We start from the raw sequence: 72089 nt of genomic DNA, 5'->3' as shown, positions 1-72089 counted from the left end.
ATATCGATTTGCTTCTCTGGTGATTAAGATCTTTCATAAGCAATGGATAAGAGATTTCATAAGATACATGCTTCACATTGTAACCAAATGCAAAAATGAGAAATATTTTAAGTGCCTCTTTCTACAGTCATGTGGTCACAGCACTTCATCTAGTAGTAGGAAAACATTTTAAAGGTAGAAGATCTTGGTCTATTGAATTATCACTGCAAAACCAGCTGCCCATTTTCTTTAATAAACAATGATATTCACCTTTCTCAAAAAAATATTAAATAAACTGGATGAGCATCTTCTACCTTAACATGACTTCTTCAGATCCAGACTAAATTTAACACTCAGTACACAAACTATACAAATGAACCCCTACCCACTTGTCTCCCTGGGGTATATTTACATGATTGATAGCTGGTTAGACATGAGTATTTCAAATTTGACTGACAGATAATGACCTAAGAGTGAGCCTCCAATTGTTGATGAAGCATAAAATATTAACTAAAGGATTAGGTGTTGTTCTCTTCAAACAGTCAAACAAATGGGATTCCTCCGATGGGTGGTGGTCTTACTAGAATCCTTATATTGAAATCATATATGAATAAGAAGCTACCTCCAGGTGAAGTTATATATACAACCAATATGGAAGTAGAAGTTAGAAATGTTGTACTTGTCATCAGCAAAACTCCATTTATATCCTTCTTAATTTTTTAATTAAGCATTTTAAGAACAGATCCAAACCTTCACATATAACAGCTGTCATAAATAAAATTGCCACACAAAATGTTTATGTAATTCTATGGTATATTATATAAATACAAGGCTGCTCCTTACAACCCCTTATAACCCTGTATAACCCCTACACAAATCTATATGCCTCACATGCTAATAAACAGAATTTTCAAATATATCTATACCATAAAAGTTAAGAAAAGATTCCTACATGCTATTAATCCTTGTTTATGGTAATGACCAGAATTGGGGCTAGGGTGGGACAAAATGACCTTCTGCCCCAGGTTTAAGCTCTTGTGAGGCATGACCAGAAAGCAATACTGGTAATCGTAAAAGCAGCCATATTCACCAACTCCAGCTGCCTAACCAACAGTCAGTCAAATGTTTGTGTGTAGGAATAGCAGCAATGACATAGCATAACTCTTTTCTGCAATTTAGTAAAGGTATTTGACAGAGTTTGACAGATTTTTCAGAAGCATAATGGCTTTTTGTTTAGCCTGCCTAAAGACATATTCCTCTGGAAGGAATTTTTTTTTGGTCCTTGCCCAGGGAATCAACCAGTCTAGCAAAAACACTGCCAATGACCATCTATCTGTCAGTAATAATTGTATAAACTCCAAGGTTCTGATTTTGAATATCATCTTTAACTGCATGACCTGTATGCTCTGAAGCTTTATCAGTTCCTATTTTCTCCCAAAAAGTCCAAATAATGAAGTGCACAAGTACACCAGGGACTAGCATTCCTGAGTTGTGATCATCAAACACCATGTGTGTCTTATATAACAATGCATACATCCCTCAGGTGCACAGTGCCATACTTTGCAGATATGTAGCAAGCAAGGCCTTAAGTGTCCCACAGTTACACAAGTTTGTGAACATTAATGGCTATGATTCCTGGAGTTGATTAGAGGTGTGTGAGTATATCCATTGTGATAACTCAGCACCAAGGCAGTTTGCATGATTCAAATATAAGGCACACATGTCAGCTATATCATTGTTTCCTTCCATGTCTCATAGCAGTAATCTCCATGTTAGAGTATGTTGCAGCTGATAGTGCCTGGATGATATGACAGCACATCTGCTGACTGATCTTGAGGCTGCACAGATGTCATGGTCAAGAGTTACATATAATTGCATTGGGCACCTCCTCAGGTTTATAGAATGTTGTTTATAGCCACCTCACATGCAATGTACTCTTCAAATGCATTAGTAGAAGGGGAGTATCACTGGTGGTCTGAGTCACTGGGGACCAATCACCCAAACATAATGTTGAGCATGCAGACTGTGTAGCTTATATTCAGTTGGGGGTTAGCCCTCACCTTCCACATGTACTGTAGGTAGGTCTCCATCCAGACAGAGAATGGCACTGTGTCATCAGACTTAGGCTAATTTATTTGTGCTTTGTCATGATTATCCGTCCTAACATGGATGATAACATCAGCCTGTTGTCTTGCCTCAGCCTCTGCAGATGTCATAATAACACTCTGCATTTTAAATGTACAACAAATGACACACCAACATAACTGAGAATACCTGTGCCCAAGCAATGACCCTGAGGGATGCACTCTAAAGGGGGCTATTCAAGATATACCCATACATGCCCAGCCTACCTCTGCAGTGATCCTTTCTTTGCTGCTTACCTGAGGTTAATGTACAAAGCACAGGCAGCATATCCTTTGGTCATTCTATGGTGTCTATATATTGTGCTGGGGTGCATTAATTGGTTAAATGTGGAGCTATACTGGTGAACCATCTACTGAGAAGTGTAGGAGTGGGTAAATCCTCAAGCTGGTGTCCACTCCTGCAGGGATGATCCCAGAACTGCTGACACTAAAATCTTCTTTGCCTTTGCCACCCTGCTGTTTCTAGGTAAAACCTTATAACCCCACTCTCATCTACTATTGGATCTGTCTTTTCCATGAAATGGTGTAATGTGAGAGAGACATGATTACTATACTGCCATGTTATGTAATTGCAGCCCTCATAACATTTATGTCATAGACTGCTGCTTTTTACACCTCTTCTCATAAAGTCTGGTTAGTATCCCCTCTTCCCAGCAGGCACCATCAATATGTACTAATTGCCTGTAGCAAGACATCGTTTTGAGTATGGCTGAAATTGTAAAGCTTCTGCATTTATCTCATCCTCCAAACATGCAGATACCAGTGAATACAGGAAACAATTTATAGACTGCATCCTAGATGGAAGAAGAAGATGTAAGACTATAGCTGCAGATGAAGAAATATCCTGGGTATACCATACTATACTGTATTCATGGGCGATAGCTATCAGGGTATGTCACTCATAGATGTAGGGACAGACAGAAGAATAAGAACACTGGCTGTACTTTCCACACACCACTACAAATGTATTCTTCACAGAGACCATTAACTTTGTGCATAGGACAAGACAGTCATCCTTGCTGCATCTTGGCAATTGCTTTTGGCATGGCCTTAGCCTAATGCAGTCAGGGTTGTTACAAACCTGTATGCATAGGACTGATGTACTCACCACCATGGGCTATCATCTAGATTCAGTAGGTCATAACCATGCCATAACATTTACCTTGTTGCGAGTGCAATCTCCATACAATACACATATGCAGGCAGACATATACTGATTGCTGACATGTTGTCACTGCAAGGTGTACATTTTTAGGGAGGTAGAAAGTCATAGCATAGCATGCACTTGTAGAGTACTGTGTGGCTCCTCAAGTTTGGTTATTGGACCACATAGTTTTTCTGTTTCTCATAGTACTGTTGTCCAAATATCCACTGTACCTAGACTATAAAGTGTCAGCATCCCCCCAAAACTGCAGAACTATATTTATTTATTTATTTATTTATTTGGCTGTATCTACAAATGACTTAATCTTGTTGCCACATATCTGTGACTTAAAGCACAGCTTGCTGTTATGCTTGCCTTGAGAGCACATGGCAGTGAGCTTGTGCTGAAGGCCAGTATGAGTGTCTTCTCATGGTACTTCATAAGCCCTGCACCAAATTCAGAAATCATTGTGTCAAAATGATTGATAGACCACTGTTATTTCCTTGTGAATTAACACCACTTTATGTGGAGATTCCAGAGGTACAGCCCTTCTTATTACCCAATGGAAAGTGTCTGTTTAAAGCATGAATAACAGCAAGATTATGCGTTTTCAGCATCATGACCATTTCAGTGAGCACCTACTAGCTACTCTGATGGTGTATTCCGAAAAGTCGATGCCTGATATCAAGCTGATGGGAAGTTTTCCTAAGCAACAAGCATAATCAGAATGAGGGAGGGGACAGTGCAGGCATTCATATGCTGACGGGCATTACAGGAGAGCTGAAGATCTCCATTCCATCCATGCCAGAAAAGAAGTAGATAGGCAGAACTGCCTCATATGATATAACAAGTTAATAGTGCTGCGGTTTGTCTTGTTTCATGATTTATGTTTGGGACTATTCTTGCTATTTGGCAGTTATATATTAAGGTAAGTTTAGAAAATATGTATTGGCTACAATGAGGACCTGTGGGCCACTGGGGAATGTTGTGACCTACTCTATTGTCCAATCCTCTTCATCACCATTTGTCTACCCTCTCTTTGTTTCTTAAATCTCATGTCTTTCCAATTTAGTGTCTGCACATCAATACCATTTGTCTGTATTGTCCATTCTGTGTGTGCCTGTATGACCTGCAAATTGTCCTACTCCCCTTTTTTTGCCTTGTTTGCCTTCTATGCTTCACCTTATTCCATTCTCTAATTCCATATAAAGATAAAAGGGTGTCCAATCCCTATAAAACAATTGTCCTATTTCCCACATTCTGAACAGTCCTTTACGTAGTCCTTGTATGTGATCCTATACTTGATGGTTGCCCCTTTTCTTACTTATTGATAAACCTATGTCATCCCCATATAAGCATCTAACAGGTGTCCACATATGTGGGCACTGCAGCAATACAACTGAAGTACCAGTGGCTATATGACCTTACATTGTACATTGTGTCATACTGCCATTCTGCACTGTAATATGCACGACCAGGTCCACATCAAATGATCAAATGGCCACATCGTCAAACATCATCTCATCTACAATGCAGTGTGTTAAGCCACCCCACATGGGGGGTGCACACCCCACTCCCCCCTGCTAATTATATATACCAAATCCAAGATCTCACTACACTGAGGAAAAGGGCAAATTTCTTAATCCCCACGGTAATGCGATCTCAGTCAGAATGGTTCAATGGCCTGCATTGTCGATGAGATGATACTTTTGACAATGTGGCCATTTGATTATGTGGCATAGACCCGGCACAACCATCTACTACATGCTCTGCCTTATTTTTCAAATGTATCAATCTTTAAGCTCATGTCTTTAATTCTAGCAGGATCACACAAAGTGCCAATGATATACTGCTGCTGTCTGAGTGCTGTCTTGCACTTGTCAGTATACAGTTCACTGCACAGCTGTGTCTCTTTGCAGAGCTCTTGCTCTGCTAGTTTAAATGCTTTGAAGCACAGCTAGCTGCACAAAAGTGGTGTCCATGTTGCATTAGGTATTTAATTGCATCCTAAGTCACCATGCACTGCTATTTTTCTGAGCAAACATTGGGAGGAACACAGTGTACTTTTGTAAATCCCTGCCACAGAGTTTCAGAGCATGATATATACTTGATATTAAATGCCTGAGAAAGGCATGCTCTGCATCTCAAATGAAGTTGGCAACATCCACAATATACAAATGATACATTACAGATATGCTTTTTTAGCCCTTACTCTGTATTTCATTTAGTATTAGAATTATGTAACTTATGTGATACATAAGAAATGCAGTTCCATAACTATCCTTGGTCTTTTGGGATTCTAGTTGGGACACAGGTCCTGTAAAATCAGCTTTAGAGTACTTATGCTGATAGAGTAGGAACACTTTTACTGGATACAATAGTATACCGATAATCTGGAACTCGTATCCAAAACGGATTTAAGATGCAAGCAAAGATTAACGAAAATGGCACAGGCTATGTCTGAATCTGGAGGATAGAAAATGTATGTTACAGAGATAAGAAATGCAGGATTTTTTAGCAGATTAAGAAACAAATTGCAAAGTAGTATTTATTGTTATTGCTTGAAAATGGAGCTCCTTTATGCCAGGTGATATCTGTGGATGCTTTCATTTCACAAGCAAAACAAAAAGAGTGCTACTCAGATATCATTAAAAACTTCAAATACCTGACCATAAATAATTCTTTGAGTACAAGCACAAGTGGTAAATGCTTTTCTTTATAAATGCGTCACCTTTACTATGCAAATCATATCTACATGTAAGGAACAAGTATGAAAATATAGCAGTATAAAATGGCTGCTATTCAGATGCATTCCTTTAAGGCTCACAATCATTAAACAGCATATACCTGAGCCACAAACAAAAACACATGTTTTAAGGCATTTAATAATAGTGCAATGACTGCAAAGAGACACAATGTGTGAAATAATAAACATTAAATATGCATGTATTTTTATTTTTATTTTTATTTACAAGTTTTATTAAAACTTGTAGTTTTTTGATCTGATCAGGGGCAATGGTTTTCTTTTAGGATAACTTTCAAATCTCAAATTTATACAGATTTCTGGATAAGCATCTGATTTTCATGAAATTTGGTGTTTTATTATAAAAGGCTCATTTGTCTTTATTTCATTTCATATTTACTACTTACAGTGCTCTCTGACTTAGATGAATGTTCTGTACCTGCAATATGTTTTAGTTTGCCATATTTGTCATCCTATCTATCTATCTATCTATCTATCTATCTATCTATCTATCTATCTATCTATCTATCTATCTATCTATCTGTCTATCTATCTATCTATCTATCTATCTATCTATCTATCTATCTACCTATTTCCATCTATCCATAGTATGTATTAGAACATATTAATGAATCATGATAATGATCAGAAATTACATTAAGACATCATGGATCTAATTCCCTGATTTCTAATCATGAAAAGATATTTTTTTAAGAACAATGTAACAATGAACACATTCCCCAACATAATGTTGGAGTTCAGGAGATGTCTGTATTTATAGTTTACATTCATCATAAGTCAATGGTAAGAACCTAGCAATTGCTCTCTATCTCTTTCCAATCCCCTAAACATTAAGTGTTGAAAACACAAATTACTAGAAATCTCTTGGTGTGTACTCACAGATTAATCTATGCCTGAAACCCAGCCTGAGCATGCAAATGGGCATAGTTTATGAGTGTCCTAGCACAGGTAAACAAAGTAAATAAATAAATAATGTACCAGAGGCGACATACTGCGTTCTTCACCTCTTAGGTCCTCTAACAGTTCAAACTTGCAACATTGTCCTCAGAGTCTCTCCTGGCACTAAATAATGTAGAACTGAAAGTGGTGCCATACCTAAACAGAGTACTGCCTTCTATTTACTTTCTAAGATAGCTCTAAGCACTGCAATCTTCTTCAGAAAACACTTAAAAAGCCTGACATCTCAGTACTGTCACACATGCCAGAATGCATTGCAGCCACTGTTTCCTGTCTATTAATATTCAGTCTGGAAGTATCAGAACCAACCTGATTTTTTCTACAGTGGTATAGGTATTGGTATATCTATACCAAATATGCTAACAGAGAAAAATAAAGCCATGGCTACAGCCCAGCTGGTCCAAGTTCAAGTAGAGGCATGGCATCTGTTGGAGCTGGTTTGCCAGGAGAGTGGAATGACATGGCTTAACCAGCTCATCTCTCCCCAGCATCAGGAAGCAGAAATACATGCACGGGTCACATGGTCCTGTAAATAAATCCCTGATGGAGACTGGGGACCCTATAGGAGTATTGGCTTTAAGAGGGATAGGATTGCCATGAGGGATTCCATTACTCACAGATGCAAGTGACATGTCCTCAATTATGCTTACTGCACACTGACTCATGCATGTGTTACAGGGCATGCGTAGTGGGAATGGGCCTAGAGGAGAAAAAAACAAACCACCATGATGGCTGCCTCGGTGATGGCCCTCTTGGTCAGTTTTCATCGTGCTAAATACCTAATGAATGGGCATGTAGTACAACAGAATCTCACAGGCCATGGGGGTAGAGGCAAAAAATAATTAAACAAATAAATACATGAGTGAGTGAGCAAAATAATGAATAAGCTTCTGTATCTAAAAATGTGCCTCTCCTTTATTTCCTTTTGTCTGTTACTAACAATCATGACCCCTTTTGTATGAAGGCAAAATCACAACTCCTTTTGGCTGTTACCAATAATCACAACTCCTTTTGTCTGTTACCAATAATCACAAATTATTTTGTCTGTTACCAATAATCATGTCTCCTTTTTTTCTTTTATCAGTAACCACAACACCTTTTGTCTGCTACCAGTTTTTTGCTCTGTTGCCAATACTCATGACTCCTTTTGCAGTACAGATAGCAATGCCATCTTTCTGTAAAGGTGAACTTTCACACTAAACAGCATAGAGAAGGCATTCTAAAAACTCACTCCCATCTGATTGGAACTCAGTCCCACCTACTCTATGGAACAATGCTAATCTTTTTCCCCTCAAACAATCTCTAAATACATACTCTTTTGAGGCACTACTGTAGCTATGTTTCACTACTCCAATCATAGCACAACCTTGTCCACATCCAGAGCTGTTAAGACTGGGGGAGGGGGGGTAGAGGGTGACAGGGGCACTTAGTGATCTAAAAAGGGCAATTTTTGAAAACTATTTGCTACCACAACATAGGTTCACTTGGAGGACATTTTAAGCTTAGCCAATTTCCATTTTGGTGCTTGAATTAACATTTCCTGATTGATCTTACCTATCCCATGGCTGATAATTGTATATTAGCCCTACTGAGAATAAATGTGATCACACTGTAGATAATTTTTGGGGACCCATGTAAGGGATGCAGCATTTAGGAACTGCCTCTAACCATTAGTGGCATGAAGGGTAATCCTGGAGTACATTTTCTATTATCCGTCCTTAGATCCAAGTTGCATTTGAATATGGACAGGGATGAGCTTTGTTTTACTTGAATAGATAGTCTGTTCTGGATATATACCCATCTCTCCACAACATTCCAACATTCAGTTTTAGATACCTGGACTGAGTATTTCTGATGCCATTTGACTTGTTGATGTTCAGTAGGTCCATCTGTATTAGGTCAGAGGATGCCTTGTATGCCAGACACATCACCTCTAAGCACTCTGTAGGATACTGAGTATAGTAATAAATCTTTGAGGTGGCCCATACAAGACCTACTGTTTAGGACTTGTATCCTTTTAGTAAGGTATCTCTGTGAGTATTCCAGTTGTTGCATGGGTCTGGACAGATACATGCCAAAGTTGGCATTATACAAAATGATTGACCTAATGAGGGCTTTGCAAAGGGGGACAATAACATCTCTAGATCTAGTCACAATCAATTTGTTTATAAGCTGTGCAATATAGAAAGACTTTCTTATGACTCTGGGCACATGTTGGTCAACAGTTAGGTCACTGTGCACACAAGTTCCCATATGCCAAGCAACTGGGTCAGTTCTCAGGGGGCATTGTCAATTTGGCAGTTCACTGGAGTAGATGACTTCCCAAAGGATATGATAATGTATTTTTGGAATTTAGTTTCAATTCATGATTCTGGCACCAGTTATTGTTTGGGACAAACCTTCCTGCATGATGGTTAAGTCATTTATAGATTCAATAACTGCTCCTAGCTTGCAGTCATCTCACACTTAGTCGGCCAAAGCCCTTTGGTATTTCCTTTTACTTTTGACATGTACACCCAAAACAGAAAAAAATCTCAGCATTGAACCCTGGGGGACATCATTGGTGACTGGTCTCTTCCCCTATTTTGATCTCCTGCATCCTATGAGCAAGCATACATTTATATGTTTGTTGATTCACCTTCTTTATTGTATTAACCTGATTGTATTAAATTATATTCCTTGTATCATACAGCATGACTTGTTAGAATGTGTTTTAAATTTGTAGCTTGGAACAGTCTTCTAGTGAGCAATGAAACAAAATGTATGAACCAATAATGACAAACTACCCATTTCAGAAAATTTCAACCATAAAAGGCCACTCAAACTTCTGTCATTACAATCCACCAGTATCATGCAGTAACTATGCAAAATCTCTGCAGAAGTAAGTCATCTAAATAATACCACATTAAAGGGATCTATAACTAATGAAGAAGTTGCTGCTAGCAAACAACTTTATATTTCATTGTTTCATCTACAAATAAAGTGCCTGTTGCCCTTGAAGAATAAACTGCCTGTGCTACATTAAAAATGATAAGCTAGTAATTTTTCATTGGGGAATGGATGGCAAACTGATAATGGGTTCATAGTTTCAAAGTAACTCCTCTAAAGGAGGACATTCATAGGATTGCAGAATCCACTCCCATTAAATTGCAACACAGTACAGTATCAGCAATCCATCTGCATACTGGGGGAGAAGTACCCACTGCCTTCTGTATCAAAACAAGTATATTACCTGTTGTGCTACTAACAATGCAAACAAATTAGCATAAGTAGCATTAAACTTCTCTTCCTCTGAAGCTCTCAGCTACTTGTAAAATCCACTTGATGATCAACTAAATCTCTTAACTTCACAGCAAAAGAAATCTGGAAAAAGACAACATTTAGTGGGGGGGGGGCAAAGGCCCAAAACCAGACACATTATAAATATTGATTGTATTATCTTAGAAAGTTGCTAAAATAAAGTGGTTTGTGATACCATGTGTTTCCTGAAAGATAGGAAGACTGAAACCTAAAGAGCTATCTTTATTTAGTGAATCCAGTTCTCACTGATTTGCCAGAAAAATACAAATTTTGAGAGGAACAGACCAAACGTATGAGACAAATATTCAATGAAAATCTGGACAGTTGAGAGCTATGGACTCATCTCCGTGAATCACAAGTGGTAGTATGGGTAGAGAATTCAGGCTCTTGTTTGAGCCTGAGTAACACTAACCACCAGGTATACCTAACTGAGTCATTTTACACACACACACACACACACACATGCGGGAGCAGCACAACTCCTGCAAATAAAAGAACAAAACTCTCCTTACTGGCATGACTCTTGCAGCACCAATGAAACAGCAGCATACCTCCTGTAACACAGAGCAGTAAGTGAACAAGAACAGCTAGTTTAGTTAAACTTCCTCATGCAAATCCATGTTAGCATGAAAACTCCACTTCATTATTTTTTTTCCGACAGGTCTTGCAGCTGAAAAAGTGGGGGGCTCCCCCTCCCCCTGGCTCTATGGTTCCGACACCCATGTTTGTCTTTTCGGCTTTTCCTGGTTAGGGGTTGCCACAGCAGAACTTAGGTCCGCTAATGATTGGTTGTCGATTTTTATGGTGCCGAGTTGCCAGCCCGACACCCAACCTTCAGTGAATGCACGCCCATTCACACATGTCTTTTGGAGGCCAATCGACCACAGGGAGGGCATCCAAATTTAGTTATTAATGTCCTACTGGGCTTAACTTACTGCTACTTATGCAAGCATTGAAAAAAAGCTATTTAATATACTGCTAATATTTTGTTTCATTTAATTTTGTTTATTTTATCTGTATTTGTTAACTGTTGTAACACACTGATCTAAGTGCAACTTTTTCATGCTCAGTCTGGGGGCACTGCCTCACTAAGTGACTTCAAAATAAATATGTTAAATAGTCACTAAAACTAACTTTTCCTAACCTAAACTGTGCTATTGCTATCATCATAATTATCCTCAATTCATAAGTAGGAATTGGATATTTAGTTGTGAAATGCAAAGAAAGAATGGTTTCAGCAAAATTATATGATTACATTAAATAATGAGTTTTTCAGAGCTGTTTGAATTGCACATACCAAATAAAGTCTGGTCAAAACTAGTGGAGTACGTTCCTGCATTTATATGGGGTGGTGGAGAGAGCCAAGAACAAGAGTAAACCATCTGCAGTTCAAATGCCTTCCTTTAAACCAGTGAGATACCTTAATGTGTACCACAACAATACATGTTTTAATGCATTGAATAATAGTATAATGTCATATTATGCAATGTGATACCACGTGTGAAATACTGAACATTAATAAGTACATCCACCTTATGAATCTCATAGAACAATCATAAAATCTTGGAATTTAGTTGCTGTCTGCATTTATAGCAAACAGTCATTATACGTCAGTTGTAGTACAGAATTGTTTCACAATATTTTACTTGACGTAAAGAATTAGACCTATATTTTGCCTGTAAATGTGAGTGTTGCAAAGAATGATGTAGCATATTTTAACACAGAAACAGAGATATACCATAATGATATATAAAGCAGAAGACATATGTTAAGGTAATGTCAAATGATGCAGTCTAACCCCGAGATTCTTGAAGCTTGCGCCAGGTGCAGGCATAGCGTAGGCGGTATAACGCCAAATATGGCCACCGAGCGATTCAGGTATGATCCAATTCCATGTGCACTACCAGCATACGCCAGATCTGCACAGCCCTTGGCTTAGGTATGCTAATCACCCCATGCGCAGTGCCGCACCATGCAAATGAAGGTACATAGTGATTCATGAAGTGGTGCAGGCATAGCGTAAGCCCACAGAAATGTAAACCAAAAAACACGGTTTACATTTTTCCAGACAGAACATCGGAGCTATGAAAGCAGGCCAGACTCATGTATTAGAAAGTTAACATATGCCAATGGCTAAATATACAGCCAATGGCATAAGAAAAGATGCACAACACCTAAAAAACAACATTTAATGTCATGTCCACAGTAAAGCAAAGTACAACCGCAGGGCATGTGTGCGCAAATGGGAACACAAAGAAAATATATACAAATGTCATAAAATCGCAATGTAATACAAATCATGATTTCACCATAATACTCAATGGTATGCATGGTACACCACAACCAAGCTGCAAGGGCTGCTAAAGGTCTGTGACAGTGTTCGGCATAGTAACTAGGAATTAGTAGTCAATGCCATGCAAATGAGGCAGGTAATAGTGAATTGCAAACGTCCCGCCGGACTAAGGATGTACCATACAGCGGAGCGCTACAACACTGAGGAGTAGTTTAGAGGTATACATGACATCAGCAGTGGGGTGTGCCACCATAGCTGTAAGCACATTGGAGCAATGCAAATCCGGCCTGGCGGTTGCTAAGCAAAGCCGCAGGACAGGGGTGGGGAGGTAGGTATAGCATAATTTAGCTGAGAGCACATATGGTGTCCGAAAGCGCATGTGTACAGGGATGAAAACATGCCCAAAACCCGGTAAGCGGATGCACGCGCCGTGCACCATAGCTCAAACAGGAAGGTCAGGGGAAGAAAATAAGGAAATGCTGAGTAGGGTAATTGGAGTACAACTGAGCAATTAACACCTATTAACTCACAGTGGGCAATTGACGGCAGCTGACAAGTCTGCTCGCAGAAACTTGCAAAACAGGATAGGGGAGGTGTCGGATTGCAAAGAAAAGAGAACTGTCATAGCAGAGCAAAGCAAACCTGCAGTAGACCGGCCATAGAACACATTATGCAAGATAAGCCAGGTTTAGGAAAGTACAAATGAAAGCAGGCTGCTGGATGCATGCCAGAAAATGGGAGGTGAAACGTTAAGAAATGTAAAGGGAAGGGTAAGAGGTAATCCATAGGTTCATAGGTTCATAGGTTCATACTAGGCTATCTGCCCTAGGACATTTATAAGCCTAGCCAGAATGTGTTTGTCTTTCGCCACCCATTTTAAATTAATTTTGCTATGCCCTTTTTCGAGGTTAGTATACTGTGCCTCTGTCTAACAGTGACACAGAAGTGATACCCAGGGTTAAACCTATGATCTTCCATCCACTCATCAAGATTCCTCTTGAAGAGAGTCAATGAGGGACTCTGCCTAACCTGGACTGGGATTTTATTCAAGAGTGAAGGGAGCCTCTGGGTTATGAATCTGTCCCTCCAGCATGTCGTATTTATTTCAGTGCTGTGGTTCAAGTCTCTCGAGTGCGTAGCTCGATGGGATTTGGATTTTCTGAGGTGCAGCATGTCCTTTAATTCCGGGTTGGACATGTCTTTATACGTCAGGCACAGATCGCCCCTGAACAGGCGGTATGCCACTGAGTAGAGCTGGAGTTTCTTTAACCAGGCAGCATATGGCATCTGTTTGAGCCCTTTGATCCTCTTGGTGAGGTACTTTTGGGGTCTTTCCAGTTGCTGCAGGTGTCTGGTAAGGTACATCCCAAAAGGGGCATTGTACTCAATTATGGGCCTGATGAGGGATGACTAAAGAGGCACGATGACCTCCCCTGATCTAGATGAGAATCCCTTCATGATTAGGTGGGCTATATAAAATGTTTTTCTAACCACTTTGGCCACGTGGTTGTTAAATGAGAGACTGCTATCAACTTGGGTCCCCAGGTCCCTAATTACTTCTTCTGTACTTAATGGATTACCACCTATGTGGTAATTTGTGGGCACTTTGTTTTTGCCAAAGGGGATGACTATACACTTTTTGGTGTTTAGCTTGAGGCCATGACTCTGGCACCAGTTGTCTGTTTCTATGAGGCCCTTTTGGAGGATGCTTGTGTCGGCTGGAGAGTCAATTATGGCGCCCAGTTTGCAGTCATCTGCGAACTTGGTCAGCCACAGTCCTTCTGTGTTGGCGTGTACCTCCAAGAAATATATACCAAACAAGAGAGGTCCCAGGACTGAGCCTTGTAGGATGCCACTTGTAACTGGTTTGGAGTCTGACATGGCTCCAGCAATTCTAACCATGTGGGTTCTGTCCTTGAGCCAGTTTGCAACCCATCTAGTGACATAGGGGTTTATATTTAAGCTAGTGAGCTTTTCTATAATGCCCAAGTGGGGTATTGTATCGAAGGCTTTTGCGAGGTCCAGGTAGGCTGTGTGGACCACCTTCCCCTCATCAATGGCCTTGGTGACTGTTTCAAAGAAATCAACCAGGTTTAAGAGGCAGGATCTGCCCTTAACAAAGCCAAACTGGGTAGGATCCAGTGTCTGTAGGTCCCCAATATCCTTATTTATGAGGTCCATGGTGATCCTTTCCATAGCTTTGCAGAACAAGTTAGTCAGGCTTATGGGGCGATAGTTTCCAGGATCCATTGAGGCACCACCTTTGTGGAGAGGGACCACGGTTGCTGTACGCCACTCTTTGGGTACATATCCTGTAGTAAGGCTGAGATTGAACAGTAGTTTTATGTTTGGGTTTAGCTCTTCTTGGAGTTCATGTAGGACGCAGCCCAGGACACCATCTGGTCCCATTGATGCTGTGTTTTTTACTTTGGAGAGGGCGGCTCTTACCTGAGCATCTGAGATGTCATGGGGGCAGCACTCTGCTGGGATGGATATTTGCCCTTTTGGTGGGGGGGGGGAGAAGTTTGCGCTGAACCTGTCAGCTAGGATGTTGGCAATGTCTGTGGGTTCGGTGTATTTTTTATCATTTTGGACTAATTCTGGGCATATCTGGGAATTCGCACCCAGGTTCCTAACATAACTAAAGAAAGCCTTGTGATTATCCTTAGTGTCCTGTGCAATTTTTCTCTTGAAGCTAGCATTGGACGATTTTATGAGTGCCCGTAGTTTTTTGCTAATACTGATCAGAGATGCCTTCCCTTTTTGGGATTTTGCTCTATCATTTAGTAGCTTCCTCCTTTTATTGTATAGTTTGTTTATGGCTGGGGTCCACCAATCAGGACGTCTGCCTTTGGAGGATTGGGTCTTGGTTTTATTTGGGATTGCATGATCCATGCATTCCTGAAGGTGTTCATAGAATGCATTTATAAAGGATTCTGTGGTCTGGGCCGTATTTTCCTTTGAAGGATTCCACCTCAGTTTTGAGGAGTGTGAAATTTGCTTTAGAGAATTTTTTCACTGTGGTTTTCTGGGCAGGAGGTGGGGTCGGGATGTGAATATCCAGTGAGATTAGTTTATGGTCTGATCTTACCAGTGAGGGATACACTTCTGGTCTGGAGCATAGAGTCCCCATGTTGGTGATGATCAGGTCGATTATGTTTTCCCCTCTTGTGGGAGTGGTAACAAGTTGTTCCATAGCATTTGAGTTTATAAATTCTGGGAACCTTTGGGCTAGGGTGTTGGAGCTAGAGTAATTCTCTCAGTCTGTGTTTGGATAGTTGAAGTCGCCCAATATAATGGTGTTTGGAGAGACCTTCATATTTTCCAGTGTTCTCAGGAAGGCCGAGTGGGGTTCCTGGGTTTGGGAGGGTGGTCTGTAGCATGCTATAAACTGGAAGGCAGTCTTACCCACTGTTAGTTGCACATGGATAGTCTCTGATGCTTCGTGCTGTGCCACCAACCTGGAGGTGTGGGTATCTTTGACGAATATTGATACTCCCCCTCCTTTTGTGGTTCAGTCCAAGTTTTGGGGCCGAAAAGCATGGTATGAGGTATAACCTGGTAGTGCTGTGGTGCTCTCGGGAGCCTTGAACCAGGTTTATGTTATTGCACAGATATCGATGTTCTCCATGCTAAGGAGAGTTTTGAGTGCATGCATCTTGAGGTTTAGACTTCTGGCGTTGAGTAGCATTACTCTTAGTTTTTTATCCCTTGTGATACCTATGGAGGTGGGTTTGTCTTTTGAGCCTTGCCTAAAAAAGTCACTATGGGGGTAACAAGAGCCTTTGCCAATATCTGAAAGCCCAGGGGTGACAGGTGCAAGACGTCCCTAGCGAAGCATCGTGGCTTGTTGAGCATGTCATCCCAGGCTGACAGGGACTGGATCCCCATTGAATGACACCAATACTTAAGCCAATTGTTGAAATTGATCATCTTGTCTTCATATTGTGGCATCATTCTTGGTGAGGGTAAGATGCTACTCAAGTTCAGGGTCATACCGGCCTGGGCCACATGCTCAGAGAGCTACTCTATGTCTCTTTTCATGTAGTCCAGGGAGGTAAGTCTCACGTAATTCACACCAGCATGGACAATGACTGAGCCATATTTGTACTTGCCTTGGAGTGAACTGAGTGCTTGTGTTATGTGGCAGATCCCAGCACCTGACAGGCAGCTCACCGTGACCTTCTCCTTGTTCAGCCTGGTGAGCGGGACGTCGGTGTGCCTGACGATAGAGTCACCTATTACAAGTGTATCAGGTGTGTTGTTTAGCCTTAAGGGCTGTGACTGTTCGGCACACTGGCTTTGTGAGCTATGTGCTGCACATGTTTTGTTTTGGGGTAGCGGTTGCTTGGGTGTCTGCTTTGGAGGTCTCTGCTGCTTATGCAGATTTTTATTTAGAGCCTCTGAGTATGTTTTTGTGTGTTTATGTGTTTGGTTTGCTGTCATGGTAGGTCTATGTGAGACTGGAATTTTAGTGAGTGTGGTTTCCTTCTCCTGTTGACTGGTTACGCCATTACTGAGTTGAGAGAGCTTAGCCTCCAGTTTGGCTATATGGATGCATCTCTCACATGTGTTGGAATTTGTTGGGAGGAGGAGAGGGTTGTCTGTGTACATGAGGCAATTGTAACATTGCCTCAAGATTCCCAGATTCACCAGCTAGACCAGAGAGGAGATTGACAACTGACCTTTGGACATGCTAGAATAGTATTGGGAATTCCTTTATAATTGAAAAAAAGGGCCAATGGGGAACAAGGTACTCAAGGTGAGTTTGTAAGGGTGTAGTGCTTTTAATTTTTTAGTGCTGACTTATATAATTGCTTTAGTGAGCAAGTGCCAGGTAACTTAAATGCAATGTGTTACAGGTAATTTAAGTGCAAAAATGACAAACAGTAACTTTCTTTTAAGTGAAACAAGGAAATAAGTACAGTAAGCAATGCAGATATCATTAGGGATCCACAGAAGTGCTGAAAAGCCGCGTTTTAGGTGGTATTAACATTTCAGGGAAATGTAATTCAACGCCAAAGGCACCACAATAGTAGTTCCTGTCGTAAAACACATAAGATACCCTGTAGCTATGATCGTACAGACACACCCTATGACATCATCAGTGTCCACAGCACAATAGTATAAAGTGTGAAAGCACCTCACACACCTGTGTATTCCCAAACACTGCACCATAGGTGTAAACAGACGGGGAACTTTTACAATGTACATGTTGGGAGCTGCCATAGCTGTGATTCATCACCATGTGTTAGTGACTGAAGGTGTTGTGGAGGATGATGCTGACAACCACCGCAGGCCCCGGAGGAGGAGAAGAGTGTTCAGACCATGGGTAACCTGCCAGGGGCTAAATGATCTGGAGATAGTAGAGCATTACAGGGTGGACAGGGACATCTTACAGCAAATAGTTGAGCTGTGCCAGCCACGCCTGAGATCCAGAAACAACAGAAGTGAACCCATCCCAGTGGACATGAAGGTATGTGTAAGCTTGCGAATACTAGCCACAGGTACCTTTCAAAGGCCAACTGGAGATATAATTGGGATCTCACAGGCATCAGCATCCAGGGTACTACACCAGTTCCTGGATGCCATGTTACTACATGCCAATGAGCATATATACTTCCCCCGAACTCAGGAGGAGTTGGCCAGCAATATGCGTCTCTTCCACCATGTAGCACACTACCCAGAGATACTGGGAGCGATAGACTTCACGCACATACATATCAAATCACCACCCAGTGAGCATGGTAGGCACTACATAAACCGCAAGGGATACCACTCCATCAACTGCCAGGTCTTGTGCAATGCCCAGGGCATTATCATGGATGTGTGTGCTGGCAGCCCTGGAAGCTACCAAGACTCCCACATCTGGCATGCCTCACAGCTGTATCAGGTATTTGTCAGGGGGGACATCCCATATGGCCACCTTGTGGGGGATGCTGGCTGTGCACTGGAGCCGTAGATGATGACTTCCATCAGAAATGCGCACACACCCATGCAAGAACGCCATAATGAGGCGCACGCACAAACCAGAATCATCATAGAGCATGTGTTCGGGATGCTGAAATCATGGTTCCGTTGCTTGGGCATATCTGGTGGAGTCTTGCAGTACTGTCCAGGCAGTTGTGCCCACATCTTCATAGTATGTGCCATGCTACATAATATGATCTGCAGAAACAGCTGTAGTAGGAATATAATGGTGAAGGCCCTCACAGCCCACTGCAATTGCCAAGGCCATCACAGGCACAGAGGGATTCAGACCACGAATACCCTGTGCCAGCCCCAGTAGGCAGATGGAGGCGTGCCCAATATGCCTACACCTTGGCATAGAGGGAACGTGTAGCACATACTCTGACAGTGTAGGCCCCTATGGACTGACACACCTCTCCACCTGCAAACACAGTAAAATGGATGGCACACACACACGACCACCTGTAAATTATAATGTATAGGTGGCCTACTGTGTAAATCCTACATAGGCAGCCCTCAACCACTGCACACACAACAGCTATTGGAACAAGGAATGTCAACACCTGAACAGTGCATGCACCTATCAGCATATGTTGATACTGTATGTATAGGTTCCTAGGTACATCGGTAGGTACATGCCCGATTGTCAGAGGCCATTCATCAATTGAGGCAAACAGTGTCTGCTGTCGCCACCACATCGAGTAACCAACTGACCCTCAGTGGATCAGCGCCAATTACGGGATCCATGTGTGTAATCACTGTTCCCCACACACTCTGCATGGATTCCCTGGTGTGTTAATGAGGGGCTCCATACAATGTAATCATGGATGTAGTTGCAAAGCATGGGGTGTACCCATGACAGGTATCTGTCACCCCAGCATGCTTCACCTATGGTTGTGTGAAGATGTAGCACATTATAATGTGTGGATCACTGTGACATACATTCCCAATGCTGGAGCACATCCATAAAACATCACTTGGACATACCATTAATAGGTCTCATCCATATGTAAACTAAATGAGTTACCCATTTGATTGTAGTATGGAGTAACAGCCATAGTACAGTCCACATACAAAACGCCATAACACGTGTACAAATCCCAGATGCCCAAGTGGTAAATGCACTGTCTGCTGTGCATATTCCCGGTACCACATCCTGCAAGGGACGTTATGTAATCCCGAAGGCATGAATAATGGATGGTGGATGCAGGTCATCAGATCAGGTTTAGCACATGTTAGCAGGAATATATGTTGCCCAGTGCTGGTAAGCGTTGTTTAAACATGACTATACGGATATGCGTGAAACAGGGCTAAGCTTCTCTGAATGTCACGCAAATCACAGTCAGTGATGTCCAGAACAGGTGAAACTAGCATTATTCACCCCTGTACTAATAGTGCCTGCTCTGAAGGGTAAAATGACCACTGCCAGGAGTAGGAATTCTGGAGCAGCTATAGGGTCTGAAGCTACTTGCAGCCTTGCATTTGACAAACTTCATAAACATTTGCGAACACTGAGATCGAATGTCTGGCATGCTAAGTTGTTCAAAGCGTATATTACCAAAAACATCACCCCATGGGGTTTGAGGGTAAGGATTCAGCCACTAGTGTCAGACATAGATGAAGAATTATCACAAGAATGGGCAGGAATTCAAAATCAAGCAAGCATGTCCTTTGTTCAGGCACTCAATAAATATTATGAGCGTACAACTGACAAGGAGGTCAATATAGTCCTTGGTCTTGCTAATGACGTCAAGTCTTTTGAAAATGAACCTTTTTTTGTAAAACAACTTGACAGGGTGGCTTCTGATTGAAATAATTTGGAGACCCAACTTAAGACAAAGAAAATTCAAAAATTTAATAGGGATTTGGCGGACTATCAAGGCAATAATCCATTCAATGTAGTTAAACATGTAAAATTTAATATCCAACACAACCGTCCTTTGAAAAGAAAAAGACCCAAATCTATTCTTAAGCATAATTACATCTCAGATACGGGTTCTCTATGAAGGAACTTTCCTCAGGCTCTGAGAGTGAGCTGCTGACTGCTTCTGGTTCACCCACCCCTAAGAGACCACCTATTGGTGTCCCTTTAGGAGTAGGTACAAAAGAGGGGGGAGGAAACATAAAGGCCATAACAGACATTCAAGGTTTATTACACCATGTCATGACCAAGTAGACCAACCAGTACATAATAATGTTTTAAATTTGTCAAGTTATGTTTTATCACCTACTGAAGTTGCTATCCTTAATAAAGGTCTTACATTTGTCCCTGTTTTTTTTTGTCAGTGAAGATTCATTTGCAGAGGATGTTGTATCTTTTTGTAGATTATTGAACCTAAGAATGTTTTTTGGTGCTACTAACAGTTTTGGTGTTTCAGATAAATTTACATATCATAAATCACAATTCAATCCACCTATGCACCCTGTTGTTTCACAATTTCACAGTAATATTCTTAAAGATCTTCATTATGTGCGATCTGTTTCTGATTGTCGACCCAATAACATCACCACCCAAGAACAACAAGCTATCAGAAATATTCAAGATAATCATGACATTGTTGTTATCCCAGCAGACAAAGGGGGTGCTGTTGTAGTTTTAGATTGGATTTATTACAACTAGGAAGCTCTTAGGCAATTGTCTAATGAAAAATACTATGTGAAAATGGTTATCAATCCAACCTCTAGATTTCAAAATGAAATTGAAGATTTTTTTTCACATGCTAAAGAAGCTTGTATTATAGATACTAATCTTATGCACCGATTGTTAGTTCATGATTCTTCCAACCAATATATTTGCTTTTTACCAAAGATACACAAAGATCCTACACATCCTCCGGGAAGACCCATTGTTTCAGGCAGGGGTTATATCACAGAACCCCTCTCACTTTTTCTGACTGACAAATTAAAACCTCTCTTAACATTTATCCGTTCACGATTACGTGACACTACCAATTTTTTACAGATCATCAAGGACACACAACTGGATCCGGATTGGTGGATGTGCACTTTTGATGTAAGTGCACTATATACAAACATTCCTCATTCTGGTGGCTTAGAAGCTTTATCTTATTGGTTGGATGTTTCTGGATTATACTCATTTGAATTTAATGAATTTATTTTGGATATGGCATCTTATGTTTTGAATAATAATGTTTTCTTCTATCAAGATGTTTGCTATTGGCAAAATAAGGGTACCGCCATGGGCTCATCTTTTGCACCTATTTATGCGGACCTTTTTATAGCCTATGTGGAGAAAGATTTGATTTATAACTCTGAACATAATATGTACTTAGAACATCTTGATATTTGGAGAAGATACCTTGATGATTGCTGGGCAGTATGGAGGGGTGAATTAGATGAGTTGTACGATTTCCTGACATATCTTAACAACAATTGATGGGGTATTGAGTTTACTCTACATTATGATCATGATAATATCACTTTTCTTGATGTCTTGATCAGTAGATTACCTGATGACACCTTAGGTACAAAAGTATACAGGAAACACCCAGAATATAACACCATTTTACATGCTTCCAGCTTTCATCCTCCACATATATCAAAAAACATTCCAAAATCTCAGTTTATCAGACTGAAACGTATTTGTTCTGATGAAACATCCTACCATTAACAAAGTAATGATCTGACCAGCCGCTTCAGGACCAGGGGATACAAGATGGGTCATGTTTTTGATGCAATACACAAAGTTGGACATATGAATAGGGAAGATTTACTTACTTATAAAACTGATACTGTTCCTACTGTTAATCCCATTAGATTCACTACCACTTATGGTAGAAATTCTGATGCTCTGATTCAGAGTATTCATAGACACTGGAATCTTCTACTATACGATATAATTGTCCCTTCCAAATGTTTGTTTTCTTTTAGGAAAGGCAGAAATCTAGGCAGTACTTTTAGTCATTATAAACATTCACATGACATCGGAGGATTAGAACCTATACAAACCACCATTACTGGCACTATTCCTGTAGGATGTTATCACTGTGGACACTGCATCAATTGTCCTAAAATATGCAAAACGAAGGAATTCACAAGTAGGAATTCCCCCATTGTATATGACATAAAGTTCTTCGCAAACTGTAGTTCTGATTGGCTAATTTATTTAGCAACGTGCACATGTGGGGCTTTCTACATAGGACAAACTTCTAGGCCACTTAGGCTTAGAATCTCTGAGCACACCAGTAATATTAAAAAACGTAGATTAAACAATGCATTATATAAACATCAACTCACACATCCATCTGCTAATTTCCTTTTTACTGTGATTGATACTATTCGTGGCAAAAAATCCAATAAAACTGGTTGGCACTCTTTGTTAAATTCAAAAGAAAAAAAGTGGATTATCAAACTAGGTGGTCTTTTCCCACCAGGATTGAATGACAAATTTTAGGAATGACCAATCACAACAGTTTGGAGTGTATTTATATGACAGCTTTGATTTTGCTTGTGTAACACTGATGAAGGCTGTGTATGTGACACCAGCCGAAACCGGTCTGTGCAATTTTTTTGCTGTCCTTTGGAATTATTAATTAAATTTCAGTTTTTTATGGGTCATGTTTTGCTGGCTTTCCTTTTTCTCACCGCCAGGAGTAGAACACGCAATCATGTGCACAATCACCTAACACTAAGCTACCCAAGACGTAACAATGGCAGGTGTGTAATGTGACAGGTTCAAACACAATCGCGCGGAGTCCAGGAAACAGTATACACCGGCATGTACACAATGAAAGGTGTATTCTCCCTCTCATTCTCTCTCTCATATATATATATATGTATATATATATATATATATATATATATATATATATATATATATATATATATATATATATATATATATATATATATATATATATATATATATATATATATATATATATATATATATATATATATAAAATAGAGTTAGATAGGTCAACGACATGTACACAACCATGGAGGTAGAAATAAATAGGATACTGCCAACTATGGAATGTGTCACATACCGACACATGTAATCACGAGGCTTAAAGAACACAGTACCGGAACACTGTAACCATGTGTAATATTATCACGATATTATGGGACATTTAGTTATTGCTGCCGGCGTTGCGGTCCATGTAGGTACTGTGTTCAACTGTGTTTGTAATTGCTGTAGTCTGTGTATGTTTGTGTTGAGGGTGCCATGTGCGTTTCTGTGGGACTGTAATATGTGTGTGTGTGTGTGTGTGTGTTTGCATCATGTGTCTGTTAGTGCCAACTCAGAGGTAGATCAGTATGGTATGTGTGGTCATAGCTGACCGTAGGCATACGGTTACCACATGTCCCAATTTAAGAGGGACAGCCCCTCCCTAGGCAGTTGTGTCCTGACAAAAAATTTTCAAAAGGGCAAATGTCCGAGATTGTAGGACATAATTATGTCCCATATATTATGTAATAATTGCATTAAATAGTCATGCCTGTATCTACAAAACATAAATGTTACATGAAACATGATAAGTAGCTAAAGTGCTACAAGAATAAGTATGTATTCAGGATAAAAGTATGTTCTATCCTGTGTACTGACCGTGGGTATGTGTCGGCCTGTAAACACTGATGTGTGCCCTGCAAATGTCCCACTATGGCCATTTGAAAAGGTGGCTACTCATGCCAAAGAGACTCAGTCACCAACACAACTGCAATGAGTGCAAATATATGAGACAGAAATACACGAGACAGTTGTCATTTAGTAACATTCCTTTACATGTTGCTGTATTTCCGGAGGTATGGAAGTATCAACCTCACCTGCATACTATATAGAAAACAATTAACAATGGCTCATTGTATAAGCCTGTAACAACCATAGTTCAGTCTACTAAGTGACAGGTCTTCAATTACGGAAGGAGCCCATACACATATATGGAATATGTAGAAATGCAGTCCCCACAAACCTGTATATGCTATGTACACCCACCTACATCTCCCCCACACCCGAAAAAATTGCAATACAGACTGTAATAACATCACAAACATCCACTCACTCAATTACATCTGCAGAAGCATTAACATGCCTTGTGAGTGACACATTTGTAAAGGCACCATGTGAAATCGTAGCTGTTGTATAATGGCACAGACGGCGATGTTACAGGATTTGTTTGCAATAGTCCCTTATCAGAGGGTTGAGATGACAGGTACACTCACATGTAGTACCACATACTTTAGCCATCACACACAATCCACGGGGGACATGAATTCAAAATATCCATGTCTCTACAAATAGCAGTTGCAATTCCTCACAACAAAACACATACAGGCCGTCTCCCCAAAGGTAAGGCAAAAGGGCAACGCCCAAGTTTTGAATTAAATTATACCCCACTGTTACCGCGTAATTGGTGAATGGAGTAGCTGCACAGCTGATGTGCATGTAATAATTTACTCAGGAACACCAATTGGTGGCAGGAAACCACATGTTACAGGTATCGACGTATATAAGGATGACTTGCCATACATTCAAACCGTATGCTCATACCATAGAACCGTTTAAACAGTAAAGGTGTAAGAGAGATATTTACGAAGATTCAGAATGCTAACAAGGTATGTAAAACACTCAGTATGTTAGTGTACGTAGAGCCTCTTTTGTATTAATTAAAAGTGTACGCAATGCATAAAGTGAGAAAAGGTATTATGTAGTGATGTCTTGTTAAGCATAGTAACGCTTGTAGAAATTGTGTGTCCTGCTGTGGGCCACAAGGTAAACATCACATACACCACAAGGGATGTTACATGAGGGCTTTAAACAGAACAATTCCACACCACCCGCCGTCAGTAGTAGGGTATGTCCAACACGTACGTGCCATATCAGGGGATAGTATATGTTGATATACTGTCACACTAGGCATGTGTATGGGAATATAACGACAATAACATGCCTAATGTGGTCCTGCTGTGCAAGTATGCTTTGTATTATGGGATAATGTGTAAAATATGTGTAATGTACAGTATTGTAGGTAGATATGTCAAATATTCTACACAGCACAACTGTTATATCATGCAAACAAAAGGTATCGTCTATTGGCATGTACAATACACAATAACAGGATACATATGGCTTGTATTCATGGGACACTGTAACAGCATGATAGCTAATCAAAATGGAAGAGCTACTCAATTAACGATGCACAAAGGACATGTAATAGCTTCACAGGTACATTATGAGGTACTATGCTGTCTAGCAAGTCTGTGTGTAAGCCCAACTACAGTGTTTACACCGGCGGCACCTCTCTAGGGTAGTGTCCTATCTGTGAACAGCAGAGCCATGTTTTACCTGCACTTCTGCACAGTACAGCCACTGCAGTGATCACTGGTGTATCAGTGCGACTGCCTACAGAGTCACCTATGACCAGTGTGTTGGGTATGTTATAACACCCTATTGGCTGTAGGTGATGGGCACACATGAGTCTGTGGGCTATAAATAATTGTTGTTGTGTTTGGTAATGGGGGCTGCCTCTGGTGCCTACACACATACATGCAAATGTCATACTCATACTATGTGTGGCCTGTGGTGGTGGAGATCTAGTGAGGCTATGTGATGAGTGGGGTGTGTTGCAAATGTTAAACATCCCTACATGAATGTCAATTCCAGTTTGGGTTGGTGAGAGCATTACCCCCAGCATGGCTACATATGTGCATCCCCCACAGGCTGTAGTGTTGTATGTTGGGAGGTGAGCATTGACTGTGTACATGAGACAATTGCTCTATTGCCACATGTTTGTCATATTCATCATATAGACAAGCAATAGCACTGGTACGTGACACTTGGACATGCCTGTATATTCAACCATGTCTCACAAGATATGTGAGTTACGTGTGTACAACAGCTGTTGTACTGTAAGCAAGCTGGAAATGTAAGGACAGACAGTGTACTTGTAAGAAATGAGTTGGAATGGGTGCTATAGTAATTAGTAGCTCATGAAGTGCTCACATGTTCTGAGCAAGTGCTGAGCATGAATATGCAATACAGATCGGGTATTGGATAATATCAACCCACTGCAACCCACAAGTGGAGACGACAGTCATAATTGAAGGCACTGCACTATTACCCTGCTGAGTATGGTCTGCAAGTCTATGAACCTTTATCAGCGTAGATGTTAGCAGTACAGAAGTAGATGACAGTACGGATGATTTCACACTGCATAGCATACCTGTGACAGGTCATAGAACATCATCACCCATACCGTGTTCCAGCTACACTGAGTATATACTAGATGTACCTTTGTATGTCACATGAGTGTTCTACCAGTGGCCTGTTGACAGAAGCAACACTACAAAAGGCATCTGAGTGACATACGCATATCACACCAGTGGCAGCTACCGTAAAACAGGGTTAATGTTGTGTACTCCCCCCCTCATTGTAGCCCATACCACACAGACAAATGGGAGGCATCTGTGTATGTAAGGATGTGAATGTCCATGACCTAGGAGCAACAGCTGTCTCAGTGTTGTGAACAACATACAGAATTGGCTTTGTGGGTGAGGTGTGTGACATATGTGCACAATCTGACAGCTGATAATAGCATTGTCACCGCTAGGTGAATAATCCTGTACCCATTAACTACCACCTAGGCAGCGGTCAACATTATGGACACTGTGTAAGAGATGGTGCTGTGCAGTTCACCTCCTTGAGTTGGTGACATCTCCAGGCCTATTAGGTAGTCATACGAGGCACCCATGTCATGACAGGGTGCCATCCATGAGCATGGAGATCATTGGACCAGCATACTCAGCACTCGGCTGACCAATATCGGATCACATATCATCTTTAAGGGGTATTGGCCATGCGTGGATGGGCAATACCAGCCTTCACAATCCTGACCTCCACTATGCAGCATGCTGGCTACCTTGCATAAAGACGTGTTACACTGTGATGTTGGACATGCTACACATACATATGCTGATCTGAAAGGCATACTTCATGGACAGCCACCGTCCTACTACAAGGATTGCCACATTGTGGACAGGTCCCTATGCCATACATGTTGCATACTCCTGTCATATTATGCAACCCTGTCCATCAAAGCTGCACATGTTGTCTCTGTCATACATGGTGCGATGACCGCATGGTAGATGTATTATTAACTGTCTGGATCAGTAATGTGGCACTGATGCACCTCACGGTGGCAAAATGGCTGTCGGATACAGCTAGAAAACCTTGCCTGTACATGCTATAGTTGATAACCATCCCTGCCAATGACGTCCGGCTAGCCATTGTCCCATGTCTATCACATGTGCAACACAGGCGATACGTGGCAGGATGTTGAATTGCTGTACAGTGCTGTGTAGATGTATATGGCAAAACACATGCATGTAAAGGTTTCCGTGTTTATGTGTGCATTGTCACTGATCATGTTCATTAAGGCAGTGTATGTGTTGATATGTGACATATACACAGCATCAAGGTCAACGGCATTACTGTGGACACATCCAGGCATGTGCTGATAGGTAAGAACACCAGTACAGGCAAACAGACATGCCCACAGCAAGACAGCATGCACATGGAGTATGAACAATGTAATGAGGTGACACACATATATGGTGATGATATCCAATGCATAACGGGTGTTACATGTGTGTGACACAAACATGGCAGTTGTGTCAGTGTCATGACGATTTGCAAAGATAACTGTTCAGATGTACTAGATTTAATACAAATGTATGTGCAGCTGTATCTCTGTACATCTCTGTGATACTGTGACCTGTCTCCATCATTATGTCTTCCAGATAATGCCTCGTTCACGCCTGCCAGCATATAGCCGCCTGAAGGATGATGCCCTCATCCCGTACCTCCATGAGAACTACGAGGTGTTGTTCAGCCATGTGCCACAGCTTGCCCAACAGTGTGACTACCAGTGGCAGGACCTTCGCAGGAGGGTTAATGATGTGGGTGGCTATAACCGCACCTACCAGCAGGTGCACAGACACTGAACGGACCTGATACAACATGCAAAACACATGCCAATGTAATTGCCAGGGAACAAGGTGGAACAGGTGGTGGGCCACCAACCCAGCCCCCACTCACACCCACCGAGGAGCTACTGGCCAGCCTGGGGACACCCTCAGAACAGCATCCACAAACACTAGCTGCCATCGTGGAGGTGGGTGTCTCCCAACCAATGAGCCTGGAGTTGCCTGGTAAGTCGCTACTGCATATATGACTATTATATCCCATTTAGTTGCATGTGTCACTGTACAATATGTAATGTAACATCATATGCAAGGTATGTTTGCACACATGCCGCATACTACAGTATGCTACCCTGTGTATGCACACATGTGCATACTATGTGCTATTGTACAGGCAAATGTGTTAACATGCACAGTGCACCCTGTGGCTGTCATGCAGTCATGGATAATGTTCAAACTGCTGTGTCACCACTATACAGGTACCTCTGGCGTGCCGCACAGACATCAGTCCATTGCAGGTGAGACAGTTATCAGTATCAGGCATGTTAATGCATATATCTATATGCCATGTGGCCAGTTAACACATGTACACATAATGTATGGTCCAGTCACGATATACAGGTCGCATCTGTCATAATTCACACTGGCTACCCATGTGCAATATATACAAACTAAATGAAACACTGACATGAAACCACGGTATCTGTCATTGCTAGATGTGTGGACAGCTTTGCACACAATGGTGGAGGTGCTCAATGTAGGCGTATGTACTATATATTAGAACAACACATGTGTGGTACGCAAACAGTACCACACAGTGAGCTGGGATATGGGCAGCCCACAGGAGTCACCATTGTGTAATATGCCCCTGCAATGGGTACACACATTGTGATGTGCCATCTGACATGTCCCAGACATGTAGTGTTCCGGCTGCAATATTGTCTCACTATCCCATAATACATACCACACATACCAAACATACAACCCGTTGTCTGCATAGCCCTGTGGACAGTGACATATCTGACATCTATGGGTGTATGTCATATGGGACAATACAGACATGTGAGATAGATGGCCATCACAAAGATTTGGTCAACACATGTTCACACATGGCCATGGAGGATGGCCAGAGACATGTAGCCACACAGTAGTTGTGATGTGCATACACCCTGTTGCACATTGTCCACACATGGTCCAACTATAGCCTCAGTTGACTGATTATATAGTTGATGTGGAACACTGGACATCCTAAATTCTTGTGCACAGCTAGTGGAGGTGTCACCTAATTCGACCATATAAGATATGTTGAACATCACAACTGTGTCATAGCATGACAGTAGTCACCTGTACAGCTTCCACAGACATTGACACCACTTTAGGCCACAGATACCGTACATTTCCCTTGCTGCTGTAGAACATCACTGTCAGCCATGCACCTCGTGTGTGTGGTACATTAATGTCATGTGGGACATGGTGTATTGACAAGTCTGCCATGTGTGGACATGGTTGCCAGGCAGCTAAGACTTTATAGTAGTTGTGCAGTGGTGTCATACGTAGGTCTTCCAGTGACCTGTCACATGACACAGCATGGTTTGGTGTGTATACACCTCAGCGACGTGGGTCACAATCCACAGTTATGTAATGTGTATGCACGCAGTTATGGCTATGCACTGTGTGCGTATTACACACTGTATAGCACTATAGATGCCTCATAATTCCATGCAAAGGCACAGTGTCTGTACTTCACACTGTATAGCAATGTAGATGCCTCAGACTACCCTTCAATGCTCATGCACATTTGCTAAAAGTGCATTCTATCTGTAGGGTATGCAGACAACACTGCAATGTGATATCCATTACAACGCTGTACATGTGTCAGGACACCATTGTGTCAGACATGTATGCATGTCAATGCACACATCAGCAGATTACATGTCAAGGTCACTTCAGCCATGTGTACTGTTAACCTGTGCTGGTCCACATGGTTTATCACATGGCTGCATGCATACTACCATGATTGTGTGAACTGCATGGCTACTGATATGACACCTGCTTGCTGTTGTGTGCAACCCAGGGAGGTATGCTAACTACCACTATTAATGTCTGAGCTGCATGCTGTCTGCTGTATCACATGCATGCTGCATGCCGTCTGCTACTGATATGACACCTGATTGCTGTTGTGTGCAACCCAGGGTGGTATGCTAACTACCACTATTAATGTCTGAGCTGCATGCCATCTGCTGTATCACATGCATACCATCTGCCAAATCACATGCATGGTGTGTATGTGTGTCTATGTGTCTGTGTGTCTGTGTGTGTGTTTGTGTGTCTGTGTCTGTGTGTGTGCGTTTGTGTGTCTGTGTGTCTGTGTGTCTGTGTCTGTGTGTCTGTGTGTCTGTTGTAATGTAGAGTCTTTCTTTGCATTCACAGGTGATGTAGGTGCATTACCCTCCTGCGGTCCATCTGATGTTAGTGTCCCCACAGATACTAGCAGTGATGAACATATGCATGAGGTATAAGCAGGGTTGTCAGGGGCTGAATCTGTGCCAATGGTTTCCATCCCAGCTATGTCCCCCTCTTCCCCACACACAGTTTTCATGCCAACACATACCCCATCACCAGTGGCCATAGAGGAAGGACAGTCAGCGTGTGTTAGCTCGGAACAGGAATGTGTGGTGGGTACAGAAGGTGTGTCTCCACACCATGGTTTCAGTGTAATGACTGCAGATGTGCCACACAGGCATGTGGCCAGTGCTTCTCATAGGAGGACCTCTGGCAGACATGCACCTGCAGGACAGAGTGCAGCAGCTGGTGTCACCAGACGCATTTTCCAGACTGTAATGGCAGCACAGGCACATGCTGAATGGCAGAACAGTGAAGGGCAGAGCTTCAGAGGGCTGCTATCCGTACTTTAAATGACAACATCCAGGCATTGGCAAATGCTCAACAGCAAATTGCTGATGTTCTGGACAGGCGATTAGGTGACATGGTTGGAATCCTTGACCGTGGCATGGCAATCCGCTAGCATGAGCTGTCTGTGCTGGAACATCTGGTAGGAGTGAGGCGTAGGCCACGTGGATGTAGGCCAGCTACACCACCTAGTGCAGGTCAATGTGAACGAGCCACCTCACATGCCCGCTCCCATAGTGCCGATAGCAGTAGCAGTGCAGCTGGTGCTGCACTGTCCACACCAGGACACAGCAGGCCATGTGGATGTGGCCTTGGACATTCCCAGTGGGGACCCGGTTCCAGTGGGCAAGTGTCATTGGACAGTAGCCAATATGTACCTCCACCTAGTAGTGACCGTGCAACCACTGGCAGGCACAGGTCACGTGACCATGACCAGACACAGTGAGCTGTACATCCTGGTCTGTACAATCTGGAGCTGTCAATAATACCCCTGTGTAGGCCTGACAAAAGGCAGAACTGTGTGCACACATACACGCATACAGCAGAAACATCTGTAGGGCACTGCAACACCCACATGCATAATGACCACACATGTCCAGTCAGATCACCGGACCTTACCCACACACATGATGCCATCCACTGGTGCAGCCTATGCCCCTGGCAAACATTATCACCATGTGCATATGACGATGCCTGTGCCACATCCCTGTCATTCACACCATTGGTGCAGGGTCATACTCATATGGTTTGATGCACAGGGTGAACAGAATAGTGAGATAAGTGTATATGACATTGGTTGTGTACTATTGACATGCACCAGACATACCATGTAGTAAGGTTTATAATGCATTGTTATATGTTCACAATATGTGTCTTGGTAACAATGGTAACAGCATGTTGGTAAATATTCCCTGCTTCCCTCCTTAAGGTCTAATTGCATGTGCCATTACATTACAGTGTTTGCAGTTGGAGTGCATTGTTGTATGTTCACTGTATGTGTCTTGGTAACAACAGTAACAGCATGTTGGTAATGATGCCCTGCTTCCCCCCTTAAGGTCTACTTGCATGTGCCAATAAGTAGCAGTGTTTGCAGTTTCACGTGTGTAAATGGGGAGTACTCACAGGCATGTATGGCAATACCAGCATGCTATACGTAGCCTCAACCTCACTGTTAGAAAGGCTACCATTCCACAGATGTCCACACATCTACTGATCCAGAAACATGTGGGCTGTTTAATAGGCTACAGTGGCTAGAGACGTGACATCCATAACAGGTCACATCACAGGTATGTTGACATTGTGCGGGGGGGTTACACAGTGGTCTGGCCGATGATAACACTAGAGGCCACTTGATAGCATGAGGCCTCACTGTGTAGCAGTAATACCCTATCGCATTACAGGATGAGAACACACACAGACATACACAAAAACACACAGTAACATGCCCACACTCACGGGGTCAACAACACTATAACACACACTTGATAGTGTTGAGGTGAGGACCCCTGCCTATGTGGTAATCACCCTCACAGTACTGTGCACCCACACGACGCGACACAGAGAATGAACATGTACAGGTAGCCAGTAAGGCTGAGACCAATGGCATCAACAGGGTAGTAGACTGCATCACCATGAGGGGTTAGGGATCCTGTCTGTTCTGTATGGTAGCATACACCCTCACTCCATGCACCAGACAGCCATACATACATACACACATACACACTGTGGGGTCCACAAATGTCATTCACATACAGATAGCTGACATGTGTGTGATACACACACCACCCCTGCCTATGTCATGCTTTCCACACTGCAGTATGTACAGATCTCTATGACAGTGTACAGGGGTGTGCAACAATTGGGATGTATTCCCCACCATACGTGGCATATTTGGTCACTCAAGCAAACACACATGGCAGTACTGGGAATGATGCACCTGCTATATGATGATACATCTGACAGACATGCAGCAGTATTGGCCGCATTATGTGTACCAACGTTACCTTCGGCAATTGTGCTGCTATATGCACATGGGAGGATGTAAGTGTTACAGGTGTTAAGTGACTTACAGTCAGTAACACCCTGACCGCTGTGTAGGTTGTATGTCTTCATCGTCAAGTAACAGTAACATAGCGTACTGTTTGCACATGTAATGGTAGGATGGCTTGTGACCACCTGTGAGCCGTCTTCGGGAAACATCCATCTGCAAAGTTGGATCACCACTTTATGTACACACATCCATCCATACCTGATGTACATCCTACCATACTGTCAGTATTTCACCATATACAGGTGTCAATGATGGGGCTGCATTGCAACTGCATGTTGTAGTTAGGCACAGATGAATTATATACATCAGCTACTGCACATGCATGGTAGCTGCATGCACACCACTTCATGTACATGTGTGTTGGTTCTTCATGCCTGTCATGTAGCCATGTTTGTATGCATTGCAATTGGTGGACATGTGTGATGACATACATAACACATGGACTGTTGTATGATATGATGGTTGTCATTGGGTAACTAGTACAGAGGGAATGCTACCTCGGTCAACATTGCTACCTTGGGTACTGTTAGCATTCAACAGCCATGGACCTACCTTCCATGTGCATGTGTGTGATTACTGTAGCCACTTGTCTGCATGGAGGACAGCAAAAGCTATGCTATGTACATGTGTGTGTGTGTGTGTGTGTGTGTGTGTGTGTGTGGTCCATGTACATATCCACTGCAATTACATGTATGCCATATCCAAACATGTGTGTTCTTTGGTGTACAGCGACAGTCATCTGTTACAGCTGTGTAAGACCCAGGACCCCTGTTATGTGTAGAGCCGACCTGGTTATGAACAGTGGTATCCTTGCATGGCATAACACATGATGGAACCCTGTCAGTACATGTGTAGTCTGCACAGTTGCTGTAGACCTATGTACAGTCCACTGGTCATGAGTCACATGGTGTTGTGGTAATGTATGGATGTGTGGTGCTGGTCCAAGGACATGGTGATGTCTGAGGGCTACATAGTAGAATGCGGCATTTACTTCTGGGATCTGCACATGAGACATCTGTGATGGCTCTTGAGTGTGTACTGGTCAGTACATGTGAGTGGCTTTCATGTACGTGGGGACAGTAACACCATACCGTGTCCTTCTGTGTTTTGAATCCATGTGCATGCAAGACAGCCCTTCGCTACTACTAAGTGTGTGAGCATGCCCAGTACGCCATTGTGTAGATGGACAAACAGTACATTCCAAACTGTGCCCTTCCGTGTTTAGAATCCGTGTGCATGCAAGACAGCCCTTCGCTTCTACTAAGTGTATGAGCATGCCCAGTACGCCATTGTGTAGATGGACACACAGTACATTCCAAACGGACGTGTGATACTAAGTGTGTGAGCATGCCCAGTGACACCTTGTGTCAGTTATGTGCCTCTGTGTATGGGCATAGCCATTGACATCCTGTATAGCGATGGTGGTCATCCAGGCAATAGATGTCCATACCCTACGGTCAGGATGTATTCCTACATTGAACACACTGGTTGACTGTCTGGAAGGGTGTACTGTCTGTGGCGCGTCTCGTATCTATGTAGTGTTGTAATAGTGCTCTGTAGATAGGCAGTTGTCCCGCTCACACCACTGCCGTGTGTTTGTCTACGTCTACCTTGGAACAGTAATATGTTTTTAGACTGTTCACTCTCTATACATTCCCCATCAATGTCTTTGCCTTTGTGGATGATGTCATCCACCAAAAAGTATGCCTCTGGGAGTGCTGTGTTCCAGTAATCTCAATAGCGTGTTCTGTAACTGCGTAATGCTGTAGTGTAATAAGATAGTTAGGTGTATGTTCGACTCCCAGCTCTGCCAAGTGTGTGTGTGTGTGTGTGTGTGTGTGTGTGTGTGTGTGTATTTCCAGCTGCTTGGGGACAGAGTAATGATTTTAGATGGTTCACTCCCCATATATTCCCTATCAGCGTCTTTGCCTTTGCGGATGATGTCATTCACCTAGAAGTATGCCTCTGGGAGTGCTGTGTGCCAGTAATCTTGGTAGCACATTCTGTAACTGCATGATGCTGTAGTGTGATAAGGTAGTTAGGTGTATGTTCGACTCCCAGCCCTGCCAAGTGTGTGTGTGTGTGTGTGTGTGTGTGTGTGTGTGTGTATTTCCAGCTGCTTGGGGACAGAGTAATGATTTTAGATGGTTCACTCCCCATATATTCCCTATCAGCGTCTTTGCCTTTGCGGATGATGTCATTCACCTAGAAGTATGCCTCTGGGAGTGCTGTGTGCCAGTAATCTTGGTAGCACATTCTGTAACTGCATGATGCTGTAGTGTGATAAGGTAGTGCTGTAGTGTAATAAGATAGTTAGGTGTAAGTTCGACTCCCAGCTCTGCCAAGTGTGTGTGTGTGTGTGTGTGTGTGTGTGTGTGTATTTCCAGCTGCTTGGGGACAGAGTAATGATTTTAGATGGTTCACTCCCCATATATTCCCTATCAGCGTCTTTGCCTTTGCGGATGATGTCATTCACCTAGAAGTATGCCTCTGGGAGTGCTGTGTGCCAGTAATCTTGGTAGCGCATTCTGTAACTGCATGATGCTGTAGTGTGATAAGGTAGTTAGGTGTATGTTCGACTCCCAGCCCTGCCAAGTGTGTGTGTGTGTGTGTGTGTGTGTGTGTGTGTGTGTGTGTGTGTATTTCCAGCTGCCTGGGGACAGAGTAATGCTTTTACACAGCTCACTCCCCATACATTCCCTGTCGGCGTCTTTGCCTTTGCGGATGATGTCATCCACCTAGAAGTATGCCTTTGGGAGTGCTGTGCTCCAGTAATCTCGGTAGCATGTTCTGTAACTGCGTAATGCTGTAGTGTGATAAGGTAGTTAGGTGGATGTTCGACTCCCAGCCCTGCCGAGTCTGTGTGTGTGTGTGTGTGTGTGTGTGTGTGTGTGTGTGTGTGTGTGTGTGTGTGTGTGTGTTTCCAGCTGCCTGGGGACAGAGTAATGCCTTTAGATGGCTCACTCCCCATACATTCCCTATCATCGTCTTTGCCTTTGCGGATGATATCATCCACCTAGAAGTATGCCTTTGGGAGTGCTGTGTTCCAGTAATCTCAGTAGCATGTTCTGTAACTGCGGAATGCTGTAGTGTGATAAGGTAGTTAGGTGTATGTTCAACTCCCAGCCCTGCCAAGTGTGTGTCTGTGTGTGTGTTTCCAGCTGCCTGGGGACAGAGTAATGCTTTTAGATGGCTCACTCCCCATACATTCCCTATCGGCGTCTTTGCCTTTGCGGATGATGTCATCCACCTAGATATATGCCTGTGGGAGTGCAGTGATGCTGGAACTCGGTAGCGCGTTCTGTTACTGCATAATGCTGTAGTGTGGTAGACTAGACAGGTAGGTGTTCGATTCCAAGGCATGGTAGGTGTGTGTGTTTGGCAGTTATACCATATGTGTTGGTATCTGTGGGTGGCTAGATGCGGGATGTGTTCAGTGTGTTTTGTTGCTGACCTATATTGTGTCCACAGCCCGCATATTCTGCCAAGACACTGGGTTGTCAACACATGCATTCGCCAATAGGTCTGGTGAGTAACTGTCAACAGCACTACTCTTACCCTTGATACGGTCTGACCCGTGTGATGCAACAAAACACACGTTCCTTGATAGTAACAACACTACATGATGCAGGTGGCACATGTACTGTCTAATGCTTTGCTGTCATGTGGTCCGCTGTTGTGATATAAATGTCATATCTACATATGTGTGTACATATATATGTGTGTATGTATATATATGTGTATAGATATATAATATATATATATATATATATATATATATATATATATATATATATATATATATGTATCCATGTATATATGTATACAAATAATATATATGATATATGTAGATATAGAGGTGGACATAGATGTGAACATATATGTCTGGGGACATCAGCACTGTTGAATGCTTGTGCCGGATGATCTGTACATGATAACGTGGGATCTATGTATATCTGCCATGGCGTGGTGATAATGCACATCGTCTGTAGTGTGCAGGGTCATGGGTTGTAGTCGTGTAGACACCGGTTATTTTGTTGCTGGGAAAACCATGGGACATCGAATATGGTGATAGTAAGGCACCTATTGCCAGTTGTGTATGGATCTGAGTGACACTGAGCAGTGGTTCTTAATTTGGAGGTTCGGTATGGGTCATATAACTATTCATTAGAAGACTATACTATGCAGATGAGGTTGACAATAGTGTATCCTATTTATCACCAGGGTGTGATGCAGGTCCCTGGAGTGTATGTGTGTAGTCAACCGGGTGCAGGTCTCGAATATAGGTGACAGCATGGGAGGGGGCCAGGCATACTGTAAGTACATTGCAGAACTGTGCCTCGGGAGTGCTCCTGCCTTAGCACGCCTAAGCTAGGGGTGTTTCTATACCTGCCTGGTGACATTGAGAGGGATGACAGCAGTGGTGGGGTAGTCAGGGTATACAGGCTGCACAAACAGGTGTTGATCAGCACAATCAGCAAATGACATGGCCAGCCCGCACTTGAACAGTACGGTAATGTGAGCAAGCAGCATACACACAGGTTTCGTCCGCACTCTACACCACCAGTGTATATCTGCAGGGACATTTCATGACACAGTCCAACCAAATGTGAAGGGCTGCAGCAGGCAACATATACCAACATGTGCAGGAGGCTGGGGCAGTGAGGATGTGTATGCTGCCGAACAACCCTTACTGGGGTGACATAAGACTTTATAGACCCAGGGTGACTTACCAGGGGCTACATGGGCTGGGGATGGTGGAGCACTATGGGGTGGACAGAGACCTCCTGCAGCGGATTGTTGACCTGTGCCTGCCACACCTGACACATCAAACAGGCTGAGGGAAACACATCACAGTGGATACCATGGTATGTGTTGGCCTAGGTGTACTAGCCACAGGTACCACACATAGCACAACTGGGGATATCATGGGTATCTCACAGACATCTGCATCCGGAGTATTGCACCAGTTCACAGACGCCATGTCAACACATGCTAGTGAGCACGTACATGTCCGCAACACACGTGATTATTAGACCAGCAATATGCATCAGTTCAACCACATGGATGACTACCCTGGGGTACTGAGTGCTATAGCCTTTACACACATACACATTGAAGCACCACCTGGTGAGCGGGGTAGGGCCTACAGTCACTGCAGGGGCATACCCTCCAACAGCTAGGCCATATGCAATGGCCAGGGCATGAGATTGAATGTGTGTGCTGTCTGCCCTGGAAGCTATGATGATTCTGACATATGGTGTCTGACACAGCTGTACCACACTAATGCCAATATGGACATCCCCTACAGTCTCCTAGTGGGGGATGCTGGGTAAACACTGGTGTCATGGCTGATGACACCCATCAGCAATGCACACACACCTGAACACTCACACCATAATGAGGCCGATGCACAGGCAAGACATATACTTGTGCATGTGTTTGGGATGCTCAGTTCACGGTTCTGGTATCTGGACACATCTGGTGGAGCTCTGCAGTATTCACTAGCTACATGCATACAAGTTGTTATGGTATTTGCTATGCTAAACAATCTTATCCTGCAGTAACAGTTGCAGCAGGAACAGCATGGGGCAGGGTCCAACAGCCCAACACCACTGCCAAGGCCTGTACAGGCACTGTGTGACTTGGTGAAGGAACTACCTGAGCAGGGCACAGTCGGCGAAAGCCCGTGCACAGTATGACCTGCCCTTGGCAAACAGGCAACACAAGGCATATGCACTGACACAGTAGGTACCCACATATTTCCCCTCTCTGATCTGCACACAGTACAATGGATGCCAAACATGACACTACCTGTGATCGGCCATGTATAGGAGGTGCACTGTGTGCATCCGGCATAGGCAGCCCTCCAGCACTGTCCTCAAGTCCAGACACACCCAGGGTATGTCTATTGACCTAACAATTGGCAGTTGTATTAGAATGTGTATTTACTCATTGCTATGGTATGTATGTGAGCATACAAGTGACTGTGGTGGCCGAATGTTAGGGCAGCAGACAGTACACATCCATAGTGGCACCATGACCTCTGTAGCACATACAGGGGTCACAGTGGTAGCCAGTAGTACACAGGGTGTCCTAACTCACTGCAGATTATGGGCTGACCATCATGTGTGTCCATACAGCCCACACACGTTCGATGCAGCTGGAAAGATGTGGACAAATACAGACAAATGATATACAATGGCCTATGGATATGCCCAATGAATGACCCCAACCCCCTAAGACACACACAGACTACAGCAGGCCAGGCAGTTTGATGTAGGTTGTGTAAGCTAGGACATCCAACACCACTCTGCTGGTATTTAAAGCTGGGAACTGACGTACACTGGTATCCCTCCAACCAGCAATTTAGGTAGGTCCACACACTGACATGGAGTACCTGGCATACCAGTACAGTAACGGCAGATGTGTACAACTGTCGGCTGTGCCCCACACCAAACCTACACATGTGAGAGTCATGTGCGCCACCCACGGTGCTGTGTAGGACTGTGGTTATGGTTGGATGTCCCCCCACACTATGCAGACATGTAGCAACTGTCAATGCCACATGACCATTACCTACCCTGCAGACACAGCATGACACCTGTCTCTGTAGAACAGAGGGGTCAGCAACACAGTACTAACTATCTGGACATGTGACACATGCAATACAGTTGACCATACTTGGCATGCTCACACACATGACGGTATGATGGTAATGTCGGTCGATAACATGCATAACAGTCATACTGGGCATGCTCACACACTGAAACACAGGACGGCCTGGGATGCATACACCAGTGGTCCAGACATATCTGCCAGTACATTGCTATACTGTTGGATGACTGCGCTGTATGGTGTGCATGTGGTCTATTGTTTGTACATATGCCATGGTCTATTGTTAATTCACATGAGCTATGTGCGCAGGGTAATGCTACCAACATGTGAATAGGGCAGTTCTTTGTTTGCGGACAGACCGATGCCTTTGCATACGGACTGGGTAAGGCACATTCCAGCAGGTGGGAGCAATTGGGCGTGGGTTTGCACAGTGTTAAGCACTGCTGACCTCTGGTCACAGCACCTTATACCCATTTAGTCTCAACATTTCTTTGACAGTGCACTACTGGCATACTGGTAGACAAACATGCTTGCAGCCACTCGCTCATTGACATTTCTGCTTACATTTGTCAATTACGCAGGGTGTGTGCAATCCCTTGTGATGTGTATTACATCGGACTGCATGACTACAGTATCAGGTATGTGTAACCATTTTGCGACAGCAGGCATTCGACTGTACAGACTCGGCGGCCTGTCCAGTGATGTAATCATATTATACGCATGTTCCTCATACGATCTGCTCCCATCTGCCTGATACATGGGAACCGATACTCTGCAATGCTGACATGTGACTATGATTTTGTTAACGCAGCTGTCCGCCGAGTCATGCTACTGCATACCTACCGTACGTTTTCCACCTTTCAGATTGCACGACGGGAGACTGTAGGAGTGACACCTTTCCCACTTTGCATGGGACAGTCCCTCATTAGGCATATCTCATGTGACAATACCAGACCTCTCCACCAATCAGGGACACATTTCTACAGAATCAGGGACAGGTCAAGAAAAAATCAGGGACACTTTTACAAAAGTAGTGCTATTAGCTTGAAACATTGACAGAATCAGAGCATATGACTTAATACACATTTTCTGAAGTAAAAGTAGTTTATAACTCTTACTCATTGTCATTAGTCATTAAGTGTAATTCACCACCTTTCCTTCAACAGTCACTAATTTTAGGAGGGATTAAGAGGGACAGAGTTAAACTTTCAGTCAAACTCAGGGATGTACCTGAAATTCAGGGACAGTTGAGAGGTATGGACAATATTCTAGCCATTGCAACTGTCCTGATTAGGGGACATTCTCATGTTGAACGTGTCTGTACTGGTTGCTAGTTACAGGTCTTGTATACCTGACATGTCGACATGTTATATGTAGTAGCATAAGCAACTTTACTGCTGCTAGACTACACTTTGATTTGTGCCGATATGTATATTTCTGTACTATGCATGGCTGTAGGTATATTCTGCCCTGGTACATCTGACATTTCTACAGAGCAGGTTCCACTTTGGCCATTCAGAATGGTGGCGGCCCTATAGACCCTATATGTAGAGCTATCACATGTGTCAAGGCAACACATACCCACAACCAGTAGTAAACGGATGACTTCCACGGTTTGCATACGTTAAGGTTATTCATGTAGCATTATAATTGATAATACTGTTTCCTATTACATGTAGCTGTTTCTGATACAACAAATTAATTTCTGACACCACTACACACACTATATAGCCTCCATTCCCGAACTCACAGGCCATGTGCCATAACTGTCATTTTGCAGGACACAACTGCCCAGACGGGTGTGTCCCTCGCAAGCATATGGGTGTTGAACCATTTCTATTATGCTATCATCTACCTAAGGTGGTCAGCAAATTATGCACTTTCCATCAGTAGCAGAACTCACATACCAATGGGTGTGAATGAACAATGTATCAGGAACAATGCATAACACCCTGTGGGACACATTTAGACGACTGGTTCTATTAACCAGACACATACACAGTCAAAGAACATATGTATTCATTCACGTTTGTCGAGGTACATGCTGTTTATGACTCATACATGTTGTCGTCTGTCATTACCTGTATTCCACCACCTGTTCACCTAATATCACTAGTTCTGGAAGTGTTTATTTGGACTTTGTTACATTCTGATACATAACTATGGACGTCCATGCTAATCGGGTACACGGCACTGATTTGGTCTCTATGTATTCCCCCGATGGTTTACAGACTATTCTGTAGATGTGCTCTTCAGGTTTGGGAGGTGTAGGCATATGCTATGCCCACATATGACTTCCACTGGGTGGGCCTACTACATCTCTGCCAACCAGCACCTGCACACTTAAGCCCATTATAGCATAGGCATGGTCCACCTACCTGGCACCCCTCTACAGCAGTCATGACAAATATTTACTGCGAGCGTAGCTGGGGTATGAGCACACCCCTACACATTGCCAACTCTCCCCGTCTCGGGACACATGTCGTACGTTTTGTCAACCCATGTATTATCACACTTGCACAACCTACTGTTCCATGTACACCTACATCCTGCTTGTATTAGCGTCAGCAGATTCACACGTACCCTGAATTTTTGGGGTCCCGCGAGGGACACCGTTATCCATGTTTAAAGTGTAGACCTTGCAGATCTCTCCCACTGGTACTTTCCTATCGGTGTTTTGGACAGCGGCAGTGTATTGATCTGTATTGCCTGTCTGTAGTACCTGTCCGGCCTAGCTGGGCGATGTGGGGGGTACAACATTTATTTATTGGACCTCCCAATCACATATGCCCAGGCTGTAAATATGTTATACCTAATTGCTGTGAAGTTACCTATTTATGTACATGTGTATATCTACACTGATATATATATTTTGTTTTGTGTGTATGAGTATATATCATTACCTGTTGTTTGTGTATATATATCTATCTATATATATCCGTAGTATATCCTTGTGTGTGTGTATATATATATATATATATATATATATATATATATATATATATATATATATATATATAGCTGCATGAATAATATATGTGTATATAAATTAATATAGATATATGTATATATACGTTTTTATCTATATATACATCAGTGTGTCCGTTAACCTATACATTTCCCGGACATGGACACTTACACATGCGTATTGGGTTTTATCTCTGCTTCAACAGCATACTATTGCCTTAGTCATTATGACACCGACACTTCACTCCGGTGAACTTGTGATCAGTATAATGCACATTATACAGCGGACAGATGTCGCACATTTTTCATGTCTGGGGTGCCATTGCTAACTGGGATGTGATACAGTGTCATTTGACCTATTACTGGTATGCGCAGCCTATTATTCCTGCTACTGTGTTTGTTTCTGTGCACATTCATATTATTACTGTTGATAGGATGAGGGTTTGTGTTACTGTGACTGTACGTCAACATATCGATGTCTTCATGTAGTTGTGTCGTTCTGCTTTTCCCGGTTTGGGGTTGTCACAGCAGAACTCTGTTCCACTCATGGGTGGCGTATAGGTTTTACGTGCCCATATGTTTCCCTTGCCATTTGACTATTTCATTCATTTATAGATGCAAATAATATTGTTCTGGACATCAGTTATAAATTCACTGCAGGAATTCAATAGTCCTGTCAACAGATGTGACAGTTGCTTGATGTACTTATGTGTACGGACCTCTGTGATACTTGGGGACTCGTTTCTACAGTGACAGGGACAAGGCTATGACAACTCAGGGGCAATCATGGACACTTCTACCATATTAGTACTATTAACTTGGAACGTGTTGACAGATTCGTAATACTACTAATGTTCTGCAGTTAAATGCATCTATTGCTCTTCATTGTTGTAAGTAGTCATTCTCATTCAACACCATTCCTCCAAAGGTCACTGGCTTTGTGAGTGGTTAAGAGGCTGGCCAGTTATTGTGCGAATGCTCTGACCATTGGTAGCGTTGACATTGTCATATGTACAGGTTGGGATGTATTCTGGGGACTAGGGTTGCCATCTTTTCAAATGGCCAAGATGGGACATTTTTGGAACACACATCAGATTTTCCAGGCTGACACATACCCACGGTCAATACAAAGGATAGAACTTTACTTATTTGCCTACATAAAAGCCTATTGTTGTAGCGGTTTAGTTGCTTATTCTGTTTCTTGTAACATTTAGGTATTTTAGATACAGAAATAATTACTTTATGCAACTATTACATAACATATGGGACATAATTATGTCCTACAATCTCAGGACATTTGCCATTTTTAATATTTTTGTTAGGACACAACTGTCCAAAGAGGGACTATCCCTTGTAAAGTGGGACAGATGGTAACCCTACTGGGGACACCAGATTGTTTGGGCCAACACATAGCCACAGTCAGTGCAGGTTTAGAACATTCATTTGTTTCCTAGCTGTGAGCCTATACCTTTAGCACTTTTGTTGTTTGCCTGTTTCATGTACGAATTATGTTTATTCTATCCTGACATGACCACTTTAGGCAACTGTTACATGCAGTATGGTACATAGTTATTTCCTACAATCACAGGACATTTGGCATTGTTATTATTGTTGCTCAGTTCACACCTACACACACATTAATTGTCCCTCACACAGTGGATCAAGGGGTATCCTGTTTATGTCAGTGCCTTCATCACCCTTATACCATGTGCCACTATGCGAATGTGTGCAATATATTCTCTCACTTATTCGTGTCGGGAGACGTGCGTCACGGGCAGGTGTTTGATCCTGGGTAGTAGGTTCTGCATGACCATCTAGGGCTGGACAGTCTCGTGCACCACTACTGCACATTCCAACTTGTGTCCAGATGTCTACAGGACTGGACATCGTGTCTTCATACCCATTTTAATGTTTAAATGGGTTACTTATCCCATGAGGGATATCCCAAAAATTTAACAAGACCAATAACAAGACCGATACCGAACATTCTTCTGGCGTTACGAAAATGTGCTGGGGGTTTTACATGCAAGGGATACATAGTTTGCAATCCTGAAACTGCCTAGGGTGACATTACCTACTACATATATGTAGTGGTCACTATGTTTAGATGTGGCTGCACCAAACTAGTAGGCCAAGTATGGCTGGATTTGGTGGACGCTCAGGTATGGGGGCGGGTTGTGTGCAGTGGAGGGGATGCTGGGTAGTCCACTATGCATCCAGTTGTGTTGCATTTGATATGGCCAGTTCCATCAGGACCAATCTGTGGGTATGTGCCAGTGACACGTCTGTACATTTGTATCGCACATTTTAATATTCATATGTTTGTGGGATTGTGTTCTACAGTATGGCCTGTCTGGTTGTATTGCAGATGTGTATACATGTTTTTGTGTTTCTTTCTGCTTCACCTGCTGCTCCCTCATACACCTCTGGTTCACCTATTCTGCATACGACACAGTGTGGTTTTTGAGGATTATACCATTACCCACCCCCCCCCCACACACACATATTCCTGACACTCCATCCATCACTACTTTGATTGATGGCCCATGACACTGTCAAGGTAACACATTGCATACCCTACATATGTCAGGTACCTGTATGGTTGTGTGGACTATTCTGCCATGTTTGACTTTCCACATGCTATACCTCATGCACATAGGTACACGCCCATACTTAACTTTCATGACATGGTTGGTATACCCAGGTAATACCCGTTCAGCTGTGACACATCCTGACAACTTTGGCTTGGACCGCAGATGTGCGTATTTTGGCCGACTGTTCTAATCATTGGTAGGATGCCACCTTTTCCTATGTCCAGGATGGGGTATATTCCGGACACATATCTGATTGTACTGGACAACATGTACCCACAGTCAATGCTATGGATAATACTGTTCCTTTCAGCCTACATGCTGCCTTATTGTTGTAGCAGTTTATATGCTCCTTCTGTTTCATTTACATGCTTATTCTATTTCCTGTCACATTTGGTATGGGAAATACGGACATACCTATTGTATGTGACTATTACATTCGTTGTGGGATATAATTCAGTCATACGGTCGCTAGATATTTACATTTATCGTGTTTTTGTTATGGACACATCTGCCCAGCTGTGTACCCTCCCTCACAATATGGGTCAGCTGGTGACCCTGACCATTGGGCTGGACGTACCTATTGGCGGCTCGCTAACATATGATGCGTTTCACTTCCACTTGGTATAACTATCTACACTGCGTTGGACTATGGGCACACAGTTTTCAATGTCATTTGTTCACGGGATAGGGACCCGTTATTCCCTACCATGCATTTGTGTTTGCTTCTTCATTTTGTGTTCGCAGGAACTGTCTTGCATGCTTTGCATATGTTTCAGTATCCACGGACACTGACAGATGTGATTACTATTGCTTGCAAATTGTTATATGCAAGCATTTTAGGTTGCACATCGACAGCTGACATTTCCATGCCTCCATGCGGCACTTCGACACGCCCTATGCATTCTCGCTCCTTTCCTATGCACATAGCTGTGGCGGTGGTGCACCTTCATTAATATGCATTTGGCGCTGTGTCATCTTCACACCGCACGGTCGGCGCAAGCCTAACGCCGACCTTGCGCTGAGCTTCATGAATCCCGGGGTAAGTATTTTCTCAGAGTTTGTTTGATATATGTATAAATAACATGTTATGAAATTGCTTATTTTGTAACAAATCCAGCAGCCCTGAAACTGGTGCAGTCTATTACAATTAAGATGTCAATCTGTGAATTATAAATAAAACAAAAACACAATGCATGCTATGCAAAATACTTATATTTATCAAACTAACATAAATATCATCATCAGGAATATTATGGCTTAGGCAGTGAGTGCTGTGTGCAGTAATTACTCATCGGTAGAAAGTGTTGTATGTATGTTTATTTACTTTGCATTGCTGATGCTGGACTTGGTGATTTTGGAGGCTGCTGTTTGATTGTGCATTCATAGGTTCATAGGTTGTTACTAGCCTAATAATCACTGGGGCCCTAATAAGCCTAGTCATGCACCCCAAACCATTTGGGTCCACAAGTAACATGGGCATGTATCTGGGGGAGCATATTAATAGGGAGGTAACTAAGGATTTGGTGGAGGTACTACTTAGGATAAAACTTTTCTTATTGATGGCCTCTGTTAGTGAGTGACATGGGTGCTAGACTGGGGTAAATTTACAATTTGCCATCCAATTGTCAAGGTTTTGTTTGAATAGGGTCAGGGATGAACTGTGTTTTATATTGATGAGGAGCCTGTTTCATAGTGTTAGGATCCTTTTGGACACACATCTGTAGATCCAACACACTCTGTTTATGCAATAAGTAAAGTTCAGATCCCTGGGACTAGTGTTTCTGGTGTTACTTGTTTTGCACATGTGCAACAGATCCATCAGGACTGGGTTTGAGGAAGCCCTGTAAGCCATGGAAAGATCCCTCTCAGCAGCCTGTAGGAGGCTGAATACAGTAAAAAAAGCTTTTAGTTGATCAGTGTAAGACAGGGTATTCATGCTCTGAATTATCCCAATGAGAAACTTTTGTGGGCTTTCCAACTGTTGAAGTGTCTGGTTAGATACACGCCAAAAGGTTCATTGTATTCAGTGATAGGTCTGATAAGGACCAACTAGAGTGGTGCTATAGCTTCCTTGGACCTGGATGCCATACCCATACCTATAACTTGGGTGACAGAATTGTTTTTTTATTATCTTAGCTATGTGTTGACAAATGTCCAGATTTCTGTCTACACATTTTCCCAGATCTCTAACTACTGGGTCAACTCTTAAATGTAATTCATCAATGGAGTAATTAACCTGGGTTGACAGCTTCCCAAAGGGCATTATAATGCATTTTTTAGCATTGTGTTTTAGGTCATGGCTTTGGCAAAATACATTTGTCTGTGTTAAACCTCTTCCAAGATTTTGGTCTCTTGGGGCAAATCTATAATAGCTCCCAAGTTACAGAATTTACAGTCATCTGTGAACTTGGTGAGCCAGAGGTCTTGAACATTAGCATTGGTTTCCAAGAAGTAGATGCCAATTAAGAGCTGACCCAACACAGAACCCTTAGGTACTCCATTGATGACCCGTCTCTTGGTGGAGGTGGTCTCACTGATCCTGACCTCTTGGGTCCTGTCTGTGAGTTAGCCACCAATCCAGCAAGTTATGTAGGGTTTGATGCCTAGCTCAGAGAGCATGTCAACAATGCCCCAATTGGATGTTGTATCAGATGCCTTGGGCAGGTCAAGGAAAGTAGTATGCACTGTTTTATCCTCATCCATTGCCTTCGTGACCCTCTCAAAGAGCTATCCAAGTTAAGTGGGCATGACCTTCCCTTAACAAAGCTAGACTGGGATGGGTCCTGTGACTGCAGGTTGCCAATGTCCTTATTTATCATTTCCATGATAATTCCTTCCATGGCTTTGCATATTAGACTTGTTAGACTGATGTGTCTGTAGTTCCTAAGGTCAGCTGATGGTCCCCTTATGGAGGAGAATGACTACTGCAGTCCTCCCTTCACTTAGAACATAGCTTAATTCAAGGCTGTAGTTGAACAGTGCCTCAAGTGGTCCTGCTATGATATGTTTTAGACTGTTTAGGAGGCAACCAGGGAAGTTGTCAGGAGCCATGGAGGCAGTATTCTTGTTTTTAAGGAGTATCTTCAGCATCTGGTCTCTGCTAATAGTTGAGGGAAGCATGTTGGAGGGGATTTTATCTGATGGCGCTGTAGAGAAGTGAAGTTTTATTGTTTTAGCTAAGTTTATCAGCCAGTAGGTTTGCTAAAAGGCAGAACCATTCACCGCCAGTTCAGCACACTGTGTCCTTTAAGTTCCTGGACATAGTGAAGAAGGCCTTGTGATGATCTTTAGGCTGCAAGGCTATCTTGACCTCATATTTGGTCTTGTTGGACTTAATTCAACCTATTAGTTTATTCTTTAGTTGCATAAGAAATCACTTGCCTTTAAGGGAGTTGCTCCTCCTGATTTCTGCTATGAGATTTCTTCTTTTATTGTATACACTGTATAGGAGAGGGTTCCACTGGGGGGTTGCATTTAGTGCTTGTTTTTGGTATATTTCTGATAACTACAGGAGCCTCTATGCAAGCAGTCATGTGTTTGTATAGGGACTCAGTGAATAATTCTACATAGGTAGCTGCTGTCTTGGGATTAAGGGGAGATGTGAATTTTGACAAACTGTCACTTAACAATATGTGGTTTGCTTTAGAAAAGGTCCTGTTACTGGTTTAGATGGGTTTTCTGAGTTGATTTTTACTTCAAAGGAGAGCGCTTTGTGATCCAACCTCAATAGTGAGGACAAGACGGGGGTGGTGGTGGTGGCAATGCTCTCCCATGTTGGTGAGTGTCACAAAAGGAGATACTGCCAGCCCAGCTATAGGGAATTTTGTAAATTATTATATGTCATTTGTGAATATCAACATGATTCATATAAGATGTTACAAATCTATTACAAATGCAAATATATTAGATTTATTTAAATTGTTTATTGATTAATTATTAATTTATTAATTAATATATTATTAATTTATTAATTAATTATTTATTATTCTTTTAATTTATTTATTTAAATGTATAGATTTATGTATTAAATGTATTTGTGTTACAAATGTATTATAGCTGTATATCATATAAGATGGTTTGTACAGCCATGTGTGCTGAAGAGGTATTTTACAAAGTGCTGTTTGAAATGTGTCCACAGGGTACCTTACTGGAATAGAACAGAAATGTGCATGCACTATTATAACTGTTTAAATTTATATGTTAACAGTTGATACTGGAATACAGGAGGTTAACTTCAGAAAAATAGCTGAAATTAAATTACTTTATGGCAGCAAGGAGGCACAGTGACTGTGCTGTGAAGTTTTCTGTATTGTCTTGGAAGTGTTTTATTGTTTTATGACTTCCACCATTTGACAAAGATCTGAAGAAAAACCCTTGTCTATGTATTTTTACAGGTCGATACTAAATGTTACCAGCTGCTATCAATGGTTGTTTTGGGGCCTGGAGACTAGGAGTCAGATGACAAGCAATGATGTCATTCTGCAAGTTATCCCAGCATATCTGAGATATTAATTTGGGAAGTCTTAGTGAGAGACAGCATTCTGTATTCTGTCTTTGACCTGCCAACTTCAGCTAGAAGATCTACTCACCACATCTGCCTTGGTCTGATGAAGTATGTTATTAGGGAATACTATAATTCTTTTAGATATAGTCAAGAATATAGCAAATATTAGTTTAGATAGTTTTCCTCATTTATTTGAGACTGTCCTGCAATGTTGTTTTAAATATTTCCTGTGATTTTGAACTCTGATCTCAGTGCAAATATATATTTAGTATTGTCTTGTTATTTTATTATTAATTATAAAATATATAAAGACATTTCCTTGTGGCTGATCTGTCTAGAGATATCTAAATTCTGAGAGTGCTTGTATATTTGTTTCGTGACACTGTGAGCCATTCCTAATAGCCTTGCTGTAGGTCAAAATATCATTTGTATTAATAGTAACATTACACAGTAAGATTGGATATCCTTTGTTAAGGGCCTTAAAGTAGCTGATAAAGAATGACTGGTGGCAGTTGAAACTACCTTGTAGACTGGGTGGAAGGGGACATAGCTAGCAATCCTGTGCTAGCTTTTCCCAGGTGTGTGTATGTGTGTGTGTCTGTGTGTGTGTGTGTGTGTGTGTGTGTGTGTGTGTGTGTGTGTGTGTGTGTGTGTGTGTGTGTGTGTGTTTAAATCAAACCTCAATGTGTGTGTGTGTGTCATCTACTTGGGCAGGGACACGAAGCACTAGTTAGACAGAGAGGGTACTGGGGGTCTTGGCTTGACCACTAAGCTGAGATCTCAACTTTATAGCTGTACCATTGGTTAGTATTACTGGGGATCTGGAGAAAGAGTGAGAAACCAGCCCCAGACTGACTGTGGTCTCTGTGTGCTCTTAAGGGAAACTGCACTTAGTGCAGAGATCTGCATTTGGAAATACTGTGTGTGCACTTGTCATCCTCCCAATGTACATCATCCACTGGTGCCAGTGGTGAGGATTGAGGTTCCTTGATTACCGGTCCAGTGGTGAGGCGTCACATTTATTGATGGCAGTGGTGACAGTTGTGAGATCACCACATCACATATTAGGATTCAATGTGGGTATTGAACTTCTGTACCCTTTAAACAGTGGACACTAAAGAAAGCGTTTGTACTCTAAATCAGACACACAGTGAAAATTCAGGGTTTCATATCACAATAGCTTTATATATTTTTTGTTAGCTTAGTCAAGGAGAGCAGGCAAAGATGTCAGCAGAGGAGTTTGACAAGTTGACAAGGAACCATTTGGCTGAGATGTGCCAAGTCAAAGGACAGGGCATGCCAACCTGACTAAAGCAGAAATGATTGCAGCCTTAGTCACTGCTGCATCACAGACCAGCAACCAGAAGGACAACAAGACTGGCCTTCCTGATGTACAACACTCAGAAAATGGACAGTTCAACTTTGCCTCAGAGGACTTAAAAATCCATCTGGATTTTAAGAGACTTGAACTGGAGGACAAACGGTTAGAACTAGAATCAGAAGAGAGATACTATGGCATTTAAAGATAAAGAAAGAAACAGATTGCCTTACAATCAGCAGAGTGACTGAGATCTCTGGAAGCTGAAGAAAATGAAAAGCAGAGGCAACATGAAAAGGAGACATTGACTCTTCGTCAGGGTCATGGAGATAATGGGGAAGGGAATAATCAAACCCCAGAAGCAATAGAGGTAAGTAAATGTATTCCACAATTTACAGAGGGTGATACTTTTGATAGTTTTATTCATATGTTTGAAAGGGTATGTAAGTAGTATAATGTTGACCTAGGGCTCTGGGTACAGTTCCTGACCCCCCTCTACTCCATGGTAAATATGTAACTGTTATTTCTAAATTGTCTGATACTGATTGCTTAAATTATTAATACTGTTAAAAATTGTTTAATAGAGTGTTTTAACACCTGAAGGTTATAAAAAAAATTGTGAGCACAGAGGCAAGGCTGATGAGTGTGTGTGAATATATTTCTGAGTTAAGCACTTATTTTTATAGATGGGTGAATGGGTGTCAGGTCACCACTTTTGAAGGGCTGGCAGAGCTTTTGGTGAGGGAACAAGCCCTTAGCACTTTGAATGAGGACGTGAGAATCTGGTTAGCAGATAGGCAATGCAATACTGCAGATGAGTCAGGAAAAAAAGGAGACCTATACCTAGCAAGCATGGCATCACTGCACAGGAAAGGGATACCCAGTACTGCTCTCGGGTCTAAGAGAACCCATGGTGATCAGCCCAAACTTCCCCAACAGAGACCACTAGTAGCAGGGGAAGCCACTAGTTCAGGTACACTGCCAGGGCCATAGATTAAGTGTTTTAAATGCAACCAGTGAGGCATATAGATGTCCACAGAGGCAAGGTGAGGAACAAAAGGTGGGAGAGCCTGTAAGTGAGAATGACAAAATGCCAGCAGTAAGTTGTCTGGATACAATAAGGGTAACAAACTACCACAAGAGGTTATATACCATCTTAGTAGATGGAAAACAGGCCACTGCTAAGAAAGACACAGCCTCTGACCTAACCATTGTGAATCTTGCAATGGTTAAAGAGGAGCACTACTTGCTTGGCAGCCTATCCAGTCCAAGCTTTAGGAGGGACCCCATTCCAAATACCTTTGGCTAGGGTTCACCTTGATTGAGAGGGTGGAAAAGGAAACAAGCAAGTAGGTGTATTTGAGGATATCCCTGCAGATCTCATGATAGGGAATAATTTTGATAATGTGGTACCTTTTGTGCATGCAATTACATTAATTTAGACTTGGAGACAGACTGTAGACTTGAAGCCAGGACTGGTAAGGTCTCTACTTTAGGGAGGGAGCTACCCTGTAACACTGAGACTGAAGGTCAGCCATAGCTGCTTGTGGGTACTGATGTTCCTGTCGACAGAGTGACTACAAGGACAGAGGTGAGTAGTAGTATTACTCAGGCTGACAGTGAGGCAGCACTGTCAGAGAATACCAGACTTCCTGTGAAAGGGGAGCTGGGAAAGGTTACAAGAGAGAGTTGAGACAGCCTCAGCTCTCAGACCCTACATTACAAGGCTTGAGGGAGGTAGATAGTGAGGCACCTGATTGTCAAGGTAAAGGGAAATCTGTATACTGGGACAAAGTGTTACTGTACAGAGAGTGGACCCCTGATGGAGGACTAAAGGGTGAGAGAATACAGCAGTTGGTAGTGCCCAGAGCCTACCATCTGACACTTCATGCAATAGCCCTGGCATTCCCTTTGCAGGTAATATGGGCATAAAGTGTACAAAGAGACATATTATGTAAAACTTTTTTAGCCTGTGATTTCCAGAGATGTAACAGGGTACTGCAGGACCTGTGAGCAGTACCAAAAGGTAGACAAGGCAGGAGACATGGTGAAAGCTCCTTTGATGCCTTTACCTGTGATTGAGGAGGCAGTCCAGAAGGTAACTATGGATATTGTGGGGTCTCTGAGTACCGCAAGTTCCACAGAGAAGAAGTATATCCTAGTGGTGGTAGATTATGCTACCAGATACCCTCAAGTGGTGACCTTGTCCTGTCCTCCATTGAGGCAGAAAAGGTGGCAAATGCTTTGTTAGATATTTTCTGCAGGGTAGGTTTCCAAAAGGGATACTGACTGACAGAGGTGCCAATTTCATGTCAGACCTGCTGGCTTGTCTGTTGAAGTACTGTAGGGTGAAGCATGTAAAGACCACCCCTACCTTCCCCAGACTAATTGTCTGGTGGAGAGGTTAAACTCTGCACTAAATACCATGTTACAGGCATTTGCAGACCAGTTTAAGAGGGAGTGGGACAAATATTTGCCAAATCTGTTGTTTGATTACAGACAGATGCCACAGGAATCCACAGGTTTTTTACCCTTTGAATTCCTGTATGGGCATAAGGTGAGGGGTCTCTAGATTAGATTCATGATGAGTGGGAGGGTGAGTGTGAGTCCCACAAGGAGTCTGTTGTGGCATATGTCCGAAATCTCAAGACAAGACTCAGGGAACTCATGGGCGTGGCCTAGGAGAACCTGGCAGAAGCCCAACAGCAGAAAAAGGTGTGGTATGACAGGAATGCTTGAGCTAGAGAGTATGCTGTAGGGCAGCAGGTAATGAATCTCATTACTGACAGACACAATAAGCTGTAGGCAGCTTGGGAGGGACCCTTCAAGGTGGTAAGGAAGGTCAGTGATGGTAAACACATGGTATAGCTGCTAAACAGGAGGCAGGGGCACAAATTGTAGCATGTTAACATGATGAAACCTTATCATGATAGGGAGGCCCTTGTGTTAAGTATTTACAGTGGATGGCAGGAGGTGTCTGAGGGGGATCTGGTGACTGATCTCCTCAATGAGGCTCAGAATGACACCTCAATGGAAGGGGTAGCAATGTCCCAGCAGCTATCCCCTACTTAGGTTTGAGAAATCTGAGCCGTGTTGCAGGAGTTTGATAGCATGTTCACTGGAAAACCAGTGTGCGCCAACCTAGTGTAGCACCATGTGGATACAGGATCCCAAAGGCCTATTAAGCAGGCCCCTCACAGGGTGCCTGAGAGAGTCAAGCAAACTCTGAGGGAGGAGATACAGGAAATGTTGGAACTGGGGGTAATCCAGGGATCCAGCAGTCCCTAAGCCTCCCCAATGGTTCTGGTACCAAAGAAGGATGGCAGTACTAGGTTCTGTGTGGACTACAACAAATTAAATCATCACACAGATGCATAGGTGCATAGGTGCATAGATTAGTAGGTGCATAGATTAGTACTAGGCTACCTGCCCTTATGGACCATTTTAAGCCTAGCCAATTATCCCATGTGAAAATCAATCCCTGTATCTTGTGTCTGTAAGGAAACCACCTTAACCATTATGCCAACCTCCCACACAGAGTCAGAGGTCTACCCCATGCTAGGACAGATGAATCCTTACAGCAGCTGGGTGGGGCTAATTATCTTACCACTATTTATCTTCTCAAAGGCTACTATCAGATGCCATTGACTCCCAATGCTAGAGAGAGGTCAGCCTTTGTGACTCCTTTCGGCTTGTATGAGTTAATGAAGATGCCTTTTGGCATTAAAAATGCCCCAGCAACTTTCCAGAGGCTGGTAGATGATATCCTAGCAGGACCAGGAGATTATGCCCTTGTTTACCTAGATGATATTGCCATCTACAGCCATTCCTGGCAAGAGCACCTTCAGCATCTCAGGGAGGTGCTGGGCAGACTACAGGGGAAGGGTTGACCATTAAGCCCAGTAAGTGTCAGGTAGGTATGGCAGAGGTCTCCTACCTGGGACAAAAAGTGGGGAGTGGTAAGATCAGGCCAGAACCTGCCAAAGTAGAAGCAATCCAGGCATGGCCTGCCCTGTTACCAAAAAGCAAGTAAGGGCATTCTTTGGGACAGCAGGGTATTACAGAAAGTTTGTCCCCAAATATAGCATCATATCTGTCCCATCACAGACCTGACAAGGAAAAACAGGCCAGATAAAGTAGTGTGGACACCAGCATGTGAGCAGGCATTACAGAAGCTTAAATGAGCCTTGGGAGGACTCCCTGTGTTAACCAATCCAGATTACAGCAAATAATTTGTTATGCAGGTGGATGCTTCAAACCATGGGGTGGGGGCTGTACTCAGCCAGGTTTCCTCACAGGGAGAAGAACACCCAGTGGTATATCTCAGTCATAGGCTTCAGCCCGGGGAGGAATGCTATGCAGCTGTAGAAAAGGAATGTCTAGCCATAGTGTGGGAACTGCAGAAAGTTCAGCATTATCTGTATGGAAGGAAATTCAGTGTAGTCACAGACCACAATCCCTTTACATGACTACATTGAGCCAACCAGCAAAATGCTATGGTACTATGGTGCAGCCTAGGCTTACAGGCATATGATATGACAGTGCAGCACCACAGTGAGGTTAACAATGCCCATGCAGATGGGCTCTCAAGACAGGGAATGAGGTAAGGTAGCCTCAGATAGGCTCATCCCTCTCAAGCAATGTTTCTCAAGGGTCACTTGAAAAACTAGCTTGAGCCGTTGAGGGGGGGGGGAGTGTTAAGAAAGGTGATACTGCCAGCCCAGCTATCTGGAATTTTGTAAGTAATTGTATGTCATTTGTGAATATCATCATGATTCATATAAGATGATTGTGTTACAAATGTATTAGAGCTGTATGTCATATAAGATGGTTTGTACAGACATGTGCCGAAGAGGTATTTTACAAAGTGTTGTTTGAAATGTATCCACTGTATACACTACTTGAATAGAACAGAAATGTACATGCACTATTGTAACTGTTTAAAAGCATATTTTAACAGTGGAAACTGGAATACAGGAGTTTAACTTCAGAAAAATAGCTGAGATTAAATTACTTTATGGCAGCAAGGAGACATAATGGCAGTGCTGAGAAGTTTTCTGTATTGTCTTGGAAGTGTTTTATTGTTTTATGACTTCTACCATTTGCCAAAGATCTGAGGAAAAGCCCTTGTCTATGTATTTTTACAGGTTGATACTAAATGCTACCAGCTGCCATCAATGGTTGTTTTGGGGCCTGGGAACTAAGCATCAGATGTCAAGCAATGATGTCATTCTGCAAGTTATCTCAGCAGTAATATTTGAAATATTAATTTGGGAAGTCAGAGAGAAGTGAAAGACAACATTCTGTGTTCTGTCTTTGACCTGATAACATCAGCTGGAAAATCCACTCACCACATCTGCTTTGCTCTGACAAATTGTGAGACTGTCCTGCAATGATATTTTAAATATTTCCTGTGGTTTTGGACCCTGATGTCACTGTAAATATATATTTAGTATTGTCTTGTTCTTTTATTATTTATTATTAAACATATTTAAACATTTCTTTGTGGTTGATCTGTCTAGAGATATTTAAGTTCTGAGAGCAATTGCATATTTATTTGGTGACACTGTGGGCTACCCCTAATAGCCTTGCTCTTGGTCAAACAACCATTTGTATTAATAGTAACATTACAGAGTAAGATTAGACACCCTTTGTTAAGGGCCTTAAAGTAGCTGATAAGGAGTGATTGGTCGCAGTGAAAACTACATTATAGTCTGGGCAGAAATGTGTGTGTGTCTGTGTGTGTGTGTGTGTGTGTGTGTGTGTGTGTCTGTGTGTGTGTGTGTGTGTGTGTGTGTGTGTGTGTGTGTGTGTGTGTGTGTGTGTGTGTGTGTGTGTGTGTGTGTGTGTGTGCAAATCAAATCTCAAAGAATGTGTGTGTCAGCTACTTGGGCAGTGACACAAAGCACTGGTTGAACAGAGTGAGTGCTCGAGAGCTGCATCTGGAAATACTGTGTGTGTATGTCTCATCCTACCAATGTACATCCCCCACTGGTGCCAGTGGTGATGACTGTGGCTCCTTGATTACCAGTCCAGTAGTGGGGCATCAGAGTGAATACCTGATCCAGTATATTTGATCCCCTTGCTGCAGCATGCTCTATATGTTCCAGGATGTTTGTGTTAATAAAGTCCAGGAAGCATTGCACCTATGGGTTTTTGAGACAGTGTATGTTTCCCAGTCTATACAGGAGTAGTTAAAGTCACCCATGAAGAGAGTGTTTGCTTGGAGAGTGAGTATCTCTAGCAGCATTAGGTAAGAGTTGTAAGACAATAGGGGTATAAATGGTGATCTGTAGCTAGCCATAATATAGTGCGGATCCTTATCTATTGCGAGTTGCATGTGGATGAGTTTCATGGTATCATTCTGTTTAACCAACCTGGAAGTATGTTGGTTGCTAACATAGATTGAGTCACCTCCATCTTTGGCCCCAGTTTGTGCTGTTGTTAGGCTAAATGTGTGTGAAGCACTGTAGCCGTGCACTGATAGAGTATTCTCTGTGGCTTTAAACCAAGTCTTGGTCACAGCACAGATGTCTACATTCTCCAGAGTGAGTAGGGCTTGAAGGGTGTGGAGTGTTTTGTTTATGTTTATAGCACTGAACAGTAAAACCTTAAGGTTACATGTAGACCTATTCACTACGTTAGTAGTTTTATCTTTGTGTCATTGCCTAAAAAGGCTGTAAGGGGGTGGATAAAGTTTTTTAACCAATATCCAAATGCCTGAGGGTGGCACGTGCAACTCATTCTTTGCAAAAGAATGTGGTCCTTTGACCATGTCCTCCCATGCTGACAGATGTTGGATTCCACTGGAATGACACCAGAAACTAATCAGATTATTAAAATCAATAATTTTATATTTATACCGTGGCATCATCCTTGGTGAAGATAGAATGTTGCACAGTGCAAGGCTCATATCTATCTGTAACACATATTCTGAGAGATCTATTCTCTCAGACCAAGCCAAAACCAGTGTCTCACGGGATTTCAGGTCCCAAAAGGCCATACTATCACCCCAGCTGTAAATCCTTCCACCTTCAACCATACTTACAGTACTAGATCCTATCCAACATCTTGTTCAATCTATCAACATCTCAACCCCAGGCACATTAGCTCTAGATCCAAACACTACCACAAACTAATAAACAAATTCCTGAAGTTCATCACCAAGTATAGACTCAACCTAATACTTGACGGTGATATTCACCCCAACCCTGGCCCACTCACTTCAGATACACATACCCCCTCTACTTGCAATCTAAGCTACAAACCTACAATTAATAAGCCAACTAACTCTCTCCTAGTCTGTCATCTCAATATTAGAAGCATTAATAACAAGGTATATGAACTGCATGCACTTTTGGATGTCCACTCCCCTGAAATTCCCTGTTTATCTGAAACCTGGTTAAAACCTAACACTAAAGACAATGAAGTGTTACCACTTGGGTACAACATACACAGGCTGGATCGTGCTTCAAGGAAGGGGGGTGGGGTAGCTGTACTCTATAAATCTGAGTTGAATGTCACCATAGATGTAATACAACCACCTCAGATTAATAACTCAGAGATTCTTGCCACCAAATTGCAACTTAATAAAAATAAATGCATTAATATAATCTGTATGTACATTCCCCCAGGTAACAATATATCTACTTTTGAAGATATCCTGCACTGGCTATCATGTCACTACCCCCAAGAAACCCTACTACTTGGAGACTTTAACATAGACTGGGGCACCTGTTCCTCAGAATCCCCAACCACCCATATTAACCTGCATGCATTTACACAAATTATATCCACACCTACCAGGATAGGTAAACCCAACCAAAAAGAAAGTATACTTGACTGGGTACTCATAAACAGTCACCCCCAACTGTGCACCTCTGATACCCTCCTTGACGGCCTAAGCGATCACCTTCTCACATATGTAATTAAGCACAAAACCATTAATTCCCAACAACCCTTACTCAGAAAGGTTAGAAACAATAAAAACTTTGACCCTGCCAAATTCCAACAAGAACTAAACTCATGTAATTGGTCTATTTTAAAACACCTCCCCTTAGAGGAAGCAGTAGCATACTTTAACAACAAATTCCTTGAGATCCTTTATTTGCATGCACCTGTTCATTCAAAGAGATCCAAGGCAAAAACTGCACCATGGCTTTCTAAAGAGTCTAAACTCAAAATTACCCTTAGAAACAAAGCATGAGCTTTATGGCGTTCTTCTAATGACCCTCAAGATCACAATAAATACAGGCAATCCAGGAACAAAACCAAAAAAATAAATTTTACAAGACAAAAAACAATACTACTGTAATTTACAGACAATAAATCAAAATAACCCTCAGAAGTTTTGGGCAGGTTTAAATAATCTACTACATCCTAGACAAACTTCAACCCCAATACCTTTTGCTACTATTGATAAAACCCCTGAAGATGTTTCTGATAGTTTTAATCAATTCTTTACTGAGACAAATCAAGCCCTAGATAGCCAACTACCCCCTAGCTCTCCTGGTCCTGAAAGTACCACCCCTAGAAACCTACTCGCGTTCAGCTTCCAACCAGTCGCCACTTCACTTATCCGTACCTTGATCAAAAAATTAAAACCCACTACACTTTCTGCTGATCAACTCCCTGCCGAATACCTACAAAAATCAGCTGATGCTATTGCTTACCCCGTCTCAATACTAATCAATCGAACCATAGTAGAAGCTAAAATTCCCACCATCTGGAAAATATCCTATGTAATCCCACTTCGTAAAGGAGGCAGCTCTACTGAATTCTCCAATTATAGGCCAATAGCTATACTTTCTCCACTTGCAAAGATTATGGAAAAATGTATTCATAGACAACTCATGCACCACCTAATCTAGTATCACCTTATGGCAGACACTCAGCATGGCTTCCGTCCTCATCACAGCACTACTTCAGCCCTCCTAGCCTTTACCAACACCATAAACCATAATCGCAACAATAATTATATATCCTCAGCCCTCTTCTTGGTTCTTTCCAAGGCATTCGATATGGTTGATCACCAACTTTTAATCCACACCCTGCAAACATTCTGTCTAGATACTGGAGCCCTTCAATGGTTTTAATCCTACCTGAATGGTCGACAGCAGGCTGTCCTCTGTCAGAACAAACTCTCTAACCTTCTACCTAACACCCTTGGAGTACCACAAGGCTCTATACTAGGGCCGTTGCTGTTCTCCATCTTCATTAACAACCTTTATACTGTCATCCGAAAAGTCAGCTGTATCCAATATGCTGATGGCTCTACTCTGATTTGCTCAGCCACATCTCCAGTAGAGTTATGGTCAGCTATCCAGACCACCTGTAATACAATAGAAAACTGGCTTTCTGAACATCGTCTGATCCTAAATCCCCAAAAAACTAAAATGCTGTTATTTTCACCAACATGTAGGTCTACCACTTTCACCTTTACCATAAAATCAAATGATGGCGCAATAATCTCCCCTGACCCCTCTACAAAACTATTAGGTGTCATCATAGACAATAATCTAAAATTTGACCTACATGTTAACCAAACTATCAAAACCATCAATAAAAAACTAGGGTCACTTTACAGAATAAAAGCCTTCCTAACCCCTCCAGCTAAAATTGCCATAGCTCACTCTCACCTTCTTTCAACCCTTCTGTATGCCTCCTCTCTACCTTCGAATTTAAACAAGACTGCCCTTAACAAACACTCAACTTGCTACAACCACATTGCCAGGTTTGCCACTGGGCTTCCTTTTAGAGCACATCATTGCATCAATCTAAATCAGCTTGGGTGGCTTGAACTACCCAGCCTAATACAGTATAACCAACTGATTATGGCCTATAAAATCTTTTATAATCCAGACAATGCTCCTGCACATAAAAATATTATCACCCCCTATAACAATCCTAGACCGCTTCGGTCCTCTAACAAACTACTAATTCAGACTAGCAAAATTAATAACACAGCCGGTGATTCTCTCTTTGCAAACTCTGTAAGTAGATCCCGGAACTTTCTTCCAGCTGATATTACCTTACTTTCCACCTTAGGTCAATTTAAAACTAGACTCAAACAACATCTGTCACTTAACTGGCTATGGCAGTGTATCAAGCCTGGCTAACTCTCTCTAGAATGTGTAAAAATCTGTTAACCAGTTTATTGGGTAATTTAATTTAATCCTGACTTGCGCTCAGGATTAACTCTAACCTGTGGAACTTGTTTAACTTGTTTACTTATGTAATCGCTGTAAATAGTCTGTTTGTAATATGTAATGTTGGTATTATGTAATGCTGTATCTGCTTACCCTTGGAGCTTTTCTCCCCGGGCCTTCGCTGAAAATGGACATGCATCCAGTCAGACTATCCCGGTCAACAAATGTAAAATAAATAAAAATAAAAAAAATCTGTTATATTTCTTTTCATATAGTCCAGTGTGATATGTCTCTGGAAATTTTCACCCATATGGACTATGACAGAATCATAATGGTTTCTGGGATGCAATGACTTGAATGCATGCAGTATATTGAAGATCCTGGCTTCAGACAGACAACTAAGCATTATATTCTCCTTGTTTAACCTGATGAGAATGGCATCTGTGTAACACACAATAAAGTCCCCAATGACAAGAGTATTAGGTAAATTATAATTATACTTTTTGGCTTTGCTCTTGGGGCACTGTTGGGTATAGGCTTATGTGAGATGTTTGGTGTTGCTTTTGGTGTGTGTTTAAGTGATTGCTGAGGAGCAGTGTTGCCTTTACAGGGCTTTGAGATCTTTGAGATTTGGGAAGGTTTTTTTCTAAGCACCTCAGCATAAGACAACATCTGTGTGTGTGTGTGTGAGAGACACAATGTGGTGATTCCTGACAACCTTGGTAGTGTGCAAGATTTTCACCTCCAAGAAAGATGTGAATTTATATCTCACACATACGTGCTTATTTATTTATTTACTTGTTTATTTCCCTACATATTTTATTTTGTTTATTATTTACTTACTTAATATGTCTTGATATTCCAAAGCTGACTATAAGTTGGCTGTTGCCAAACAGGATGTTTGACAGCTTTGGAACAATGTTATGACATTCGAGGTATCCTCTTTCAATTTAAATTTATGTTTCAGGAGATTATATTTGTTAACAAAAGAATGCACAAGCAGACACAAGTGGTGCTTTTAAGGAATGATAACATTCTGTTCAGAAAACTAAGTCAGGGACACGTAATGTGGAAGTGGAGAGTTAAAAAAAATGTAACTCCAGTAAGAATCTTGTTGAGAGATCTTAATACTACCCATCTGTGTTTTTTTTTATTTATGTATTTATTTATGTATTTATTGACATTTGATTACCAGGAAAGTTTGAATGGGTAGGAGCCTATTTTCAGTGGAGTCCCAGCCCAGGGAGAAAAGCTTCAAAGTATTACAAAACATTTTAAGAGTAATAATTTTACAATCTTTGAAAACAATACAAAATCAACTACAGTTTAAATAACTGCAGAAAATTAGACATAGGGAAACATTGGTTAAGAATAGATACTAGTTATATGTCAAGTATTTTACAATTTTGAGACATTTTAGCAAGTTTATAGAGACATTTAAGGTGAATTAGTATAATACAAACAAGAATTATGATAGAAAGTGAGAGAAAAACGGGCTTATGGTACATTTAGAGAGAGACAGATAGAGAAAGTGACAGGGATAGAAACTGACAGAAGTAAGGAAATGTGTGAAGAAGGGATAGTAAGGATTTGTAAAATATGAAATGGTATTTGTTCACATTTAGGGATATAGTTTATCCTGGTGTTGATCAAGAACAGAGCCGGGTTTTTTAGAAAGTCTTTCAGAATGATTTTGAAGGATGGGAGGGATGTTATTGACCTGATGGATACAGATCAGGAGTTCCAGTCCTTAACAACATGGTAAAAGTACAGAGAATGCCCAGCAAATTTGATTGGACTGTAGTGACTAACTGAAAACATTGTTTTGTAGAACGTTATTTAGTGCTGGACAGACAGATGAATGCTGTATAATTTTATAGTTGTTAAGAAGCTGTGTTTATGTTACTTGATGGGAAACCAGCTTAGGCTTTGTAGTTCTATATAGTACTATGTTCAGAAACGGATACTTGCTGAAAATTTAGCAACATTGTTATAGCATTGTTCAAGTTTTGATTTTTGTGATCCCTGAAGATTAGAAAGGATGGGAGCACCAAAAAGAAGTGTCTAGATACGATTAGTAGTAGCAAATGTAGTTTTAGCTTCATTTGTAAGAAAAATCTTGTCTCTATAAAGTATCCCTAGCTTTGATGATTGTTTTAAGCAATTTTGCACATGCAGGTCAAATTTAATATTATTATCCACTGTCATCCCTAATAATATACTACGCAAAGTGACTTCAGTGGTTGTATCACAAGAGAGGATGTTATTTTTTTTTTTTATGACAGAGGGATTTGGGGTAAAAATAGTATTTCTTTTTGTTAGGGTTGAGCATGAGTTGTGAGTTACAAAACTATGTTTCAGTGCCAGCTAAATCTTCCTGAGTAGTTTTTTGGAGGTGTGCCATATTGTCAGATGTGCAAATGTATGTGAAGTTATCTGTGTACTGTAATATGGAGGCCTGTTGCATGGATATTTGGAGGGTGATGGTGAGAATGTTAAAGAGGAGGTGACAAAAGATACAACCTTGCAGTACACCATTGGTGACTGAGTGGAATGGAGAGAGGGTGGAGTGCTATTTTACTGACTGATACCTATTGGATAGGTAGCTTTTGTTCCATCGAAGGATGAGCTGTGAGAGACCTAATGAGGGCATTTGAAGTAGACGTTTGCTGTGATAAACTGTGTTTGAGGCTTTAGACAATTTTGCAAATAAGAAGGAGGAAACTAGTTTGCTGTTATCTCTAGCTTTATTCACATTATCTACATAGGTTAGAAAGGCAGTGCTAGTACTATGGGAAGGATAGAAGCCATGTTGTATGGGGGATAGGAGATCTTCCTGCAGGAGATTATTTAGCAATTGTTTTTGAATACATTTTTCAAGTATTTTGGAGAGGGGGAATAAGATTGCTATAGGTCTAAAGTTAGTAGTGCCTGTTGAATTTCTTCCTTTGTGCAGAGCGATAATGTGTGACTTTTTCTAGGGAGAAGGAATGTGGGATTCCTGGACTCCCCTATTTATAAGGATTGAGACAGGATAGGTAATGCTATCAGCTGCTGTTTTAAGGTACTTGTTTAGAGAGTCATATCCAAAAGTACAGCATGGTTTGCGATTATTTAAGAGTAGTTTAATATAGGATGTGGACACAGGTTTGAAGGTAAAAGGGGGTGTGTTGGTACATGGCTGCTGGGCAGGGTTAGGATTAGATGTTGGGGAATCCTTGTTTGGAGATGCTATACTATCTATGAAATAAGATTTCTTTGATGGCTACCTAGGATTTTTTAGGGCTGTGTTTACTATTATTCTGGAAGTTATTATAATATAGTTTTTGTCTTCATATATTTGCTTTTCTTTTATGATTCTGAAGCATTCAGAAGTTTTCACGATACTGTGCTGTTTTATATTTTTGCCATTCTTTCCATGATTTTGTCTATCCTGCATTAGCATTCTACTCTTTCTGGATAGCCAAACTGCATTATTTGTTTTAGTCTCTTCCTTCTAATAGGTATAAGACTATTTAGGATAGTCAAGAAAGTTGTATTGAATTCATTTACACCATCAGAGGAGGATTTTTAGGAAGTTCCACTTAAAAGATTATCAGAAAGGGATTTCTAGGAAGTCCCAGTTAAAAGATGATAGGGTAGACATGAATATTTCTGGTTAAACACAAAAAATGTGTGTGTTATTTTATAAACATGCTGTTTAAGTGGACATGTGCAATGTTGTATATTTGGATATAATCACTTAGTCAGACTCTGTACATGTGGTGGTGTATTTGCTAGGATCTGATACTAGGATTCAATCTAAAAGGGAATTTAATGTTTTATTATAATGTACGGGCTATTGATAAGTTGGGCGAAACCAAATAAGTTTATGCTAGATGTGGGGGAGTTTGAGATTATGTCCAGCCAATGGACATTCACATCACCTAGTAGTATTTTTTCTTGTGAAATTGTTATAGATAGCCAATGTAGGATATCTTCCGGTATAACTGCATTGTCACCAGGAGGGATGTAAAGTACACTAATACATATTTATTTATAATTGTTTACTTTCAAGAAAGTAATAAGAAGCTTTGTTGAATGGAATTTTGGTATTGGTTTGTTGTGAGGGGAATAGGGCTGCCACCCCTCTGTTTTTTTTCCAGGCTATCCAGAAATCAAACTGATTCTCTGGTAGTCTGGAAAACACTGTAAAAACTCCGGTATTCTGTTTCAAAAAGGAAACAGACTATCTGAGTTTGTAAATCGGCTGATTTACTGTGCTTTTTTGCAGAAAAGCATAGTAAATCAGCCGAAAGCAGGCAGCAGGAATGGGAAAAGAGGTTGTTTCCTGCCAGGTGATGTCATTGTGACATCACAAAACAGGCAGGATTTGGGTGGGAGAGGGGTGGGTTGGACGGGATTACTGGCGATGTGAGGGGTGTCGCTTTACTCCAGTTTTAGCCATGACGAAAGGTGGCAACCGAAGAGGGTAAATGTGGTAGTTGCTGGGAGATGTTAAAAGCTTGTCACCACCTCTTTTTATTGTCATAACAGACAATATAGCTGGGAAGTAAAATTTTGGAGTCATTTATGTCAGGTTTATGCCAGGTTTCAGTTACAGTGAGAATATCAGGCTTATGTTGGGTAATCCAGGCATATAGTTCAGCAATTTTATTTCTTTTGCCTCTAACACTTAGCAGCAAAAGTTAAATTACCAGGATTGTCAGTTGACTGTTGTAGGTTAGAGTGGTATGCGGAAGAGAATTTTCTTGATGTTCATTGTGATAGGTGGAACAAGATTAGGGTGAATGTGTCATCCTAGAAGGATTTTAATATAGTTGTGAATTTTTTGTTTCTTATTTTTGTAGAGTGTAAAACTGGTAGTTAAATAGGAGATGGGGTATAGTTAGTCACTTCTTTGACTATGCACTGTTATGCTATTCTGAAATACTTCTCTTATATAATATATTCTTGTAGTCTATATTGTTACAAATAATTTTGTTTAAACACTTTTACAAAAGTAGCTGTATTATCTATACTAAGCAACCTGTGACATAGCTCTCAACTTGTTAACACAAGAAATTTTGACAATAATCGGGAGAAAAAACGCCCCAAAATAGGGACAGATTTTAATATTCCTCTTATAAACTTAAAAAAAAAAAAATACTAAAATAACAGGATTTGCATTTGCATGCATTTTTGGAAGGATATAAACTCTAAAACTAAAACATTTGTAATTATTTATTGAATTCAGTCCTCAGTGATTTGCCAGAAAACCACAAATTTTATGAGAAACAGACCAAAAATATGCACCACAAATATGGACATTCTGTGAAAATCTGGACAGTTGAGAGGTATGGCCTGTGAGCAGTTTTTATAGTAAACAAATGTCTGCTTTCCTAGCTGAATAACCATCACATCACCTATAATTTTTCACACTTGAAGATTTAGAAGAATGGAATTTAAACATTGCATAAAGGGCTCGGGGCAGGGAAATTCTAATCCTGAAATTATAGAGATGTTAAAGAAAAACTACATGAAAAAGTGATCTGCCTTCTCTAAAGCAGTACAAGCAGCAGTGAATTCTCTTTCACATGGAATCATGAAATCAGATGCATGCATCACATTACATATAACGTAGAACTTCACTTAAAAAGTGAATGCATATATGCTTGTAATTCGTTCAAAGGCTAAGAATACTGACTTAGATCCCTAAGTACATTTTCTCTACTCATAAATTACTTTGAAACTGCTGTAAAGGACAAATAAAATAAGTAAAATCCTTATGAGTCCTACTGTGTTACATTCTAAAAATGCTCAGGCAATAATTTAAATGTATATGAATTTCTATATTACTAATCTATATTAATGCATGCATTTAACTTATTTATGTTATAGCAAATCATTGTACTGTACTACATTATATTATCAGTTGATACAAATGCTTCTGACGTGGGTTGCAGCTTAAAATGGTCCATGATGAAGCCCACTCACCTGGCTACTAAGCATTAAACAAACAAGCAGACAAACAAACAAATAAATAAATCAGCAATTAACTGCTGGTAAAGTATGCAGCCACCAATGGGAGTGGTGGTGGGGTGGCAGGATACAAACCAAAGTGTTGAATGTACTTCATAAACTATGCATAGCACAACATAAGTAGAATCTTTAAGGCAGTTTAACTTCTTTATGACCTGAGCTAAAAGTGAGAGCCATCTGCTCCCTTATACTCCACATGTTTTAGAGATGTGGTGGGACAGAGTTGTGCAGTAGAAGGATGCTATCTGATGCAACGTATAAGAGAGGTTAATTAACTAAGGATCTTGAAAAACAAGCTTCTACTTGTAATGGCTCTCAAGTCAGACAGTTGGCTTGAAGGAGTACAGAAATAAGAAAACAAGATAAAAAAAGACACAGGAAAAGGCAGGATAAAGGATAGTGGCATCTTCCTGTCCAGACCCACATTCAAGATTGGCAAATATTGACAGGTGACTAAGGTCAATATAGTAGCTTCACGCTTGGCAGAGAGGAGAACAATACATGACATTATAGGGGGTGGTCCTGCAGTGTTTGACAGTACCTTGATCAAAGGAGAGAGGGTGGGTTTTCTTTCTCTGCATCTCAATGCATTTGGAATAATAGAGATAAGATACAGGGAAAGAAGACCCACCCTCTCTTCTCTAAATATATGTTAAAAATGCAGTTACTGACAGAGCTCAAGAAACAAGAATAAATTCAACTGAACAAAAGTAAATAAAATGCCAGGGCATAGAAACTACTAATAAAGGGAAATGGCATGGCATGTGACCTGTAAATATATGGCTTGACATAAGACAGAACTAACAACACTGCCATTTAAGGCTTTCCCTGATAGGCTAAGTCCTTTTAGAAGACTGATTCAAAATGTTTAGGGGGTGCATGGATTTAAACATTCATACAGGAGAATGTCTCAGTGCTTAATGACAAGTCAGCTAAAGGATCATATAAGATAATGTTGAGTGAGCTTATATGCCACAGAAGATGGAGTTGCATTTGAAAAAATAAAAGTGGGAATAAAGGACCAAAAAAGAAAAGTTCTTTATTATCAAATGGTTGATGATTTGAAATATTAAGTAAAATTAAGTGTTTTTTTGTCAGAGTGAGCAGACCCAAAAGCTGTGTTTTGGTTAAGTTATGTTATGTATAATTTTTACATTTAATAATGATTGTAAATAAATAAACGGTCTGGCTACTGGAACAGGATGAGAGGGGTTTATCAGCAACAGCTCTTCTTATAAGAATAGCATTCTCTGCCAAAATATATGCTCAGTAGTACTCTAGCTAGCAGATGCTACTAATTCTAAAGTGTAATGTATGTAATATTAGTCTACATTTTATTTTAAAGGTACTCACTATACACTTTGTTCCAATATGCCAGTTTTAAAATGACATGTCGAGTGATAAAGCGGATTCCTTTTCTGGTAAAAAAAGTCATGTTTCTTTGGCAAATACTAAATATGTTTTAGATCTACTAAACAAGTGCAACATCAGGTCAGTTTTCTGTACGTATGATGATTTGTTATGCATTTCTAAAGCCTAGATATACTTGTGTAAATTGTGAAATTTCTATGAATTAAAACACCTCTTGAAAGTCATAGAAAGCATGTGCTCACACTGAAAAAGTACCTTTCTTGTTTCCAAAGTGCCTGGACACACTTCATTGGAAGTATTATATTCATTGCTTTGAACATTTTGCAAAGCAGTCAGACAGAAAGTCATGGTACACTTCAGAAACCACAGTTTATAAATAGGTAATGAGTTCCATTTTGTAAAGATTTCCAACATATGAAACCATTAAGGGAAATGTGTTCTTTCTCCAGTAAATTTTCAACTCTCCAAAAGTGCACTGCAATATTCACATTTAAATGAATGTTTACCTTTAGCCACTGAATGCTGAGAAAATTATCCCTTGGTACCTCAGAACTCTGAGTAATGGTGCTTTTTGTTTTAGTGCATTCTCCATATTGAAATCTGTTACTAAGAGAAATGCTTTTCAAAGACACAGTTTATTAACCTGTGATATTCCATTTCTTTTTCAGTTCATTGTGACTCAATTTTCTTTCTTCTTCAGTATATATTCACATATTTACTTTTCTTACTAGTATGAAACACTTGCCCAGCAAAACAATGTACCACGGATTGCTGCCACATGACTCATTGGTTGACCAGTCAGTGGCTACTCTTTTTCTTCTATGTGCCAAGCTGTATTTATGAGTTCTGTAAAAAAAAATCCAGTATGCTTAATGTAACAATTTCTATTTGTACTTTTGAGCTATAGAACATTAAGACATTTTTGTGTTTGCAAAAACTGTCTTATCAATGACAAATCTTGTTTAGGGATATTAGTCATACTTATGGGTGCCATTAGGGTTTCTGTCTAATGCATCTGGGAAGATTATGTAATACACCGAACACACATGGCAATGCTGTCTGTAGATAGCTCACACCTCCACTTTCTGTATGTAGTAGGCAGACCCAGTATGCTGTATTGCCAGCATTACAGATTCATGTCCTGCAGTTCCTGTCATGATATTTGTGACTTTACCCATTACTTTTAGCCAACAAGATCTGGCAAATATAGATTTAGTTTACTGAGATGTTCTTTGCTCTTTAGCTCATGTACAGGTTTAAAACTCTTCTTAGAACACCACCTGCTGACATAGTTTGACAAAATGTTTAACTCTTTCAAATTAGGTCTGAGACTTGGTGAATATTACAATATTCTGCAATAGTGATGGAAATCTTATTCTTACCGAGGCATTAGAAAGGTCTGAGCAGTCTAGTATTTTTATTTACTTCTTCTCATCAGTGACTGAGCAGTTGCTGAGTTCCATGACAGAGAGACTCATAAATGGGGCAGTAGAGTTTTGGGGTGTATCTTTTCATTTTCTTTTCCACTATTAGATAATACTGCATCCACCAAGGATTAAAATCCATAAACTGAATTCACCTAAAAAAATTGTGTGGCGGCACCCCCCCCCTGAACTTACATATATCAGTTCACAGTCACATAAGCTTGAAGAAGGTGGGAATTTGCCCAAAATAAGTAACACTGCTGGCAGAACTCACAGACAGTGATTTCTTCCTATGGAGGAACTTCGACCATCAATGAGTTGAACCTCAGTCAAGTGAAGTTTGAGAGTTCAGTCTTCATCCATCCATTGGTTACCCTTCATTTTTTGTTTTTACAAATGCCATGAATTGCAGCTTGACAAATATTACATATTAAAAAAAAGTCAATGCCAACATTAATGGTACCAGGAAAATATAAAACCTGATGTTTTGTATCGTAAAAGAACAGACGAGCACAATACATTGATAGAGATAAGGGAACATTTCTGAGGCCACTTATAATTTTAGTCACTGCCCAGACAGCTATAGGTTCGTAGGTGCATAGGTGTTTACTAGGATAACGACCACAAGGGCTTTTTTAAGCCTAGCCATGCATCTCAAATCTCTGACGAGATGTTGAGCTTAATTTTGTGTGTCTGCTATAATGATGAAGAAAAATAACTATCTTGTTGAATAATTAACTTTAATTAGCTATAATCCTATGGAAAGTAATGTCTTTCAGCTTTTCCTGGTTAGGGGTCGCCACAGCGGAACTCCGGTCCGCTAATGATTGGCAGTGGATTTTTACAGTGCCAAGTTGCCAGCCCGACGTCCAGCCTTCAAGGAAGGCACACCCATTCACGTTTGCGCCTACTTGCATGTCTTTAATGTCACTCGACCACTGGGAGGACATGCAGACTTCACACAGAAGGCGTTCCAGCTAGCTATAATCCCATGTAATAGTGATAATCTGTAGCCAGGTATGTAACTTGGGTGTTTATTTGTCACCCAGACATTAGATGGGGCTCAACCTACTTTCAAACGGCATGTTGACCAATTTGAACTATTCAATCATTTGAATGTTTTGCATACCTTACAAACTAGATACTGCACTAATACATACATACATACATATATGATGCACATGGTTATGGTTCATTTGATGTAAAGCTCATTTCATTTAAATAACAATTGACTGAATCAAATATGATTGAAAACTGAGTTAGGCTGTAATAAACAACTGTTGGTTTGGATTAGGAGATAGAAGTCATACTGTAAATTAGTGCTAATCATTATTGGTTCCTTTTTAAACCCAGTTGCTAAGTTGTACCTCCAAGTCTACAAATTTGTGTATGTGCATCTGCAATGATTCAGTGTGTCAGGTGTATTTTCCTTTCTCCATGATTGTGCAACTGTTGATTAGTATATTTAAATTAGGTAGAAGTGGGTGGTACACGGGGGCTTGCTGCTTGAAAAAAAAAAACTTTTGGAAATATATTTAGTGTATGTTACATTTTCAGTGAAATGAGTTTCAGTGTTTTATGGTTTAGCTCAAATGAATTTTCAACCATATAATGAACCCCTGCTTTTTTTGTTAGATGAAATGAGCTTTAGATCATATGAACCATAATCGT

Source organism: Protopterus annectens, chromosome 2.part0, assembly GCF_019279795.1.
Source record: "Protopterus annectens isolate FY-2018-M chromosome 2.part0, PAN1.0, whole genome shotgun sequence".
Taxonomy (NCBI): domain Eukaryota; kingdom Metazoa; phylum Chordata; order Ceratodontiformes; family Protopteridae; genus Protopterus; species Protopterus annectens.
The sequence above is the reverse complement of the archived record's forward strand: the minus strand, read 5'-3'. Positions refer to the sequence as shown.